Source organism: Palaemon carinicauda, chromosome 2 (genome assembly GCF_036898095.1).
Source record: "Palaemon carinicauda isolate YSFRI2023 chromosome 2, ASM3689809v2, whole genome shotgun sequence".
Classification (NCBI taxonomy): domain Eukaryota; kingdom Metazoa; phylum Arthropoda; class Malacostraca; order Decapoda; family Palaemonidae; genus Palaemon; species Palaemon carinicauda.
The window spans coordinates 69651427-69723515 of NC_090726.1; the positions used below are offsets into that span (position 1 = coordinate 69651427).

The 72089-nt window shown below is 39.3% G+C and overlaps 1 protein-coding gene across 1 annotated transcript; it reads right to left on the reverse strand.

Moving 5' to 3' along the window:
* Positions 1–22980: 22980 nt before the first annotated feature.
* Positions 22981–49023, reverse strand: LOC137625793 (cytochrome c oxidase subunit 5B, mitochondrial-like). The gene is made up of 3 exons (XM_068356683.1): positions 48866–49023; positions 38796–38869; positions 22981–23422 (listed from the first exon to the last, which is right to left on the reverse strand). Exons 1-3 carry the CDS (start codon positions 48945–48947, stop codon positions 23213–23215), a joined length of 366 nt encoding a protein of 121 aa, XP_068212784.1. The 5' UTR covers positions 48948–49023; the 3' UTR covers positions 22981–23212.
* Positions 49024–72089: the final 23066 nt, after the last annotated feature.

Consider the following 72089-nt stretch of genomic DNA (forward strand, 5'->3'; position numbering starts at 1 on the left):
TGGCTAGGCACGATTAGAAATGAAACTATAAGAGAGATTACTCGAATGCCATATGTGGATGAGATCATGGTGAGGGGTAGATGGAGATGGTTTGGGCATGCTCTTCGCACTCCCCAAGAGAGATTAGTCCACCAAACGTTCAACTGGGCTCCACAAGGCACAGGCCTACATGGCTGATGACTAAGAAGCGTGAAGTAGGACATGATGAATGGAGAAGTATTGATTTAAAAGATGAAAATAGAGACGACTGGCGGGAATCTTACCGAGGCCCTTTGCGTCAATAGGCGTAGCCGGAAATGATAATTATTTCAAGGTAGAATGGGAATAAAATGAATATTAAGACTTTCTTCTAGGCAATGATAATTTTTCTTCATGCATAAAGGACTAAAACAAATCTTTGTATTCTTAGAACAAGGTCTCCGACATCTATTGAACAATATCTTTAACAGGAATGATCGTGATATTGTTGTTTTACACCAAAATTAAAAAGATTTAGTCTTAGAATGCTTCAAAAGTTTAAATTAATCAACTTGGCCTGGTCTGGTGCAGATTGCCATGCCTGTAGCATGACACGGGCTCTTGTCGTAGGACAGCCCGTAGGAGGATATCAATCTGTAAATAGGAGAACTCCAAAAGGAGTCAAAATTCCAATATTAATAAGGAAAGGTTGGGTTTGCAAGGGTACTGGAACAGGAAAAAGGTAAAGGATGAGTGATTTAGGGAGGGATTTGACAAGGAAATGAACACTACCAAAAGGATATTGCACAAATAGAGAGTGTACAAAGGTCCTATACTGCTAGAATAGAAGAAGTTAAGGACCTTGACTACTGGGAAAGACTGCAGTTTTTAAAACTATACAGTCTAGAAAGGAGAAGAGAACGCTACATGATAATACAAGCATGGAACAAATAGAAGGAATCACTGAAAACATTCATCGAGCTAAAAATATTAGAAAGAGCAAGCCGAGGTAGATTAATAGTACCAAAAACTATACCAGGAAAACTAAGGAAGGCACACAGGACATTAATCCACTACGCACCAGCATCGATAATGCAGCGACTATTTAATGCGCTGCCAGCTCATCTAAGAAACATATCAGGAGTGAGCGTAAAGGTGTTTAAGAATAAGCTCAATAAATACCTAAGATGCATCCCAGACCATCCAAGACTGGAAGATGCAAAATACACCGGAAGATGCATTAGCAACTCTCTGGTGGATATACGAGGTGCCTCACACTGAGGGACCTGGGGGAACCCAAACATAGAATAAGGCAAATAAGGGAGGGAAGTAACCCGAAAAGGAGACTCCTTTTTATGTCCACGAAATGAAATGTTTTAGTTCGAGAAAAAGTGTTGATAGCAGCAAGTCCCAGTAAGTAGGAGAGACTGGGAGAGGAGAGAAGTTTTTATCTGCAATCGGAGAGAATAGTAGTAGGTTTAAGCAAAGAGGCTTATCCCTGCTCTGGAGCTGGAGTGTTGAATTGCTGCAGGAGCTGCAGGAAGGTGGGGGTCGAGGATAAGGAAAGGACTCTGGTAAGGATTTTGAAGGCGATGGGTATGAGGTCTTGTAAGATGAGGGACTCAATTTGTTGAGCCAAGGTTTGGGGTGAAATTGAGGATGAAGGTTGAGGAGGTGGAATTGCAGGTTGAGGAGCAGGTACTGCTTGCAGTTGAGTTGCAGGTGCAGGCACAGGAACAGTGGCTGGCTGGCGCCGTCTTCTCTGGCGAGGAGGTCGCTGGTCCTTTGGCTGTGACATCATAGCTGGCATAGGTTGTTTAGGAGGGTTAGTGCCCTTCATAGCAGCTATCCTCCTAAGTCTCTCGGGGTAGCGCTTGTTTCAGGCGTGATGAGGCCTGGAGCAATTAGGGCAACAATATATTGTCCTGTCTTAAAGTCCCGATATGGCACCTCAACTGGGTTACCTTGCGCATGATGACTTTCACCTGTCTGGAAAGGTGAAGTGAGATGATCCCTCTCTCAACCTTAACCTGAGCCCATTCGTTCGGAAGTCACCGTGACCGACTGACCTGCTTGTCAGTTAATCTGTGCACCTCTGGCTCACCCCCCCCCCCCCTTCCCAAAACTTGACTCACAGAGGAGTCCTGCCGGTTGGAGAGATAGAGAAGAAGAAGAAGAGCCTGGTAAACCTTATCAGCCAAAGTGAGAATTTTAGGGGTGAGCCAGTAAAGAGGGCAAAGTGCAACCAGGTCAACAGCCATTGAAGGGCAAAGGACAGTATTCTAAGGAGTGCAGGTAATAGAAACGTGGCCACTTAGTTTTCCCTCATTCTTCCATTCCTAGTTTAGACTAATTTTAACTTGAGTAGGGTATCTGGCTATTACAAAATTCGGACTGTGTGCGGTGGGTTTGTGTGTATTTTTTATTTTTATCAATATAATTTTTTGCTTTTGAGACTAGCACAGTCTCTGGGTCACATGGGCCACGTGTCCAGTCCAGTTTCATTTATTGACTATTGCAGATGACCACGTGTGTAAGCAACCATTTTATTATTTTGAATTGTTTTTTATTACATCACATTTTGTTTGTTCAGATGTCCATTTGTTTTAATATAAATTTGTAAAATAAATCAATATTAGGTTAATTAAACCTCCTTCGTATTTTTACTCCCTCATTTATTTCAATGTGCACATTATGAATATTTGATCACGGGACAGAATACCCGATATTTGAAAGGAGTAAGCCTAAGTAAGTCTATGAGTGGTTTCAGCGAGAAACTTTGTATTAATATATCTGCTTCGAAGGTAAAGATCCATATCTTTTACTTTTCAACTTTACTTTACATCACTGCTCCCATTTTTATTATTGTCTCTAATTACATTAACGTAAAATTCCTATCCAGCATCTCACTGGGGTCACTGGGACGGAACCGAAACAGAACCTGAGAGTGCAAGATGACTATAGACCTGACAAAGCTAGAGTAGGCCATCATATTACCTTTATTTTCACGTGTGGAGCTCTCCGGCCTCTGGACAGTAAAATTTCCCCCTTATGTATTTAAAAGTGACGGTTAGTAAACTGTGGCAGTAAAGTTATTAGCAGGGTGTTTGTGCCCCGAGTGTAAGTGCTCATTATCCTCCCCTGATGATCATTGTGCAACTGACATAGGGAGACTTTCCTGGACTAAGTTCCCACTCAAACATTTAGAAAATGAAATAAAATTCTCCACAAATATATATATATATATATATATATATATATATATATATATATATACATACATATATATATATATATATATATATATATATATATATATATGTATATATATATATATATATATATATATATATATATATATATATATATATATATAGGAATAAAATAGTCAATGCTGCTATCATCGTCTTTATTCGGGAGCTTTCGACATAACTTATGTCATCTTCAGCCTATCTGCAATTATCATATGTAAAATTAATAAAATTAATAAAATCATCTTAAGTACATAGTTAGGAAGATACACTTTCATGAATTAATCAACTAGTTCTAAAATCAACCAATCAAGGAACATAAAACCTTAAAAAAAAACTTATTACACACAACTATATAAAAGACTTAATAACTAATATAACTAGTCACCCGCAGGAGATGATGACCACCCATCCAGACCAGCAACCCACAGACCACACGGATCAATGGGTCACCGTGGGTTGCTGGTCTGGATGGGTGGTCATCATCTCCTGCGGGTGACTAGTTATATTAGTTATTAAGTCTTTTATATAGTTGTGTGTAATAAGTTTTTTTTAAGGTTTTATGTTCCTTGATTGGTTGATTTTAGAACTAGTTGATTAATTCATGAAAGTGTATCTTCCTAACTATGTACTTAAGATGATTTTATTAATTTTATTAATTTTACATATGATAATTGCAGATAGGCTGAAGATGACATAAGTTATGTCGAAAGCTCCCGAATAAAGATGATGATAGCAGCATTGACTATTTTATTCCTACTTAAATTGCGATTCCCAAGAGGAACCCATCTATCAACTATATATATATATATATATATATATATATATATATATATATATATATATATATATATATATATATATATATATATATATATATATACAAAGACAGGTAGATAGGTAGATATTCTAATGTTTGATTAATTGATTTATTATCTTTAATTACATAATTTCTTTTACTCATGCTTCATTGTATCGCTGAATGCCCTTTAAAGTGGCTAACACTTGGACTATGCCGTAAATCCCACAATCTATCCTTTCATATCGTAAGCCCTTGAGGAATGAATTTTCAGCTTATAAGATTAGGACTCCAATCGTGTCATCAAAAGCCATAAATGTCACTTCAAACAAACCTTGTTTATAATCAGTACTTCATCTCTCCGTATATAAAGCAGTGTTTCGGATAAGTAGTAGACAGTCAATCGACAGTACTTACAATGGCAAATTCTATAAAGCACTTTCTCTCCTCTTCAGCCAAGGAAATCGTTAATAATGTTCACAGATATTTTATTAAAGAAAAGAAAATCAATGCTCCTTTGATTAACGCGGCAAAAGTTTGTGATCGTACGAGTGAGGCAACAGCAGTTCCAAAAAGGACTGTTGAGAGAATCATTAAGGAAGGAAATGATTTCGAAAACGAATTTGGACAAAGTATGTTCAAAGATAAGAAAAAAATTCGTCCTCAACCAGTGATCGATCTGGATGATTTTGACAAGAATGCATTACGTCGAATAGTGTTAGGGTTCTATGCTAGAATGGAGCTACCCGCCATAACTACTGTTTTGCAAGAAGCCCGCAAAGACATTAAATTTAAGGGTTATGGTGAATCTCTTAGAAAAATCTTGCATGGAATCGGATTTCATTATGGGTATGTGAATGGCAGAAAACTTTTATCAGAACGAAGTGATGTGTCAGCTGCAAGGAATAAGCTTTTGCGTGTTATGAGGAAGGTATACGAAAACGAGAATCAGCCTATCGTGTACCTGGATGAGACGTGGCTAAATCAGAACTATACTATTACGAAATGCTGGACAACAAAAGAGAGAAAAAAAAAGCAATAGGGGTTAACCCCCCTACCGGCAAAGGGGCTAGACTGATAGTCGTGCACGCCGGTACAAAGGAAGGGTATGTGTATAATGCAGCATTAATTTTTAAGGCAATCAACGATGGTGATTACCATAATCAGAGGAATAGCAAAGTATTTGAAGAGTGGTTTCAATCGCAGCTGCTACCAAACATCCCGCCCTCATCTGTTATCGTAATGGATAACGCATCCTACCATTCGGTAATCATTGATAAAGTACCGACGATTTCGGATAGGAAACTCACAATAAAGGAGTGGCTGATCAAAATAGGAGAAACTCCGACAGATGACTTACGAAAAAGTGAGCTTCTTGAAATGGCAAATAGAAAAGGACTATGTGATAGATAAAATGGTCCGTGAAAATGGTCATAGGATCGTCAGGTTGCCGCCTTATCATTGCCAGTACAACCCCATTGAATTGATCTGGGGACAGGTTAAAAAATTTTTAAATTGCCAACTTGAAACCCCTACTACAAGAGGCTTTGCAGCAAGTTAGTAAAGAAAATTGGAGTAATGCTGTGAAGCACGTCAGAAATTTACAGACAGCATTGTGGACTAGACGACGAAGCAGAACACTTACTCGATTCATTCATAATCAATATAGGTTCCTCAGATGATGATGATGACGACGACGACAATGAAAAGGAAAATGAGATTTAAAATATCACCAGTAATCTTTTCTTATCTTATGGAGGCTGCCTATGAAAATTATTTCCATATACTGTATTTACAACCGAGCCCATTTTCCATTTATAATAGAATACATATTTGTTCATATTCTGCATATCATTTAACTACCCTTTCTTATTATGGCCTGAAATATAGAAATATAAAACATGACAACCTACATAGCATCGAAATGATGGCATAGTTTACATTAGATTTTTCAATTAAGAAGTTTTCATGCCCACATCTTCTTCCCAGCTGGTTCCCATTTTTATATGGGGTCACCGTTGCGGATGAGCCGTTTCCATCTTTTTCTATTTTGCGCTTCTGCCTCATCAATTCCCTTCTCCTGTAAGTCTCCTCTCACACAGTCCCTCCATCTCTTTCTTAGTCTCCCTCTTCTTCTTCTTCCTTGAACCTCCATCTCCATAGTATGTCTCTCAACGTGGACCTCATCTCTCCTCATCAGGTGTCCATACCATCTCACCCTCCCTTCGTGCACTTTCTTTGATATTTCCACCACCTTTGTCGACCCCCTTATGTAGTCATTTTTTATCCAATCCTCTCTTGTCACCCCAGACATCCACCTAAGCATTCTCATTTCTGCCACATCCATCTTCTTCTCCTCTGTCTTCCTCATGCTTGCTGTTCCGTTCCATACAGCATTGCTGTTCTTACCACCGTCTTATGAAATTTTCCTTTTAATCTCAGTGGTATTTTGTCACAAAGAACTCCTGAGGCTGCTCTCCAGTTGTTCCAGCCTGCCTGTACCCGATGTTTAACTTCATCTTCCATACCTCCTCCAGCGTTAACAAAGGATCCCAAATACTTAAACTTATCAACTCTTTATCTGTTCTCCCCTAAGCTGAATACTTTCTCTATCATTCCCCTCACTGGTGGTACACATATATTGTCTTAGATCTACTTATTCTCATTCCTCTGTCCTCCAGTACTGGCCTCCATCTTTCCAATTTCATTTCCAGATCTTCCCTGCTCTCTGCGCACAGAACAATATCATCTGCATACAATATGTTCCATGGTACTGCCTCCCTTACTTCTATTAAAACGTCCATCACTATGTTAAAGATAAATGGGCTCAGAGCCGACCCTGGTGTAATCCTACTCTCACCCCAAAACCCTCCATCTCCCCCAACACTGCTCCTCACTCTAGTAAATACATTACGGTACATCTCTTGTATTAGTCGAACGTACTCCTCTGGCACCCTCCTCTCCCTCAGACTCCTCCATACCTCTTGTCTTGGGACTCGGTCATAACCCTTTTCAAGGTCAATGAATACCACATGCAGGTCTCTTTGCTTTTCCTGGAATTTCTCCATTAGTTACCTCACACAAAATACACCATCTGTTGTTCCCCTCCCCTTCATGAATCCCATCTGCTCTTTACCTATTTCTACTTCTTCTCTTAGTCTGGCATCTATCATCCTTTCCAGTATCTTCAAAGTGTGGGACATCAATTCAATACCTCTGTTATTCCCACACTCTTAGACATCACCTTTCCCGTTGAAGATTGGGACCAATATACTCCCATACAACTCATTTGGTATCTTTTCCTGCTTAAAAATCTTTATCATGAGATCGTACAGTATATCCACTCCATTTCCTAATGCTTTCCATGCCTCCACAGGAATCATGTCTTGTCCAGTTGCCTTCCCATTCTTCACCTTCCTCAGTGCATTTATTACCTCTTGCCTAGAGAACCTTATTACCATGCCAATATTCACCTGCCCATCCTCTCTTAATAATCTATCATTTGCTTCATTTAACAGCTGTTCAAAATATTCTTTCCATCTCTTTACAATATCTTCCTCCTTTCTAAGTACTACACCATCTTGATCTTTTATTTGTTTGATGTGTGTAATATCTTTGGTGCTCTTATTTCTAGTCATTGATAGCTTGATCATTTTGTTTAATCCTTCCTTTGTCCCCAGCTCATTATACACATCATCATATGCCTTTGCTTTAGCTTGGGCTACTACCTTCTTCCCCACCTTGTTTTACTCTCCAAACCTCTCTCTGTCTTCCGTTGACTGTGACTCTTCTCATCTCTTCTTTGCCTCCTTATCTTTCACAACTTTCTCAATTTCTTCACTCCACCACCAACTCTCCTTTACTTCCCTTATGATACCAGATGTCTCTCCTAGCAGCTCCTTTCCATTGCTTCTCATTACTGCTGCATTTCGTGTTCACCATTCTTGAACATCTTCAATTCCTATATCAATATCCCCAAAACCCTCCTCTTAAACTCTCTCTCATCTTATCTCCTTCCCTCACCAGTTTGTACCATTTAATTTTCCTTATCCCTTTAGCTTTAGCTTTTCTTTCCCTCTTTAGACCTAAGTCCATACTTAGTATACTGTGTTGGGGGCTACATGGTCACCTGGGATAACCTTGCAGTTCTTGACCTCCACCAGCTTTATCCTTTTATACAGGAAGTAGTCTATCTGGAAGCATCTTTACCCACTCCTATATGTTATTAGGTGTTCCCTTTTCATCTTAAAGAATGTGTTTACTATTGCCATGTCAAATGACACAGCAAAGTCCACTACACTCTCTCCTTCTGGGTTTCTCTCCCCAATTCCATGTCCCCCGTGCACCCAACCAATTGCCTCATTCTCACTTCCAACATGGCCATTCAAATCTGCCCCCCCCCCCCCCCCCCCCATGGCCCTCTCATGTTCTTCCCGTTCTTGCATTACTCCATCCATGTCTCTCCAGAAATTTCCCTTCTCATCTTCTGTGCAACCAACTTGTGGTGCATATGCACTTATAATACAGTATTCAGAATCTCTCCTCCACAACACATCTTCAATTTGATGATAGGGTCATCCTTTCTATGAACCTCTATCACCGCATTTTTCAGCTCACCAGACAGTACTATGCCAACTCCATTTCTACCTTGTTTATTTGCTCCGCTATAATATAGCTTATATCCATCACCCAACTCTTTAGCTTTAAATCCCTTCCATCGTGTTTCCTACACACACATAACATCTACTTTCTTTTCCCTCATCAAGTCAGCCACTTCTCTACCTCTCCCAGTCATGGACCCAACATAAAGCTGACATATTCTGAATCCAAAGTGAGCTCGCTTCTTTAGCTGCACCCGCTCCTGATGCAATAGCCCTCGCCTTATCACAGAGTTAGGGCGATGTCTCTGTGCGTCGTTTACGGAGTACGCCCTAGTATTACCTCTTTCCCTATTTCGGCTCATTCCATTTAAGGTTTTGGCACAGGTTTTTACGGCCGGATGCCCTTCCTGACACCAACCCTCCCTATTTATCTGGGCTTAGGACCGGCACCCATTGGTGGCTAGGTTAAGTTTTCATGCCCACATACATGCATTATTTATATATATATATATATATATATATATATATATATATATATATATATATATATATATGAGAGAGAGAGAGAGAGAGAAAGAGAGAGCCTTATTTTATGTTTGGGTTCCCCCAGGTCCCTCAGTGTGAGGCACCTCGTATATCCACCAGAGAGTTGCCAATGCATCTTCCTGTGTATTTTGCATCTTCCAGTCTTTGATGGTCTGGGATGCATCTTAGGTGTTTATCGAGCTTATGCTTAATCACATCTATGCTCACTCCTGATATGTTTCATAGATGAGCTGGCAGCACATTAAATAGTCGCTGCATTATCGATGCTGGCGCGTAGTGGATTAATTTCCTGTGCGCCTTCCTTAGTTTTCCAGGTATATTTTTCGGCACTATTAATCTACCTAGGCTTGCTCTTTCTGATATTTTTAGCTCCATGATGTTTTCAGTAAATCCTTCTATTTGCTTCCATGCTTGTATTATCATGTAGCGTTCTCTTCTCCTTTCTAGACTGTATAGTTTTAAAACTGCAGTCTTTCCCAGTAGTCAAGGTCCTTAACTTCTTCTATTCTAGCAGTATAGGACCTATGTACACTCTCTATTTGTACAATATCCTTTTGGTAGTGTGGGTACCATATCACATTGCAGTACTCGAGTGTACTACGAATATAAGTTTTGTAAAGCATAATCATGTGTTCAGCTTTTCTTGTTTTAAAGTGTCTGAATAACCCTCCCCATTTTTGCTTTACATTTAGCCAACAGTGTTGTTATTTGGTCGTTGCATAACATATTCCTATTTAACATTACACCAAGGTCTTTAATTGCTTCCTTGTTTGTGACTGTCCCGTTATTAGGTCCCCTGTATGCATATACCATTCCTTCTCTGTTTCCATAATTTATTGATTAGAATTTATCGGAGTTAAATACCATCCTATTTATCTCCGCCCATTCATATATTTTGTTTAGATCTCTTAGTAGTGAGTTCCTATCTTCATCACAAGTAATTTTTCTACTTATTCTTGTGTCATCGGCGAAACTTCTCACTACAGAGATTTAACATCACAGTCTATGTCTGAGATCATAATAACAAACAGCAGTGCAGCTAATACCGTACCTTGTGGCACGCCAGATATTACCAGAGCTTCATCTGACTTCTCGTCATTAGCAACCACTATCTGTTTTCTGTTTTGCAGGAATTCTTTTACCCATTTTCCTATCATTCCCACAATATTATGCTTTCTCATTTTTTTCTCTAATATATTATGGCCTACCTTGTCAAAGGCTTTTGCAAAATCTAGATAGATCACATCTGTGTCTTTTTCATTTATCATATTTTTGTATATGTTTTCATAGTGTGCTATCAGTTGGGTTTGTGTACTTTTTCCAGGCACAAAACTGTATTGACCTATATTAAACAAATTATTTTTAACCAAATGATTCATTATTTTCTCTTTTATTACCCTCTCATACACTTTCATAATATGTGATGTTAGACTAACAGGTCTATAATTGCTTGCCTCTAGTCTTGATCCACTTTTGAAAATAGGGGTTATATAAGCTAATTTATGTTTAACATATATCTCGCTCATATCTACACTTTTTCTTAGCAGTATTGCAAGCGGCTTCGCGATAGTGTGTGTAGTTTTTTTTAACAAAATCGCTGGAACTCCATCTGGTCTGGCTGCCGATCCATTTTTAATTTCGCTTATAGCCTTGACAATATCTGCTTCATTAATATCTATATCCGTTAGATATTCAACATTTTCTTCTCTCATTTCTGTTTCATTATTCTGTTTCGCAAATCTTGGCGTGATCTCACTCATATTTTTCTGCTAATATGTTGCATATTTCCTTTTTTTAATTCGTTAACCGTCTTTCAATTCTTAGAGGGCCTATTTCTAATCTCCCTTTATTCATCTTTTTTGCATAGGAGTAAAGTACTTTGGGGTTTTTTTTATATTTTGAAGTGTCCTTTCTTCTAAGTCCCTTTTTTAATTTGCTTTCGATTGTATAATCTTTTGTTCTGCATTTTCTATCTTATTTTTTATTTCCATCATTTTCCATACTTTTTTTCTTTTGTAAGATTTTTCTTCCACTTTCTAATTTACAGAAAAAGATCCTTCTGTCTCTTGGTATGCATGTCTTTTGTTTATTGTTTTTTTTTTTTTTTGGTACATATTTTTCAACAATTTTCTCCAGTATTTTGTACAGTATGTCCGTATTTACCTGTATATTATCACTTACAAATATATTTTTCCATTTTTTATTCAGTTCCTCATTTATTTCTGACCATTTTATATTCTTACTATAAAAATTACATTTTCCATATCCTTCCCAACGTTTTGTGCTTTGGTTAATTCTGCGATCACTTGCTTTGGAATGTACTATTAATTCTATGACATTGTGGTCTGAAATTCCCGTGTTATACACTATTATTTCTTTAACATAATTCACCTCATTCACAAATACTAGATCAAGGACATTTTCCTTTCTTGTTGGAATGTGGTTTATTTGTTGCATATTATGTTCTGATAGCATAACTTGAAGCTTTTCAAATTGCCTCTCATCTTCTGCGCTACTATTACTCTCTTTTTTATATGTAGGCTATATATACAACCACTTTCTTCTATCCGTTCTTTCCAATCCACGAAAGGAAAGTTAAAATCTCCGGATAGGAGTATATTCCAATCTTTATGGTTTCTACATATATCATCTATTTTTTTTATCATTATGTCAAACTCCTTAGTATTTGGGGGTCTGTAAACTACAATATTCACTAGTTTTTCAAATTCAAATTCTACCGCAATCAATTCACATTCTGTGCTGCTGTATTTTTCACAGACTTTTCCTTGATTTATGTCTCTTCCATATATTGCGGTTCACCCTTCATTCCTATTTGTTCTGTCTGATCTATATGTTTGGAAACCCTTTATCTGGTCATCACTGCCAGTCTCTTGGGAATACCATGTTTCACTTATATTTAATATATCTATTTTTTCAATTTGGGTTAGTTCTTCTAAGAACTCTGTGTTTCATCCCCATTATTTAATATTGGTAATATGGATTTTCCCATGCTTCCTTCCTGTTCTGATATGATGTTCTTTTCTTCATTTCCAGGAATTCTGCCATTAAGTCTAAAAAATCCAACTTTTCTATCATATTTGCTCTTTCATCTTCATATTTATTTTTGTGTGTATACCTGCAATTATCCCCATATCTGCACCAACCCCTGGCATTATAGATGCATTCTTTGTAGTTGGGCTCTAAATGTGCATATTTGGGTTGAAAGGTCTCATATCTTGGGGCCTTAGTTGCATAGCGCGGTATATACTCGGCTTGCTTTTTTGTTTCATTTTTGCTTTCATTTTTCATTTCTGTTTGCTAAGTTTTCTTACTTTCATTCATGGTTACAGGATGCATATATCGAATTTTTTTTTTTTAATTTTCATCCTTTTCCTTCATTTAGGTTTTTGCATATTTTTGGATGGAGACCTCTGCATTCGTCTCCATATCCGTCTAAATAAGCACATTTAACATATATTTCATAATTATGGCATATCTTTGGATGCTTGTAGTAGCATCTTCCGCCAAATCTGCAATTCCCTCTTTGCAGTAAATTGCAGACTATATCTTTCTTTTCTTTTTTTTCTTGTTCTTGATCTTCCCTAAAAGTATGTAGGTCCGGGTAGAGTCTCTTGGGTCTATTATTTGTTTCTATCTGATAACTCATTTCTTCGTAAGTATGTTGTTGGATGGCATCGTAAGTTATATCAATGATTTCCTCTGCATCCTTACACATATCCTGTTCACTCTTCTTCTTCTTCTTCTTCTTCTTCTTCTTCTTCTTCTTCTTCTTCTTCTTTATCTTCAACTATTTGCAGATTTAGTCTCGACTTAATTAGATTTTCTATCCAGACTAAGCATGTTGAGCAGAATACCTTTGTGTCTCTATTTTTCACTTTCTGCTGTATTTCAGCACATGTAGGGTATGTTGGAACATGACAGGCATCGCATTTTCTAATTAGTTGTTGAGGATTATTAATGGAATACCATATCTTACATGTATTGTACCATTTTGACATTTTTTTTTTCCAATGTATCAATCAGCATATTCACCATATTAGACTTCTTATTGTTCTTTGATGGAATGTGTTGATTGATGTAAACTTTCTTTATAAGTCTCTTTATCACTTGAATCTTCTTTGGAATTTCTTCTATTATTTTGCTGATGTTTTCCGCAGATTTGCCCCAGTTTGTTGGATCATATTATTTCAATATGTCTGCGAATATTTTTTCCGTCACACTGGTTGGAGTTACTAGCGACCTCTGTTATCAGACGGTCGAGTTCTTGTTTCGCCAACTCCTAGAATTTACTTTTGCTGATTGCAGCAATGTCCCTCCAAGCTTTGCCCGTATTATAGAGCACCATCTTGATCATATTTTTAGTAATTCACAAGATAACTATCCTATGCCGACGTTTTATCCCACTTTTCTGACCTCAAACTAATCACCAACTAGGGCCTATTCATGAAAACTTGTAGCTATATTGCACTCGTAGCCTTTTGTTATCCGCGTTAAATTAGGATATTTATAGGGTCGCACAAGTGTATTCACTCACCGGCATACAGAAACACTCAGAGAGAGAGAGAGAGAGAGAGAGAGAGAGAGAGAGAGAGAGAGAGAGAGAGAGAGAGAGAGAGAGAGAGAACGAACTTGGTTGTCATGAGGGAAGCAAATTGTACATAAAACTGTGATTGCAAATAATTCCAGTAAACTGAGAACTAAAGCTATAGAAATTGGAAATACCAGGAGTTAAAAGGTTGAGTTCATTTTCAAACTCGTCTCGAGGAAAAAATAAAAAAGGATTAGTCTAACAGGCTAAATCAGTTAATCCGCAGATCAGATTCTTCTTCATATTTTCAGCGGGGGGTTTTGAAGGTATGCTGTCCGAAATATCTTGATGAAGATACGATGCATTGAGAAGAGAGCTTCTCTCACCCGTCACTTTCGTTTGGTTTAACTATAATGGACCAACTTCGAGTTGATAGGTTTATTACATCCAACCCGAATCCATCTCGATTATCCATCCATGATAGAGATATATTTTAAATGAAACCCCACTCCCTATAAAATAATCAGTGGAAAGACCGTGTACAGTATATCTGTCATCCCCCTCTTTATTATGGCCACACAAATAAAAGAGAGAGAGGCTCATGAAATTAAAGTATTCAACTTCAGTGAGACAGGTTATGGTCCACTCATAGCCCCTAATATATCTTAGTTGACCTCAAGGTTTACAGTATATATAGCAATTGACACAATCCCATATTCAACAGTTTAATATTTATGAAAAAAAAGATGTTAAAGGCTAAGCCAGATAAAGTATGTAATTAGTTTAGTTTTATGAATACTGTAAATTTAGAAAACATATTAAAATTTTTATACAGAACTTCGAAGTGCAGATAATTAAGACCCACCGGCGTTTAAAACATACATGCAAGAATGCTATACACATCAAATAACAAACACAAAATTATTCAACTTCACTTTTAACCTGAAGCATTCTTCATTTAATTACGCTAAAAAAAAAAAAAAAAAAAAAAAAAAAAAAAAAAAAAAAACCTGAAAACCAGTTACTCACCATTAATGTTCGGATGGTGATTGGGTTTTAGTTCTAATGTGCCTGACAGTCAACTGAGATATGATGTAGTAATGATGTCACTCATAGCTGAAAAATCTTGGTAGGTAGTAGGTTGGCCAGGGTACCAGCCGCCCATTGAGATATTACCGCTAGAGAGTTATGGGGTCCTTTGACTGGCCAGACAGTACTACAGAGGACCCTTCTCTCTGGTTACGGTTCCTTCCCTTTGCCTACACAGACACCGAATAGTCTGCCTATTCTTTAAAGATTCTATTCTGTCCTCGTACACCTGACAACACAGAGATTGCTAAACAATTCTTCTTCACCCAAGGGGTTAACTGCTGCACTGTAACTGTTCAGTGGCTACTTTCCTCTTGGTAAGGGTAGAAGAGACTCTTCAGCTATGGTAGGGAGTGCTTCTAGGAGGACACTCCAAAATCAAACCATTGTTTTCTAGTCTTGTGTAGTGCCATAGCCTCTGTACCATGGACTTACACTGTCTTGAGTTCTCTTGCTTGAGGGTACATTCGGGCACACTGTTTTATCTAGTTTCTCTTCCTCTTGTTTTGTTAAAGTTTTTTATAGTTTACATAGGAAATATTTATTTAAACATTGTTACTATTCTTAAAATATTTTATTTTTCCTTATTTCCTTTCCTCACTGGGCTATTTTCCCTGTTTGGGCCCCTGGGCTTATAGCATCCTGCTTTTCCAACTAGTGTTGTAGCTTAGCATTTAATAATAATAATAATAATAATAATAATAATAATAATAGTGAGTTGTCAAGTCGTTCTAATGTGCCTGAACTAGACGGTCTTCCTAATACAGATTGGGTCGGGGATTTGCAAGTTGATACATTGGCCCTAGAACAGGGGAGACAATATATCCAGACATGGATGATTCTATTTCCTATTTTGTTTTTGTCGGTGATTTCAATGCTCACCATAGTTAGTGGTTAAATCCTGTTTCTCCTTCTCATCACCAAGGATTTAAGAGCTTTGGACTTTGCCTCTGAATCAGGCTATGAGCAAATCATAAATGAAGCTCCTCACAGGTCTGGTAATTGCTTGGACCTCGTATACACTGACTCCCCTGGCGTTATGACAAATAAGGTTGGTTCTCCAGTTGGGAGATCTAATCTTTCTTTCTTTCTTTGTCGACATTTTTTCCTACTTCTATATGGGGTCGATGTTTCTGGTCAGCTTTCTCCATCTACCTCTGTCCCACACCTCATCACCGGTTAATCCCTTTGATCGAAGGTCATCCTTGATACAGTCCACCCACCTTCGCTTTGGTCTCCCTCTCCTTCTCGTTCCCTGTACCTCCATTTCCATTACTCTCCTCCCAATATACTGTTCATCAGAAACATCGACCCAACATAGAAGTAGGAAAAGATGTAGACAAAGAAAGAAAGAAACATTAGATGTCCCAACTGGAGAACCAACCTTATTTGTTATAACGCCAGGGGAGTCAAGTGTATACGAGGTCCAAGCAGTTATCATACCTGTGAGGAGCTTCATTTATGATTTGCTCATAGCCTGATTCAGAGGCAAAGTCCAAAGCTCTTAAATCCTTGGCGATCAGGAGGAGAAACAGAATAGTTAGTAGTTGAATTCTGTTTCTCCTTCTGATCGCCAAAGATTTAAGAGCTTTGGACTTTGCCTCTGAATCAGGCTATGAGCAAATCATAAATGAAGCTCCTCACAGGTATGATAACTGCTTGGACCTCGTATACACTGACTCCCCTGGCGTTATAACAAATAAGGTTGGTTCTCCAGTTGGGACATCTAATCATGCCTTGATTTCATTAGTGGTGAACACTGACAAGCTAGTCCTTGATGTATCATACTCATGTAAGATTTGAATAAAATCTCAAGCTGACTGGAATGGCATTTTGAGTGATCTTTTGGGCTTGATTATGTCACAATTGTATAATAGTGTTGATCCTGTTGTTTCTCTGAATGAGAATCTAGTCAACATAATTGATAGGTGTATCCCTTCTTGTGTGCTAAGGTATCAGAAACACCAAGGTTCAATGATGATTGTAGGCGTGCTTATTTAGAGAAGCAGGAGGCCTATCATCTTTTGAAGGGTAACCAATCAGATTTTACTTGGAATAACTATACTTAGTTTAGAGCTTTTGCTCAGAGAGTTTATGCTTCAACTGAAAAGAAATACAATTTAAACATTAAAAGAAACCCTTTCTGGTACAACCAGGAGCATAAGTGGTGGGCTACCCTTAAATCTGCACTCTTTGATGTAGATACAAGTTACTCCTGTACTTAGACCAGATGGCTCAGTCACTCCCTGTCTAAAGAAAAAGGCAACCCTTTTAGCTGATATGTTTGTCAGTAAACAGAGTAATGAGAAACTTAATTTTCCTTATTCCTGTTTTCCTGAGGTTAAACTAAATAATTTAGTTTTTCGATCGCGTGAAATTAAAGCTCCCTTGATGGACCTTGATGATCATGGAGGTGTAGACTCAAATGGTAATTTTCCTTTGTTTGTTATAAAGACTGCAGACTTCTTAGCTCCAAAGTTATCTGTTATTTTCCACAATTTAGCAATAATATGAGCTTTTAGTACTTGGAGAATTGGTAATGTTATTCCACTATGTAAATGTGTTTGTGGTAGCTCAAGTCCAACTGATTACTTCCCAATTTCCCTAACTCCCATATCTAAAATTTATGAACGTCTAAATAGGTTTGCTGAAGGTAATCTGTTCCGTAGTTTGCAATCTGGCTTTCATACAGACCTTTGAGCATATGATGCTCTTCTTACAATCTCCAATGCTGTACAGAAATCTCTTAATTGTGGTCATAAAGTTCGTATGATTGGCCTTGTTTTCAGTGCTGCCTTTGACCGTGTTAATTATGAGGCCCTTGTTTCCAAACTCAAACAATTGTGAGTGAAAGAGTCTTTTATAAACATTATTATTAAATTCTTAAGTAATAGACCCCAAAGGGTTGTTGATGGGCACTATAGCGAGTATAGGAATGTGATATCTGTTGTTCCTCAGGGTAGTGTTCCTCAACACAGATCTCAGCATTGATGATGTTTCTTTAATTCTGTATGACTTTTAAAATTTTAGGTGTGATTCTTGACAGCAAGTTAACATTTGAGAAACACATTAAGTCTGTGTCTTCTTCAATTGCACAAAAAAATGTCTTATTGAGAAAGTCTCAAGATTTTTGGGATCATTCTATTCTGAAGAAGTGTTTTATTTCTTTCATTCTACCTTGTTTTGATTATTGTTCTCTTGCCTGGTCTCCAGCTGCTGATTTTCATCGTAATTCGTTGGACAGGAACTTGCAGTCTATTAAAATTTCTTTTTCCCGATCTAGATATTGATCTTCGGCACTATCATTCAATTAGTTCGATATGTATGTTGCGTAATATTTCTCATAATTCTGACCATCCTTTTACATTCAAATCTTCCCAGACAGTACAATCCTGTTCATAATACTAGACATCATGAGGCTCAATACTACAGAGTACTCTTGAATTTTTATTCCAGCTATGGAATGATCTCCCTTATCAGGTGGTTGAATTGGTACAACTTCAAAAATTTAAACTTGCAGCAAATGTTTTCATGTTGAACAGGCTGACATGAGTCTTTTTATAGTTTATTTATAAAAGATTTGCTTTAATGTTATTACTGTTTTTGAAATATTTCATTTTAATTGTTCATAACTTCTCATATAGTTTATTTCATTTCCTCACTGGGATATTTTTCACTGTTGCAGCTCTTGTGCTTATAGCATCCTTCTTTTCCAACTGGGGTTGTAGCTTAGCTAGTAGTAATAATAATAATTCTGCATTCTCTGTTCTAGCCTTCAACAGAAAAGTTCTTAAGACCTCACACCACTTAAAAAAAAAAAAAAAAAAAAAAAAAAAAAACTAGAAATCAAATCCTCTAAGCAGAGCTATCTTCTATATTCACCTCTTTCCGAATGGGAGAAAATTTCAAAATTAACTTTAGCTTCTATCAATTATAATTATTCAATTCATCATCATCTCTACGCCTCTTAACGTAAAGGGCCTTTGTTAGATTTTGCCCGTCGTCTCTTATCTTGAGCTTTTAATTCAATACTGTACTTCTCCACTTATCATCTCCCACTTCAGGCTTCATAGTTCTCAGTCATGTAGGTCTGGGTCTTCCAACTCTTCTAGTGCCTTGTAGAGCCCAGTTAAAAGTTTGGTGAACTAATCTCTATGGGGGAGTGCAAAGAGCATGGCCAAACCAACTACATATACCCTTCAACATGATTTCATCCACATATGGCACACGTGAGTAATCTCTTATAGTTTCATTTCTAATATTGTCATACAATTTATTCCCTATATTCTTACAAGGGCTTTGTTCTCAAATCAACTAAATCTTTTGGAGATTGTTTCATTGTCATAACACGACTCATGTCCATACAGTAACACCGATCTCATTAAACTGATAAGTAGTCTGATTTTTATATGTAATTTCAGGCAATTTGATTTCCAAATTTTACTTAACCTAGCCATTGTCTGATTTAGTTTTTCCAATCTTTCATTAAACTAAAATTCTAAAGACCCTGTATTAGAAATCATAGTTCCTAAATACTTTAATGATTCTACCTCATTAATCCTTTCTCCTTCCAACATTTCATCTTCCATTGCATATTGCATTCTCATCATCTGTCTTTCTATTTTTTTTTAGACCAACCTCGTGCAATATTTCATGCATTCTGGTAAGCAAGCATTGCAAATTCTGTGGTGTTCTGCTACTTAGGACAGCAACATCAGCATACTCTAGGTGAGCTAATTTCCTATTATAAATCCAGTCCAATCATTCTCCACCATCTCCAACTGTTCTACACATTACAAAATCCATGAGGAGGATAAACAACATAGGCGACAACATATTCCCATGGAGTATTCCCCTGTTCACTGGAAATTCCTTTGATAGGACTCCACTAACATTAACTTTCCATTTCCTATGCTCATGAACAGACTTAATCAAATTTACATATTTAAGAGGAATTCCATAACACAGGACTCACCACAAAACTGGTCGGTGCACACTATCAAAGACTTTTTCATAGTCCACAAATACCATTAAAAGTTGACTTCTATATTCTACGTATTGCTGTACATGTCTCAAGATGAAAGTTTGGTCAGTACAGCTTCTACCGTTTCTAAATCCTGCTTGTTCATCTCTCAGCTTTTCATCACTCTTTCTCAAGTCTTTAGACTAAGCATGCTATATATTTTCATGACGACTGACATAAGTTTGATGCCTCTGTAATTATTGCAATCAGTCAGGTATCATTTCTTTTGCAATACAACTCACTGACATAGAGAGTATATACGGACATATTTTTCGACAATTGGAAAGAAAAAATTTATATGAATATTTCTCTAATACACACTTTTTTTTAATTGATAAAAAATCTATTCCCAACAAAAATAACAGTTTTTATCTTTAAAATAGTGTATATATCTTTGAAATTTGATTCTAAATAATTAAGTTATAAGCATTTGAATGGGAAAAGTGAAACCAAGAAAAGCTTTTTTGTCTTTTTGCACTCAGGTATAACGTATGGCACTCATTGCATGAAATGTGTCTGGTGTAAAATACATAAAAAAAAAGTTTTAATGATAGATATGATGCAATAGATGAATTTACAAATTTTTTTTAATTTCAAAAATATGTCCAAAAATAAAGTCGTCAAATCTAAGGTACATACTGTCATCTTTGAAAACCGAGGGGGTCAAGTCTTTGAATTTTTCACATCTCCATTATTTATTAATATTTTGCCATAGAAATTGTCACCATGACAGATAGGATGCCATAGATGACTTTGGGGTATTTTCCTCATTTGAAAGATATTCGTCCAAAAAATATTCTGGTAGGCTCCCCTTAACACTAATAAGGAATTACTAACTTCATTGTGGAGGCGATTCTAAATAACCTATGAAAGTCGTAAACAAATAAGTTTAATAGTGATCAATAATGAGTTCCTTTATATATACCTTATATTCTACTTCTGTTCTCAGTTACTTTAACTAAAAAAGCAACATTCACAAGATACGGTATTCAAATTCTTGAAAACTTGTAAAAAATAAAATCTATGGTTTACAGAACTTTGTAAAAGCTGACAGGGTAAAAATAGCCTACACAAGAAATAAGTTGGTAGCACCAGGCCTTACCTCAAATTGGCATCAGTCACTGTATGTTACCCTTTTGGGCAGTAAGTGAAGAAACGGATTTTTTTAGTTTTCCTTTTCTTCAGGGACAAACCAATATGAACATCATGGGAGGTTTGTAAGAATAATTGTTACAGTGGTAGTAGGTTGGCAAAGGAACCAGCCACTCGCTGAAATACTACTGCTAGAGTTATTGGGTCCGTTGACTGGCCAGACAGTACTACAATGGATCCTTCTCTCTGGTTACCGTTCATTGTCCCTTTGCCTACACATACTGTACACCGAATAGCCTGGCCTATTCTTTACATATTCTCCTATCCTCATACACCTGACATTACCAATTCTTCTTCACCCAAGGGGTTAACTACTGCCCCGTAATTGTTCATTTACCACTTTCCTCTTGGTAAGGGTAGAAAGGACTCTTTAGTTATGGTATGCAGCTCTTCTAGGAGAGGGACTCCAAAATCGAAACCATTATTCTCTAAGCCTTAGGTAGTGCCATAGCCTCTGTACCATGGTCTTCCACTGTATTGGGTTAAAATTCTCTTGCTTGCGGGTACACTCGGGCACACTATTCTATCTTAGGTAGCAGTAGTTGGGGATTCAGCTTATGAAGCTTCATTGTGTACCGGGGGAGGGTGGGCTGTGGCACCATAGCAGTTCCAGCCAAACTCGGTTGAGTCCCTCGTCAGGCTGGGAGGAGCGTAGAGAAGAAAGGTCCCCTTTTTCATTTTTTTGATGTCGGCTACCCCCCAAAAATGGGGGAAGTTCCTTGTTATATAGATAGATAGATTCTTGTTTTGTTAAGTTTTTAGTGTATATAGGAAATATTTATTTTAATGTTACTGTTCATAAAATATTTTACTTTCCCTTGTTTTCTTTCCTCACTGGGCTATTTTCCCTGTTGGGGCCCCTTGGCTTATAGCATCCTGCTTTTCCAGCTACGGTTGCAGTTTAGCGAGTACAGGGTAATTATAATACTACAAATCTTCCAGTTTCCAATTTCCTCATTTTCTTTTTAATCTTGCTGCTCCCTATGACAATGATTTTGTACTGCTTCGGACTGCAATCTACTAAATTTCAAAGCTCGAATTTCACTTGTGTAGACATTGGTATTCAACTTTGCCCATGAACAAAGTAACGGAGCCAGAAAGTTAAAAGTGAAATTGTAACATTGTTTGTTGTCAGATCCCTGCACATTCACCACCCATTACTGTCTGGCAATGATTTTTGTGTGATGAAGTACTGGTCATTTGAATGTGCTGCAAGCAGACTGTCAGTACCTGTGCATTCTGCTAACCAAAGGTTCTTGCACAGCCTTTGGTCTCAGTTTATGATATTGAGGAGTTTACACAATATCACAAAAAGGTCTCAATATAGCTCCATGGTTTGAATTGTGAAATTAAGATATGCCCTTTCACAGGCAAGAGATCCTATTCAGTATCTAGGTACAATACCAGAGGGTACAATCTTGCAGTAGGGACAACAAAAAAATAACAAGCCGAGTTAAGACAGGGTGGCAAAAAGGAAGCAGAAACAGATACAGGAGCAGGCTAGAAAAAAATTGGAGCTAGGGGCTGAAGGGACATTGCGCTAATCTGTTACGAATACCTATAATGTACTGGCTGCATTTTCTTTAGATAAATTCTAACTCCACAGTTGTTGATATCAGCTGTGCCTATGTAATGGAAGATCTCTTTAGTCATGCACTTCAAATTTACACTTGTATACAAATGCACTCTTGTGTCTTAATTTCCTTTTATTATCTATTTCACTTACATATTTTCTTCCATTAGTATTTCACTTCCATATTGCCCATCTTTCCATACAAAATATTTTACTTATTGGGCTTTTTTTTTTTTTTAACCTATGGGAGCCTTTGGCATTCTAATACTGTATTTATATTGTGCAAGCAGATTGCCTAATAGTACAAGCATCAACTTTGATACACTATTCTTACATTTAAAAATAAAGGTTTAGATATCTTGAATATTATTTTGCTTGACCAGGTTATGGCACAAAATTTACTCTTAATTGTATTTTGGCGTTGCATTATAAAGAATGATAAATTAAAAGAAATTTATTATCGCTATACAATTCCAAAGTTTACATCATTGAATGTAGCCCTTTGTTGACTTAAGTTGTAAAGGTATTCATAAGAAGACCCAGTTCAGACATTAGCACACTAGTTTATGTACAAGAAAATTAGGAATGAAATGACAGCAATTTCAACAACCCTTGACAATATCCATACAAAATGAAAAGAAATATATTATTATATAATTCTAGTATTTTTCTTACACCACAGGCTTTGCATCGGTGAGCTGGAAAAAGTAACCACACTCGCACCGCTTTGTTTCGCCCTTCTCTAACCACATCCAGTTGATACAAGTAGCATCTTCCTCACAAATACACCCAACCAAACGACGTCCATAATATGAAGGAACGATAGTTGGGTTACCTGCACCACCACTTACTCGCTTGTATACTTTCATATCAAAAATATCCTGAAAAAAGAAAAAAAAATATTCATAACTCTTTAAACAATAAGTATAATGCACTATTCATTTTTAGTAAAATCAAAATACTACAACAATCAGGCAAGTTTCTTTTCCAATTTCCAACCACCAGTTTACTGTTGCTTAAATGTTCTCCTTAATATACTAAAGACAAAGAAAATATTTATTACATCCATTTTTATTTATTGAGAAGTGAAATAACTTCCAGCAACGTACATTATTATCAGAAAACAAAATCACTGAAAAGGACTGAGGAATCAATTAATGTTAGCATCTCCTCTCTGCTACTAGTAAGAAAGTCAATGAAATTTGAATCTTTCATATCTAGACATGAAAAAAGTTTTGGTACAATTACCTCAAGACAAAAATTAGATATGAAGTAGTTGGTAATAATCATTTGAAGTAATCAAAATTTCCAGAAGTGTTTTGGAGTTTATTTTCTGCTTAAAATGCAAGGGACATTTCACTATGTCAGGTAGAGTACATTCATAAGATTTTTGTTCCTATGTCTAATATGAAAGCTTGCATATTTAAAAAAAAAATATATATATATATATATTTCAAGTCAAATGTTTATGATTTCTAGTTTCATAATAAATTTATAAATAAAACCCACAAAGTTCCCTTTACCGCCTGCCTGCCTACCACACAGAAGTCAGTGATGGTTGCACATATTTTGACATAAGCCTTTCCCAACACAAATTTTCTCTAAAATCTGGAAGCAACATTGTAGAGCAGTGTCATGTATAAACAAAAACATTGATTCTTGCTATTAATTTTTTTTTTTCAGTACTTATCTAATAATTAGGTACTACGTTATAAGCACAATGGTTGACTGAAGAATGAAGGAGGATATAAATGACTTATCTGGTATGTCATATACAGTACCATTGTATTATTATTATCATTATTACTAGCCAAGCTACAACCCTAGTTGGAAAAGCAAGATGCTACAAGCCCACGGGCTCCAACAGGGAAAAATAGCCCAGTGAGGAAAGGAAATATGAAAAAATTTACATCATCAAAACAGATATATCATATGTAAACTATAAAGACTTATATCAGGCTGTTCAACATGAAAACTTTTGCTGCACGTTAGAACTTTTGAAGTACTACTGATTCAACTACCTGATTAAGAAGATCATTCCACAACTTGGTCACAGCTGGAATAAAACTTCAATACTATGTAGTATTGAGCCTCATGATGGAGAAGGCCTGACTATTAGAATTAACTGCATGCCTAGTATTACTAGGCTGATCTGAATGTAAAGGATGGTCAGCATTATGCAAAATCTTATGCAACATGCATAATGAACTAATTGAACGAGTGCCAAATATTAATATCTAGATCAAGAATAAGAAATTTAATAGACCGAAGTTCCTGTTCAACAAATTAAGATGAGAATAAGCAGCTGAAGACCAGTCAGGAGAACAATACTCGAAACAAGGTGAAATGAAGGAATTAAAAAACTTCTTCAGGATAGATTGATCACCGAAAATTCTAAGACTTTCTCAATAATTTTTTGTGCAATGGAAGAAGACACAGACCTAATGTGTTTCTTAAAAGTAAATTTGCTGTCGAGAATCACACCTACAATTTTAAGTCATACAAAGTTATAGAAACGTTATCAATGCTGAGATCCAGATGTTGAGGAGTCACTGTCCTTGACCTACTTACAATCATACTTTGATTTTTGTTAGGATTCAACTTCATACCACATAATTTGCACCATGCACTAATTTTAGCTAGATCTCTATCAAGGGATTCACCAACTCCAGATCTAATTTAGGAGATGGAATTGATGCAGAGAGAGTAGCATAGCATCATCTGCATATGCAACATGCTTGTTTTATAGGGCAAACCACATGTCATGTGTATATAGTATGACAAGTAATGGGCCAAGAACACTACACTGTGGAACACCAGATATTACATTCTTATACTCACTATGGTGCCCATCAACAACAACTCTTTGAGATATATTACTTAAAAAATGAATAATAATGCTAAGAAACGACCCACCCACTCCCATTTGTTTGAGTTTGAAAACAAGGGCCTCATGATTAACATGGTCAAAGGCAGCACTAAAATCAAGGCCAATCATGACTTCCTGACCACAATCAAAGGATTTCTGTACAGCATTGGATATTGTAAGAAGGGTATCACATGCTCCAAGGCCTTTACAAAAATGTTATTTTTATAATAAAATAAATTTTTGAATATACTTACCCGGTGATTATATAAGCTGCAACTCTGTTGCTCGACAGAAAACTCTACGTTAAAAATCCGCCAGCGATCGCTATGCAGGTAGGGGGTGTACTTCAACAGCGCCATCTGTCGTGCAGGTACTCAGTACTCAATGTAAACAAAGAACTCAATTTTCTCCTCGGTCCACTGCGTCTCTATTGGGGAGGAAGGGAGGGTCCTTTAATATATAATCACCGGGTAAGTATATTCAAAAATTTATTTTATTATAAAAATAACATTTTTCAATATTTAACTTAGCCGGTGATTATATAAGCTGATTCACACCCAGGGGGGTGGGTAGAGACCAGCAATAAATGTTTACATTATTATGAGCTAAGGATTTTTTATTTCATTTTAGCAGTTATCAAAATAACAAACTTAAAATAAATAAGTACCTGGTAAGGAAGTCGACTTGAACAATTACTCTGCCTTTTTAAGTACGTCTTCCTTACGGAGCCTCGCGATCCTCTTAGGATGCTGAGCGACCCCTAGGAGCTGAAGTATCAAGGGTTGCAACCCATACAACAGGACCTCATCAAAACCTCTAATCTAGGCGCTTCTCAAGAAATGACTTTGACCACCCGCCAAATCAAGTAGGATGCGAAAGGCTTCTTAGCCTTCCGGACAACCCAAAAACAATAATAAAACATTTCAAGAGAAAGATTAAAAAGGTTATGGAATTAGGGAATTGTAGTGTTGAGCCCTCACCCACTACTGCACTCGTTGCTACGAATGGTCCCAGAGTGTAGCAGTTCTCGTAAAGAGACTGGACATTCTTAAGATAAAAAGACGCGAACACTGACTTGCTTTTCCAATAGGTTGCGTCGATTATACTTTGCAGAGATCTATTTTGTTTGAAGGCCACGGAAGTTGCGACAGCTCTAACTTCGTGTGTCCTTACCTTCAGCAAAGCTTGGTCTTCCTCATTCAGATGGGAATGAGCTTCTCGTATTAACAGTCTGATAAAATAGGATAAGCATTCTTTGACATAGGCAAAGATGGTTTCTTAACTGAACACCATAAAGCTTCAGACGGGCCTCGTAAAGGTTTAGTTCGTTTTAAATAGAACTTAAGAGCTCTTACAGGGCATAAGACTCTTTCTAGTTCATTTCCAACCATACGATAAGTTTGGAACATCGAACGATATTGGCCAAGGCCGAGAAGGCAGTTCGTTTTTGGCTAGAAAACCAAGTTGTAGAACATGTAGCCGTTTCGGATGAGAATCCGATGTTCTTGCTGAAGGCATGAATCTCACTGACTCTTTTAGCTGTGGCTAAGCATACCAGGAAAAGTGTCTTTAAGGTGAGATCTTTCAGGGAGGCTGATTGTAGCGGTTCGAACCTGTCTGACATAAGGAATCTTAGTACCACGTCTAAATTCCAACCAGGTGTAACCAAACGACGCTCCTTCGTGGTCTCAAAAGACTTAAGGAGGTCCTGTAGATCTTTATTGTTGGAAAGATCTAAGCCTCTGTGACGGAAGACTGATGCCAACATGCTTCTGTAACCCTTGATAGTGGGAGCTGAAAGAGATCGTTCTTTCCTCAGATATAAGAGGAAGTCAGCTATTTGAGTTACAGAGGTACTGGTCGAGGATACGGATACTGACTTGCACCAGTTTCGGAAGATTTCCCACTTCGATTGGTAGACTCTAAGGGTGGTGTTCTCCTTGCTCTAGCAATCGCTCTGGCTGCCTCCTTCGAAAAGCCTCTACCTCTCGAGAGTCTTTCGATAGTCTGAAGGCAGTCAGACGAAGAGCGTGGAGGCCTTGGTGTACCTTCTTTACGTGTGGCTGACGTAGAAGGTCCACCCTTAGGGGAAGTGTTCTGGGAACGTCTACTAGACATCGAAGTACCTCGGTGAACCATTCTCTCGCGGGCCAGAGGGAAGCAACTAGCGTCAACCTTGTCCCTTCGTGAGAGGCGAACTTCTGCAGTACCTTGTTGACAATCTTGAACGGAGGGAATGCATATAGATCTAGATGTGACCAATCTAGGAGAAAGGCATCTATATGAACTGCTGCTGGGTCCGGGATTGGTGAGCAAAATATTGGGAGCCTCTTGGTCATCGAGGTTGCGAAGAGATCTATGGTTGGCTGGCCCCAGGTGGCCCAAAGTCTCTTGCATACATCCTTGTGGAGGGTCCATTCTGTTGGAATTATTTGTCCCTTCCGACTGAGACAATCTGCCATGACATTCAAGTTGCCTTGGATGAACCTCGTTACTAGTGATATGTCTAGACCTTTTGACCAGGTGAGGAGGTCCCTTGCGATCTCGTACAACGTCAGAGAGTAGATCCCTCCTTGCTTGGAGATGTACGCCAAAGCCGTGGTGTTGTCCGAGTTCACCTCCACCACTTTGCCTTGAAGGAGAGACCTGAAGCTTTTCCAGGCCAGACGTACTGCCAGTAGCTCCTTGCAGTTGAAATGCATTGTCCTTTGACTCGAGTTCCATATTCCCGAGCATTCCCGACCGTCTAATGTCGCACCCCAGCCTACGTCCGATGCGTCCGAGAAGAGAACGTGGTTGGGAGTCTGAACAGTCAGGGGAAGACCCTCTCTTAGGTTGATATAGTCCTTTCACCAAGTCAGACAAGACTTTATCTTTTCGGAAACCGGGATCGAGACCGCTTCTAGCGTCTTGTCCTTTTTCCAGTGAAAAGCTAGATGGTATAGAAGAGGACGGAGGTGTAGTCTTCCTAGTGACACAAATTGATCCACGGATGACAGCGTCCCTACCAGACTCATCCACAGCCTGACTGAGCAGCGTTCCTTCTTCAGCATCTTCTGGATGGATAGCAGGGCTGGGGGCTGATCGTCTTGTTCAGCAACGTCCTCATCAGAGGGTTCCTCATCCGAAACTGATGAGGAAACGGCAACGGAGTGGGCAACGTCTGACTCGCTGAATCCGGTCGCACTGGCTGGATGCGTGACGGAGCCGGACGCAATATCATGGAACTGCTGCACAGTCTGTGAACTGTCAACAACCATGGGTGCGCGAGGAAGCACAGCGTCAACCCGAAACTGTCTAGACCGTCTGGGTTGTGCAGTCAACACCCTACCGGGTTGCTGAGGTTGACGCACTGCGTCACAACAAGTCACCTCTGCTGGTTGTTGAACGTCCTGAACGTCAACAACCATCTCCGAGCGTCGCTTAACGTCAACGTGCGGCTGGCAACCCACACTGGGTCGCATCGGTGGAGGAACCACCTCAACTGGCAGACGCGAGTAGGTTACCTCAGCGTCAACAGGGCGTACAACCGACCGGTTGGAAGGTTGTTGGCCAGAAGGTTCTTCTCCGCATTTAAGTCCTCTATCAAGGACGCAAGCTTGGACTGCATGTCTTGCAGCAAAGCCCATTTAGGGTCTACGGGAGCAGGTGTGGCAACAGACGGGGTTAGCGACTGAGGCGGAACCGTTTACCATCCCTGAAAGCCTTGTTATGCGTGACATAATAGTACAGCAAAACTTCAAAGGCTCGACAACAGCTGAGAAGTTGACCTGTAAACAACTTGGAGCGTCTCCTGGCTAGGCGCCAGGGAGAGTCTACCAGGATTGAGAAGTCTATCTGGGCAGAGGCATGAACTCCCAAGCCGAGAACTTCTCTCGTGTCATATCAGACTCTCGCTCTATAAACCAGTTTAAAAGAAGGGAAAGCAAAGGCTGTATCCCCCAAACTCCTCCTGGTGAAAAACCAGTCGCCTAGCCAACGTAACGCTCTCTAGGAGAGCGAGAGAGCACTAGCTTAAAAACGACGGCTTCGAAGTAGCTAGGCCTAGTGTAAGCTCTGACGTTTAGGCAAACGAGGAGCAGCAGTTACAAGATCCGGACGAAGATCCTTAAAAAAAATCATCATGATTTAATTAAAGTCCATAGGAGGCTAAGCAGCTTGAGGCTCCTCTCCATCTGACAGAGTCCTCAAGGGAATATCAGTAGGAGGGAGAACAGCAACTTCCTCATCTACAGGAACCTTGTCCGATAAAAGCTGAGTCTCTCACTGGTGCATTAGTAGCGGACCAGAACACATCGTCATGTAACTGCTTGACAGTCTGTGAACTGTCAACAACTGAACTGTCAACCACAACAGGTGCGTGAGGACGTACAGCGTCCACTCGAGACTGCTTTGACTGCCTAGACTGAGCAGTCAAAACAACTCTAGAATGCGGAGGTTGACGCACAGCGTCAAAATAAGTCAACTCCGATTGTTAGTGAACGTCTAGAACGTCAACAGGAGCATCAGCCAGTGGCCTAACGTCCAAATGCGGCTGAAAAACCACACGAGACCGCATCGAGTGTGGTTCTAAACAACCTGACTGACGTGACTAAGCTACGCCAACGTCAACAGTAAGCACAAAGGAACGTTAGGTTGGCTGAAAGCCAGGATATCGATGAGATAAACGGCTAGACTCAACGGACTAATCGGCAGAATAGTCTTCCATAAGGGAGGCAAGCATATACTGCATGTTTTGCCATACAACCCCTTAAGGATCAACGGAAATGGTTGTGGTAATAGACGAGGGTAACGTCTGTGACCGCAACACTTTGCCTACAAAAAAAAGACTTTCGGAGTCTGTGTTACGCTTTTGTTAGGCGGCGAGCAGTTATCCGATGACTGCATAGGGTCAGAGCTGTCCTAATGGCTGTAACCAGGACGCTGGACCTGTCCTGAAAGGACTGACTTTCGCTTAAGGGCTTCGAAACCTTGTGACAGGTTTCTTATGCGAAAAGCCTACGGATGGCGAGGAGAAACAACGTCTCTCTCGTCTTATGGTAGGGGAGATCTTGGTAAGAAACACCCGATACCATAGAGGGAAAACGTCTGTTCGTTGGTCAAGGCCTCTCGAACCCATAAGTCTTTTGACATTACTTCTCCCCTGGGCTTGGGAGCTTGCAAGAGGTCCCGGACTAGGTGAACGACAGGCACGAACAGACGAACCCTCGGACGCAACACTGTAACACTTTGCGCCTCGGACGCAACACTGTAACACTTTGCGCCTCGGACGCAACACTGTAACACTTTGCGCCTCGGACGCAACACTGTAACACTTTGCGCATATCACTTTATCACTTCGATTTTCTGTTTTGCACTTATTTCTACCTGAAACACGCAATTCTACCCTTCATTAAAAGGTAGTAATTGCGAAATTAGTCGTATAATGCAAGCTCATAATACCAGCAAAAAACAGAAAACATATTTAAGATAAAAAGAAAAATCAGTGGCTGGGAAAGAGACTAAACACTAGTTCATATAACTACGTTTTCAATCTCTCACCGCACATAGCCTGGGGACGAGAATAAAAACCTAAAAACGTTTTATCCTTCCTCCCCGTACAGAGACTAGGGACGAGAGTAACACGAGAACAACGTTACCCGCTTGAACGGAACGTTTTCTCTCCTCTCTCTCCCTCCGTCTCTATCTCTCTCTCTCTTTCTCTCTTGATTTCGCACCTAAGAGAAGAGCCCAATTATATATCGTCAAAAAAACATGTTATTTGATTAAAGGAAAAAACTGAAAGGTTTTTCAAATAAAAAGTTCCTTTAAATTAGAATTTAAAACATTAAAGCTAAGAAAGAATGAACAAAACGTCAGAATCGATTTACTCTTACTGCAAAGTGAAACCGTGATACACTCTCTCTCTATCGTAACGATAGAGCGCATGTTGAACGTCCTGAACGTCAACAACTGCGTAGCATAAAAAACTAAACGTTAGTTCATCTTTGAAAACAGTACGAAGACTATCAAAGAAATTCTTTCATAAAATATTACATTTAAAAAGTTTTAAATTCTTTAAAAGCTAATTACGATATAAAGGGCTCAACGTTGATTAACTTCGGTTCCAAGTTAGGACCGCCTACTATCAGGAAAGGTCGCATATAAACAAAACATTAAAATTTATTTTTATATGTTTATAATAAATGGAAAGTTAATCGAAGAGGCCTAATAAAGGCGGAGAGATATAAAATATATAGATCTATAACGTGATAAGATAATTACTAAAAGCCTAAACACACTTCCGTCTAAGGGAAGGGTCGGCCATTTAAAAGTGAAAGAAAGTCCATACTCTCTTTGTCACCATAATTAAATCTATCCAAAACGAGTTCAAGTTTTGAGATGAAGATAAAACACCTGCATAGCGAAAGCTCAAAACTAGAATAGTGTACTTCACCAAATAGTTGTGAAAACAAATCCAGTTAGCAACAGCGAATTAGTAGGTCTTGCCGGTAGCCCGACAGAGAGAAAATTGAGTTCTTTGTTTACATTGAGTACTGAGTACCTGCACGACAGATGGCGCTGTTGAAGTACACCCCCTACCTGCATAGCGATCGCTGGCGTATTTTTAACGTAGAGTTTTCTGTCGAGCAACAGAGTTGCAGCTTATATAATCACCGGCTAAGTTAAATATTGAAAAACCAAATTGCAAACTAGAGAACAGATGATTACTTCAGCAAACCTATTATGATGTTTTGCTCGAAGACATTCCAAAACTTTAGATAACAGGAGAGTTATGGAAGTGCTAAAAGGTGCTCCTCTTGCTACCTTGTGCAAAATAACAAATAACTTTAGAGGTAAGAAATATACAGTATTTATAAAAAAACACAGGAAAAATACCATTTGAGTCTACACCTTCATAAGCATCAACGTCCATGACAGCTTTAATTTCACGAGATTGAGAAGCTAAACTAGTTAGTTCAGTCTCAGGAACACAGGAATGAGGAAGTTCGAGTTCCTCGTTACTCTGTTTACTATCAAACACATCAGCCAAAAGGGTTGCCTTTTTCTTTGGACAGTGACTGAGCCATCTGGTTCAAGTAAAGGAGGAACTATTGCAGCTACACCAGAGTGCAAATTTAAGGGTAGTCCACCACTTGTGTTCCTGGGTTGTATCGGAAAGGGTTTCTTTTATGGTTAAATTGTATTCCTTTTCAGTTGAAGCATAAACTCTCTGAGCAAAAGCTCTAAGCTGATTATAGTTATTCCAAGTCAAATCTGATCTGTTACCATTCCAAAGATGAAAGGACTCCTGCTTCTCCAAAATAAGCACGTCTACAATCATCATTGAACCACGGTTTGTCCTTCACTCTTAGCACATGAGAAGGGATACACCTATAAATTATGTTGACTAGATTCTCATTCAAATGGACAACAGTATCAACAGTACTAGAGATTTGTGACCAATTCACGCCCCCAAAAATCATGCAAAATTCCAGTCTGCTTGAGATTTCATATAAATCTTTCATGAGTATGATACATCAGGGACAGGCTGCTGTCTCCACTACTAATGAAATCAATGCATGATCAGATGTCCTGACGGGAGAACCAACCTTACTTGTTATAACGCCAGGGGAGTCAGTGTATACGAGGTCCAAGCAGTTATCAGACCTGTGAGTAGCTTCACTTATGACTTGCTCACAGCCTGATTCAAAGGCAAAGTCTAAAGCTCTAACGCCATGGTGATCAGTAGGAGAAACAGAACTTAACCACTCCCCATAGTGAGCAACGGTGGCATGTTTTGACATACACTGTACATCATCATAGTGAGGGGGTTAATCTTTTCCCAGTTCTGGATATACTAAATCTCAAGAGTTTACAATTCTTACAAAGTTTTCCATGGAAACACCCTCAACATTTCTGGAGGAAATACACAATGAGGAGTGGGTGCTTTCAATAGATCTAGTAAATACATACTTCCTTATTCTTGTCTATCTAAATTCAAAGAATTCCTTTGATTTGTCAGCAATATGAAGGTAACTCATGTATGTTTTGGCCTAAAGACAGACTTTCCAATGTTAACCAGAATGATGGCCTGCACCACTTCAAATGTCCAAGATTTTTAATATACCTGGAGTGGTTATTTTTTACCTATGTTGGAAAAGATGCACATTCCACAAGTATGGTTGTTCAGATTTCTAGAGGAAAAAGGATTCTGGTCAATGTTTTAAGTCTCAGCTAGTGCCAACTCAGACGAGTCTTTATCTAGAGATGTTAACATCATGTCTTGAAAGGGTTTTCCATTGGAACAGAGGAATCAATCTTCTCTTCTATTATTAAAAGATCTGTTCACAATTCCTTCAAAAGAAGGATTGGGGAAACTTCTAATCCTTTTACGTTACGAAAGACTCGAGTCTTCATATCAATGGTTGGGAACTTTTGCCAATATTCAAGGACCTTCAGAAAAAACTCGAGGCAGATGAGACCACAGTAGCATTCTAAAACAACATAGCAGCAATGGCATACACCCTGAAACAATGGGAGGACAATATCAAAATTGCTGTACATGATAGAAAAGCTATTAACTTGGACAAAATTTGGAGGCATAATTCTTTTTCCTTGGGTCATTAAGGGTTAAGCATCAAATAAATTCAAAAGAATGAACCTTCATCTGCAAACATGTCTAGAAAATTTTCAAGTGGTGATCGACCAGACTTAAAACATTTGCAACTTCACTGAACAAAATGATGAATTTGTTTTGTTCATCAAGGATGGTAAATGCCCTGTTACGAGACTCAAAAATGAATATTTTAACCCTGTTGATGACTGACCAGGTGATAAATTAAGGATTTCTCAAAACAGAAGGATGGCGGTGATAGCCAGGATTTGGCCACAAAGGGAATAATTCACAGATATGTGAGTTCCATTAACGGAGTGTTAACACAAGGAGGTTGTCGTATCAAACCAATCCTACTGAAAAAAGAATTTTGAGGATAATTCTGCTAAACCCGTGTGAGCTACATCTTACCAATTAGTCTACTCACTGCATCCTTAGAATCAACGTTTTCAAGGTTCTCAAGGGGGTAATCTTTAGTTCCGAAAGACAGTCTACTAATATATTTATAAAAACCAATACAGTACAGTATACCGGTACATACCCACCCTACTTCCCACTGTTAAGTGGCATAATGATAGTGAATTATTTAGATTTTGAGACTCAAGAATTGTTTTTAATGTTTAGATTGAACAGTATTTAAAATGAATGATTAGATAACAAAAAAAAAACAATGTTCTTTGCCTTCACCTAATATGAAAGTATTATAGGCTACTCTGTTGGACACAAGGAGGTGGGAGGAGCTTGTTGCCAGCAGTGGAACAGCTGGAGGAGGCGAGCTCAGAGAGCTGGCCCTCAACCTTATCCCTGGCACTCTTCACCCCTTGGGACCAAGGCAAAGCCGCACTGGCCTTAGAGGGTTTCTGAGTGCCAAAGACTTGGTCCAGGACCGTATCCTTGCCTTCACGAGGGGCGGTCTCCAGGTCCTTGAACTTGTTGAGATGCCTCATCAGAGTCAAGACTTGCCAGAAGGCATGCTCTGACTCATGCTGCTCTCCTCCTGGTGAACTGGCAGCAAAGTCTCCTGTCCCCAAATGCTCTACTTGGGGGACACGTGGACGTTCTCCTGGAGTCTCGCTGGCTCTGGTCGAATTCTGGAGGAAGACTTCGGGATAGTCTTCGAGTCCTTCGGTGCCCTTCTAGGAGGGATGCAGGACTCCAGCAAAGAAGTCTGAGGGCTCTTCTCCGCCCCACCACGGGACGATTCTCCTACTTGCGGTGGGGTCTCCCCCACTGGTGCGGTGGGAGAAGGTCTCACCTCGGTAGATTTCCCCGAGGACATAACGTCTGAGGGGGGGAAGGAGCTTGTCTTACGGACTTCTTCGGAGCCAGCTTGACCCTGGGAGAAGTCACCACGATCTCTACTCCTCTCTTCCTCTTCAGTGGGGACGAAGCTGTCGTTGGTTTGAGGCCCAAATCAGCGAAAGTGGGCTTAACAGCCTGGATGACAGCTCTGATAAGGGACCCAAACGACGGCTGCTGACTGACAGACGCAGTGTCAGAGACTCCCGCTAGAGGAAAGGGGATCGGGTGATCCTTTGGAGTAGATACCACAGGGCCTGCCTGAAAGGAAAAAGAAGAAGATGGGTGCTTAGACCTCTCTGGAGACTTCCCCTCCTCCTGCGAGCGCGCTGTTCTGCGCTTGCGGGGGGGGGGGGGCGTGAAGAAGATGACCTTACTGCTCGTGCTCCTGAGGACTCGCTAGGAAGCTTGCGTTGCGAAACCCGGAGGTACAATCCCAGGTTCGCGTGCGGGAGAACGTTCGCGTGCGCGCGGGTAAACGTTCACGTACGCGCGGAGATGAAAGCGCGGGCGAGGAGGCGCATGGGCGAGTGTCTGCGACCAGGAGAATGACGGCGCGCAGGAGAGCGATGGCGCGTAGGGTGAGCAGGAGAGCGACTGCACACAAGTGAGGTTGTGCGTGGGCGAGCAGGTGATCTTCTACGAGCGGGCTCGAGGGCGCGCAGGCGATGGAGCGCGTGGGCGCGCAGGTGCGAGGTCTGGAGAAGACAGATGAGGCGCAGAACCAGCAGGCGTAGAAGCGCGTGAAGGAGACTGCTCGTGCGCGAGTAGTGTCTCGTCCAACTCTGGAAGTGCGCCCGATAGAGTGCGAGCGAGGGTGACTGCGCATGATGGCGCGCAGGCGAGGGTGACTGCGCATGATGGCGCGCAGGCGAGGGCGACTGCACATGATGGCGCGCAGGCGAGGGTGACTGCGCATGATGGCGCGCAGGCGAGGGCTGACGAGAGGGCGAGTTCCGAGGGCGCGCAGGTGATCGTGGGCGAGAAGGAGAAACATGAGACTTCTTGCCTAAGCCCAGATCAGGAGATCGTGGGCACGCAGGCGAGCGATGGCGCGCAGGAGAAGAGCGCTGACGAGCTGGCAATCGTGGGTGCGCATGGCGCGTCTTGGGAACGGGGCGCGCAGATGTGCGCTGGCGTACAGGAAATCGCTGACGCGCAGGTGAGCGCTGGCGAGCAGGAGAGCGCTGACGAGTCGACTCTGCCGCGTTGTTTCTGGAGCAGGATGGTCCTCAGCAACAGCAGGAACAGGAGAGCGCGCGCAGGAGACCATGGGCGCACAGGTGAAACCTGGCAATTAAGGGTCTTGCTCACATTGTGAGACAAGCCCTTTTGCCCCGAAGGGACCGGTGCCCGTTGGACAACGGGGTGCATGGGCGCCCACTGCGCATCAGCTGCCAGGAACGGCGAAGGAAGGTCAGCAGGTCTGGCAGGCGTAGGAGATCGCGAACGATCTGCAGAGAGGTCCAGTGATGCGGCTGCAACGGTCAACTCACGTCGAGGAGGATCCTCTGCGGGGGACGGCGAGGGTGAGGAGCCGAAGAGGCGCCTCCTAACTCCCTTGTAGGGAGAAGGAAGTCCTCTACGGCGAAGAGGAGGGCGAGCCTTACGGCGAAGACGACCTCTGGGAGCAGGAACACCATCATCAATCCTCCGAAGAGGAGTCTCTGTCAGTGAACTCCCCCGAGGGAAAGAATTACCTGCAGGAGAGACCGTTGGACTCAGCTCCTCCCTCGAAGGATGTTCGGAGGGGGGAACTGAGCCTTCAGCAACAACAGCACCCAAAGCAGAGGTTTGACCCAACCCGTCGGAAGCCTCTGCCACAACAACGTCGACGATAGACAGAGGGTCTACCTCCGCTATGACTGGGGATTGTTTGACAGCTGCGCCCAACTGGATCAAGTCAAACAGGGCTTCCCTGGAGGGCGAACCCTTAAGCCCCAAGGAAGCCCAAAGCTGCAACAAATCATCATTAATAACAGGATTAGAATTATCCTCCCCCGGAAGAGGAGGAGGAGCTGCCTCGCTATGGGAGGCAACTCCCTCTCCCGAAGTCGGTCAACAAAAGAACGGCCTACGCTACCACTCGATGGCCTCTCACGAGAAACCGATCGAGTGGGAGCTTCGGAGGAGGTTTGGGCAACGGAAGAGGAGTCCTTGGAATTTTCCTTCTTCAAGAAAACCCTTGAAGGAGAAAGATCCCACTTAGACTTCTTCCGTTGCCGGTAAAACCTCTCCCACTGGGAGGTAGACCACTCCCTGCACTCACTGCACACTTTGTCTCTATCACACCGTTGACCTCTGCAGTACGGACACAAGGTGTGAGGGTCCGTCTCGACCGCCGACATAAAAGTCCCACAAGGGCGGTCGGGTAAGCCAGGGCACTTCCGCATGATAGATGTAGAGGCCAACTTCCGAACACACAACTGTAAGAAAAAGCAAAAAAAGATTAAGGCTGTCAATATGCGAGGGTGAGAGCAGACACGTCTGACCATTACCCGAGCCAAAAGCGAAGTGAATCAGTTCACCGGTGTGTGAGGGGGGAGAGGTAGCTAGCTACCCCTCCCCTACCCCCTCGCTAACTAGCGAGGGGGTAGTTAACCCTCGTTAAAAATCTAATGGCTCGTCATTCAGCTACGCCGAAAGTAATACCCTATGTAAATAGGGTATTACTAACCTGTGGACGGGAAAGATGTCACCCGAGAGGAACAGAACGTGTTAGACTAAGCAATCCCTCCTCCGGCTGCCATAGCCGAACAAAGCAGAGCAGCATCATAAGTGTTGTTGAAAAATCAAAACAATTTATTTAAATTTAATAGCTGAAGCCAAACCACATGGGAGAACAACCCAACCCGCTGACGGGAAGGTTGTTACCCAAGAGGCACAGGAACATATTTCAGACCAAGTACTCCCTCTGGCTGCCAAAGCAGAATGAGAGAGTGCAACGTCGACAGCGAAGAGGAGCAAGACTGAAGTCATGCTTTGGGTAGCTCCCCTCTGATGAACTTGCCAGGAGCGAGTCACATCTACATCCAAGCAGAGGAATATCCACACAAGGAAGACTCCGCTGCGACAGAGGCTGCACTCAGAGAAGCAAGGAAGGCCACCAGCCTATGGCCTGTCCGACGTCAAAGGAAAAGAGAACGTGAGAGAAGGTTTCGCAGCCCTTGAGAAATGGCGCACTACACTATCACCAAAACAGCAACACTCACACTGTAATGTTTAGAAGAGTTGGGGGGAGAGAAAGATGCAAGTCTACTCTCACTGAGCAAAAAGTAAAAAGTGATGAGACAACATAGGTGTATGTGAGGGGGGTAGCCACCTAACCCCCTACCCCCACTAACTAGTGGTAGGGTAGTTACACCTCGCTAAAAGTCTTATGGGGCTAGTCTTCCAGCTTTGCTAAACATATAATCCCTATGAATAGCAAAGGGCTTTGTATTTTGTGTCAGAACAAACAATTTTCAACACCCCTCCAAACAATACATACCTCATTACCCGCTGCTTTGGCCATAAGCTCATCTCTCTCTAAACCAGTTGCATGTTCCATTGGGTCAGCCATCACTGCAAAAGATATTTAGATGTAAAAATCACAAATTTTCAAGTATTTTACATTTCAATAAAAGTATGTTTTTAGTATAGCTGGAAGGCAGCTGTTAAAATTTTAACAATGTTACGGTAGTTACTTCCCAACCTTAAAAGCCACTGAGCTCTTCACCTTCAGCCTAAGACTCGTGTGGTGGTCTAGGCCGGAAAAGTAACAAAGAAATCACAATTGTATAGTTTGGAAAAATACAAATTACATTTTGGAAAATTTTTTGTTCCAGCAGAATTACAATTCGACTTCCTTTAATGACTTATTCTTGGGAGAGAGGAAGTCCCTATAACCAACTGGCTGGTTTACATTCCTGGGAAATGTCAGGACACATTTAATCTGTTTAGAAGCAAAAGTGGTAATTCCTGCCAAGTTTCTAACAACTTATATAGCAGCCTGTCCCTGATGTAACACACCCACATAATAACTATATAACATCTCAAGAGACTGAAACGGCATTTTGAGTGATATTTTTAATATGAATTGGTCCAATTGTAGAAGTATTGAGCCTGTTGTTCTTTTAAATAAGAATTTGGTGTACATAATTGAGACGGGTTCTTTCCTCGTGTGCTAAAATACCAAGTGAAAGGAAAACCATGGACCAATGATGATTGTACATATGCTTATTTGGAGAAACAGGCGGCCTTGCATCTTTGGAAGGACAACAGATCAGATTTGACTTGGAATAATTATACTCGGTTAAGAGCTGTTGCTCAAAGTTTATGCTTCAACAGAAAAGAAATACAATTTAACCATTAAACAACCCTTTCTGGTATAACCCAGAAATATAAGTGGTGAGCTACCCTTAAATCAGCACTCTTTGGTGTAGACTTAAAAGTTCCTCCTTTACCTAAACAAGATGACTCTCTCACTTACTATCTAAAGGAAAAGGCAACTCTTATGGGATTAAGAAGAGTAATGAGAGACTCGACCTTCCTCATTTCTGTGTTCCTGGGGCTAAACTAACTAGTTTAGCTTTTTGGTCCCATGAAATTAAAACTCTTGATGGACCTTGGTGATTATGGAGGTGTAGACCCAAAAGGTATTTTTTCTTTGTTTTTTATAATGATTTCTGATTTCTTAGGTCCAAAGTTATCTTATTTTCTTCAAGATAACAAAAAGAGGTTCTTCGACAACTTGTTGGAGAAATGGTAATGTTACACCATTCAAGTACTATAAATGTGTTTGTGGTAGCTCTAGTCCAACTGATTACCACTAAATTTCCATAAATCCTATATAATCTAAAATTTTGGAATGTCCTTTAGCAATACAGTACATCTAAATAGGTATGCTAGAGGTAATCTCTTCCTTAGTTTGTAATTTGGCTTTCACAAAGGCCTTGGAACATGTGATGCCCTTCTTACAATTCCCAATGCTGTTCAGAATTCCCTTGATCGTGGTCAGGAAGTTTGTATGATTGGCCTTGATTTTAGTGCTGCCATTGACCGTGTTAATCATGAGGCCTTTGTTTTCAAACTCACACACTTGGGAGAAGGTGGATCTTTTCTTATCATCATCATTGAATTTTTGAGAAATAGATTTCAAAGACTTGTTGCTGGCCATCATAGAGAGTACAGGAATGTGATTGCTGATGTTCCTCAAGGTGGTGCTCTAGGCCCATTACTTTTCATACTACTGTACATACAGTACACACAGGTGGTTTGGCCTAGAAAACAAGATTTTTGCATATGTAAATGATGCTACTCTCTTTTCTTCAATTCCATCTCCTCAATGTAGGCCTGGGGTTGGTAATTCCCTTAATAGAGATCTAATTGAAATTAGGGCATGATGCAAATCATGGAGCATGAAGTTGAACCATAACAAAATTCAAAGTACGATTGTATGTAGGTTGAGGACAGCGGCTCCTCATCATCCATACCTCAGCATTGATAACCATATATGTTTTTTTTTTTTTATTTTAGGTGTGATTCCTGATTGCAAATTTACTTTTGAGAAACATTCCGTCTGTTTCTTCTTCAATTACACATAAAAATTAGCTTAAGGGGACCATCTGCTATGTGCTGCATTTTCTTTTCTAATGATCCAAATTACACAATTCCTACATATGTTTTAGACATATATAATACCTTCATCACATAAAAATTTAAAGTCATTTGATCAAAAACTTTTTGATTAATTAGCAAAAATCATGATTTAAAAAAAAAAAATTAGGCACATTTTGCTCCACTTATATGACACACATTGTACTGAAAATCATACCATCAAAACTTCTTTATAAATCGAATAACTCTGTGTAACAGATTTTCGATTTTCCTATTTCTTTCTTTAATACATTTTTTTTTAATTTTCTTTGTCTAGACGTAAAATAATCATGAAAAAAACGAGAAAAAGGGAAATCAAAATTTTTATTCCTCTTTTCAATGATATCTTTCTTTCTAAAATCAAACAATAAGTGAGAAAAATGTACCCAAGTGAGAATGGGTATGTTTTTGAGTTATGAGCTCCCAAAGATTTGCTATAAATTCTAGCTTTTTCTTAAAACAATCAAGATAACATCATTATAACCATACCATTTACTTTTGTTTATTCCTACATGAAGGATCCATAAACGAGGTGCCAGCAGCCTCTCATATTTTTCATGTTTCCCTCTCTTTTTAGTTCTTTTTTGTTGCTCTCTACTAATTTTATGTTATTCTTTGACCCTAGGTAACATTGGCCTTGCTATAAAGTTCAAAGGACATTGTGAAAACACAATGTACATATGAACTGCTAATAAATAAATACACATGCAACGAAACTTCTATAGGTCTTTGGAAACTCTGGCCTGTTCTTCTCGTAGATCACTGTTTGCGTTTACCTACCCTCTACCAATGCTTTCCATCTCTACCAGACGTACGAGATTTCGAAATATAAGTGAAAAAATCGCTATATAAATGCAAAAATAAACACGCCAAGAAGATTCTGTCAAACTCAGTCATGCAGACGACGCAGTAAAGATGACGTCATCATTTACAGACCGGAAAAAAAAACGACACTTACACCTTCACCTTTTAATAGACGCACATCGGACATCAACTGTGTCCTGTCCGCAGCCAAAGATTCAACTTTAGCGCCGAGAGCTAGAATCGCCACTAACATATCTTTTAGTGAAGGTTCATTAGCAATTGAAATAGTGGGATCGGGATCTACCACTACAGGTGAAGGAATAGGATTAATGACATGGGAGGAGGAAATATCTCTAGATGAGCGAGAAGAACTACGCCTCAATATATCCCTTTTAAGTTTACGTCTGTATCTATCAAACTTAATCCATTCATGCTCTGACAGCAAAACACATTCGTCACAGCGATCACCTAAATCACTCTCTTTACCTCTACATGCAACACAGAGAGAATGGGGGTCAAGAGAGGCTTTAGCCATACGGGTCTTACAACCACTAGTCACACATAACCTAAAAGTTATAGGGGGGTGGCCATTTTGAAAATTTAAGAGAATTCAGACAAGCAAAGGTCAAAAATCATCTAATCCAAACAAAATCAAGAAATATCCAAAGCAAGATCAAAAACAAGCAGGAGTCAATAACCAAAGATTTGTACTTCACAAAAAAAAAACCATCAGTAATGACGGAGTAGAATTCACGTGTCGCTGCTAGCGACGGCAGGGAATATATGGGGGTCACTGGAATGGTTCCCAGGTACCTCGCTAGGGTGCAGGGGTGGTACACCCGGCTATCCAACTGGTGGTTGGCGCGAGTTTCGAATTTTCTGCCGTTGACGTCGGGGACGTAAGCTATATATATAACTACCGGGTAAGTCTTGTGTTTAAAACTCCCCCTTCCATCCTCTCCACATCCATTCCTGTATGCCATCGAACCGCTGCTCAAACGTACGGTTTAATATTGTTTTATATAGTTTTCTGACCAATTTCGTACACATTTAAATAATCATTGTTGTTTAGGTAGACGTTTTATTAATATTTTGGGCATTTTGGAATGCGTAGGAACGTATAAAAATAAATACCATTATTTCTTATGGGAAAAAAGGTTTCGGTACTCAAACAAATTGGTGGTCGATCACTGATCCCGAACGGATTATGGTCTAATACTGAGGTATCACTGTACCAAGGAGGAGGCCTAATCTGACTGACGGCAAGTGATCTCATAACTCCGTATAAGTAAAGAAAGCTCCAACGAAGAGGAAAAGTCAACTCCTTTCAGCCTAAGGGTGAGGCTTAAGGCTGAGCGATAGCCTTTCACCGCCGAGACTAAAAGAAGCTTTTCCTCCTGAAAGTTTACAAGGAACTGGAATAGTCGCATCGAGCAGAGAGATATTCCTTCCACAACACTAACCACAGAAAACTCTCCATTTTGCCTGATAGACTGAGGCTGAGGATTTAACGCAAGTAACCAGACATTCTTTCCGTGAGAGAGGAGACGCTGGATAGTCTCCAGACGGGAAGTCGAAGCGACTGCACGGTCCTGTGAAAGACATTTGCGTGTGGTTGTTTGAGTAGATTTGGTCGTAGAGGACGCTCTCGCAGTAGATCTACTAGGAATTGAAGGTCTGGAAACAACTCTGCGTGATGCCATGGCAGTGCTACAAGGGTCATCATTATATCTTTGGACGCTCTAATCTTGTTGAGCAGTCTTCTCATCAGACAAAACGGAGGAAAGGCGTACACGTCGATGCTATCCCACCATTGTTGAAATGCATCTTGCCATAGACCCTGAGGGTTCGGGACTGGAGAGCAGTACAGCGGAGACTTGCTGTTCAGAGATGTTGCAAACAGATCTACAGTCAGGGAACCCCACAATGTCGGGACTTTGTTGGCTACCTGATGATTGTCCACGCGCACATTCCTCTTACCAGGAATGAAGCGAACTGATAGGGACACCGAATGATCTTCCTGCCATCTGAGGAACTTTACTGCAAGATGGCATAGAGGCTGCGAAAAGGTACCACCCTGTTTGTTTATGTAAGCCACAACTGTGGTGTTGTCGCTCATCAACACCAAAGAGTGACCTGCCAGCAACTGTATGAACTGATGGAGAGCTACGTAAGCTGTTCTCATCTCTAGAAGATTTATGTGCTGGTACCTTTTTGACTGACCGGAGATAGTATGGCGCAGCACGTGAGCCCCCCACCCTTCTTTTGATGTATATGTGAAGACCATAAAATCAGGAGGGGGAACAAAAAGATTCTGGCTCCGTTGAAGGTTTACGTATGCCATCCACCAGTTCAAATCCGTCACCTGATCCTAAGTTATAGGAACTTGAGTATCCAGTGGATCGGAGTTGGTTCCACTCGGACTTCAGCTGCCATTGCAGGGATCTTACCCTGAGGCGGCAGTTTAGAATTAGACGGATAAGAGAGGTTAGATGGCCTAACAGACTCGACCAACGAGAGGCCCGAAGGATTTGTTTTCTGAGGAAGGGCACGGCCACTTCCCTCAGTATGTGTACCCTTTCGTCTGATGGGAAGACTTTCTCTTGGACGATGTCTATTATCCTACAGAGGTATACCAGCCTTTGTGAAGGTTGCAGTAATGACTTCTCGTGGTTTATCAGAATCCCCAGATCCTGACAAAACTCGAGAAGCATGTCTCAGTGACGAAGAAGGGTTGTCTCCGAGTCTGCTAGGATCAGCCAGTCGTTCAGATATCCGAGAAGATAGATGCCGTTCCTGTGAGCCCATAATGACACCAGGGCAAACAATCGGGTGAATACCCGAAGAGCTGTCCCGAGACCAAAACATAGAACATTGAACAGGTATGTCATTTCCTCGTGTATGAATAAGATACTTCCTTGAAGACTGATGGATTGAGATCTGAAAGTATGAGTCCTTCAAATCCACTATGCACATGAAGTCCCTTGGACGAACCGCTTGAATGACCATGTCTGCCGTCTCCATTCTAAACCCAGTCTGTTGCACAAAGTTGTCCAGGAGAGAGATCGATGACTGGTCTCCAGCCAACAGGTGCCTTTACCACCAGAAAAATTTTACTGTAGAAGCCTGGGGACCTGTCTGCAGCCTCTTGGAGAGCACCCTTCTACAGCATGGTCTGGGCTTCGGCCGTAAAGGCCAGATCTTTTCTGGATCCCTACGCATAGAAGTTTAGAGGCACTGGATCCCGAGTCAGAGGAGGGAGTGATTGAATGAATGGGACGCGATACCCTAGAGCGATCACTTCGCCCATCCAAAGTTCTGCACTGTGAAGCTGCCACCTCTGCCAGTGGTGCTGTAGGCATCCTCCCACAGGTGGTAGGTGAGGAGGAATGCCATTCCTAATGGGAGTGACAACCTCAGCCACCTACCTTCTTTCCTCTGAAGGACTTGGTCCCTTTCTGGCCTTTGGATGGAAAGAACCGTTTAGACACCTCAGAAGGTCCAGAGGACCTAGAAGTTGATGGGTGAGAAGAAGGTCCTTGCCGACTACGAGACGGCTAGGAAAGTCTACCATAGGGCCTCGATGTCATGGCCCTATGGAGGAGAGAATTGTTCAACGATTTCCTCCATCGCTCAGCAGCCCTCTCTTCTCTTCTGAAACGAAGAGAGAAGAACCCTCAAGGGTGGAGTTCCTCAACCAGAAAACCTCAACCTTCAGCACTTGCTTATGGAACTTCCTAATGGCAGTATCCCTTCTCTTGAGTATGGCATTTGCCCACAGTTTGGCTATGTGGAGCGACAGGAACACAGGAGTTCAGGTACCTGACAACAGGACAGACTCCAAAGTCTTCCTGGACGACCCCAAAAGATCGTGGGAGCAGACCATGAAGCCCAAGGATATGTACCAACCTTGTGTCATACAATTGTACATAATTCCTTTGGTATATACAGTATTATGCTTGTATCTTCGCTCTTCCCTCGCACTAAATCGAACATGAAAATTCATGTCTGCTGTTTTCCTCTGTAACATTGTCATTTCCTCGAACATGTATTTTCCTGTTGCCTTGAGGTTTTGTATATAAAGGAGAGTGTTCTTTAATATATACTCAGTTGATTGCTTCCTGCTTTGAGTTCACAACCCTCTCTGAGCTCGTCACATTGGTGACCCCGGAGTGACTTCGCTCCTCCCGCCTCCCCCCCCTCCACCTCTCACCATTACTATGACGCCGTCAACGCATACCTTCTGCAGCAGTACTCGCCGTCGCCAGCCGCCCGTATAGCAACGCCTTTTCAGCTCTCTCAACAACCGTTGGGAGACCAAAGGGCTTCGCTCACCCTCGGGAAAATGACCAGTATCACTCGCCTGCAACCTGCCGCAGACAGCTCTCCTCGTGAGGTGAACCTACTTCGTGCCCTTATGGACAGCCACTTCATGACCTTCAAAACCTCCATCAACACCTCCACTCGTGACGAAGAGGACACCTATTCAACTTCAACCGAAGCCGACGTGAATGCTGTAGGACATACACGCCTAAGAATGCCGTAGGACACACACGCCTATGAATGCCGTAGGACACACTCGCCTATGGATACCGTAGGACACGCCTATGAATGCCGTAGGATACACACGCCTATGAATGCCGTGGGACACACACGCCTATGAATGCCGTAGGACACACTCGCCTACCTACCCCGTGACGAGCCGGAGCGGCAACACAGTCACCCATCATCCACCACTCACTCGCACCCCAACCATCGACTTCTACAGCCACTCACGCGCAGTTTTTACTACTACCTCTCCAGCTTCAGGGCACCTATTTAACATGTTTAGTATGTCATTTTTAGAGGGGGAGCCATGTACCAACCGTGTGTCACACAATTGTACATAATTCCTTTTGTATATATTATGCTTGTATCTTCGCTCTTCCCTCGCACTAAAACGAATATGAAAATTCATGTCTGCTGTTTTCCTCTGTAACACTGTCATTTCCTCGAACATGTATTTTCCTGTTGCCTTGAGGTTTTGTATATAAAGGAGAGTGTTCTTTAATATATACTCAGTTGATTGTTTCCTGCCTTTGAGTTCACAACCCTCTCTCGGCTCGTCACAGATACCAGCCATAGATCAAGCCACAAAGCAGCCAGCATGGCGTACCTCGCGCCTTTCTCCATGTTCATGAGCTCAACTGTTGAGAGGGAGGCCCTCAGAGAGAAGAGGATTTGGGGCAGGAGACCTTCGTTAGAGAAACTACAGCATTTCCATTGGACCATCGGGATAGTGGGTAGAGCTATTGTGCATTTGGGCATAATTTTCATGGTAAAGGAGTGGAGTTTAATAGAATAGGAACAATCATGTGAAGTAACAAAGCTACTCTCTGTGTCACTGTGAAGTTGAACGACTTACAAAAAAAATCTTAATTTACAGCAAGTTAATTATTTTTTCCTCTATCATTCCGTATTTGAGCCGATAATGTATTGATAATTGTTTTTCACTTATTTTACCCATCAAAAATAGCACTGGGTGGGATTCTATGGTAATATACCAGTAGTTTATGTTGTCTGCAATAATATTGATTATACCTTAGATTTGGCGGAATTCTTGTCCATATATCTCTACTATCCCTTTCGGCTGTGAAGAAATTTCATAATTCCATAAATGACCACCAGAAGAGTTGACGTGCTGATAGCAGATTGGGAATTAGCCACAGGGCTAGCAGTGCGAATAGCCACATCGGAGCCTTTGTATGTCAGCGGCCAGTTCCTCCCTTGTGGATTAAAATCGACATCAACTAACCTCAACTTTCCCCTCTAACCTAACCCACAAGCCGTGTCATTACCTACTTTCCTAACGGGGGGGGGGGGGGGGGGTTGCCTAACGTCCCCCTGCGACCCCCCTTACACTGCCGTATTCTAAGTTACCCGTAATCATACTTGCAAGTGACCGCTATCATACATTCACCCCGTACCTTCCATCATTTATTCAATTGCAACGGGAACGAGCGTCATTTTTTCTATAAGAAAAAAGTAGTTTTTTCCTAGGTTACATTGCCCTGTAATACAATAAAATATTACCAAATTTTCCCTAGGTTATATTGCCCTGAAATACAGTACAATAATACCATTTATATTTTACATTAAGTATTTATTTGTGACAAAAATCACTCATTTTAAAATGAAACGGGTGTTTTTCTACAAGGAAAAGTAGTTTTTTCCCTAGGTTATATTGCCCTTAATACCGTACAATAATACCCAATAATACCTTTATACCTAACTATAGGGGTTTTCAACCCTTTAAAAGTTGACAAACATCGATGGGGTAGTTTGCAGCGCTACGGCCAAGCGTCCTAATTTGCTTATTATCGCTCCGACTTATCTTGTATAGCATAAAAAATTTGGAAATGGTCTACGGATCTTAAATATGTGCTTAAACGCACACTTTTATGTTTTTTGCCGAAAACCCTAAATTACCTGAAAATTTGTGGCTCGAGTTCTTACTCCAGCCACGAATCTTCTCGCTCCCATAGTAGGTAAGGGGGGTCCGGGGGGGGGGCGAAGCCCCCTTGGGTAAGGATACGGCTTTTAGCATAGGTTAGGTGGGTTTTTTAAGTTAGCTTCTCCCGCCAAAATCGTTTTTAGAACGACGGCCACAGTTCAGAATATTCCAGTTTTCTACGAACTCGATTTTAGAATGACGGCCACAGTCCACCCCACTTTATAATATTCCCATTATCTATGAATGAAAACGGATCTGGCCGTCACCCTACAAAGGCTCCCATCGATGTAAGAAACCGTATATATAATCACCATAGCCCTATCTATATCTCTGAACTATTACACCCTAAACCGGTGCATGAGTAAAGTAATGTTAAAAATATCTACCAAGGCGTACATAAGATAAGCCCATCACAATTATATTGAGATCACTTAATGATGTAATGCATGCAAAAATTAACTTGAAACAATATCCAATATGAAATCTGCCTCTCTGCAAATAAACTACAAATAATCAAGATTTACCATTTATATCCTAAAGTCACGTAGGATAGATTATTGGGGTTAAACCCGGTGGCAAATTTCTCGAAACGCCGGGTCTTTCTATAAATAATAAAAATCACTTACTTTTATTAGCATGTCTGACTGTAGTTACTTGAACACCTCGACGGGCAGTAGCAGCAATAGTACGTGCAATAATTCCAGCCATTTCGACAAATTGCAGAGTCGGGTGCCTCAGCTGATAGGGTCTCGGCGATTGCGTAAAGAATAGACCGTTGGTTCGTATCTCATTGACTATAATAAATTATTGAATTTGAAAAAACAAAATTATTTTGTATATCAAAATAATCTAATATATATTTTAATTTATAATTTTATTATAATTCTAATAATTATTCACAATTTACTAAGCGTACCCATTATCTGCAATTATTATTTTTTGCAGGGCTGCCACTCGTAGGGGAAAATCCCTACCGTAGGGGATTTTAGAGAAATGTAGGGAGTAAGGAACCCCTACGGGAAAAAAGATAAATTGTACGGGGAAATTAAAATTTGTAGGGAAATGGGGGGTCACAATGGTGTAAAAAAAAAACGAAAGTAATGTAGTTTTTATGAAGTATTGTGAGATAAAATCAAAAGATTGATTCAGTTAAGATCCCAAACCCTTATCCTTTACAGAAGACGAGGGGTGGAATTAGAAAATCGAGATCTTAACTCAGTGGGAGGAGAAAAGCAAGTATTAACGAAGCTTTTAATCGGACTCCAAATAGTATGCTATCACAGAATACAACAGGACATCATATTATAGAGATGGTTTTACTATTTACTTGGAATTTTTCTTCTTTAATCAGAATTATTAAAGTTGTGTTTTATTTGCATGTATGCATCAAACACTTGATGTGCTTCGTTTTTTATTTTAATATATTTCTCTCTTCTCTATCGATGGTTTTGTACATTCAAACAAACACGAAATATCCATATCTATAAGATTTTTCTGACCTCACCAATTCTGCTACTTTGATCGCATTGATGTTCAGCTTTCAAAGAATAAAAGTGTTAATTGTAAAGAGAAGTCAATGACCTGGACTTTTAGGCATTTATTGTGTAAGTTGATTCATATGTTTTCTATTCATTTATAACGTCAGGTATACATGGAACTTTATGTATATAATTTTTCCTAGTTTATTGTGATTTTTCGATTTTTCGTACATTATTTTCTGTAATTAGTGGCCGTCTGAGACAAGACTGCCAATTCTACTTCCAACAATGATCCTTTCTCGAAATTGACTAGGTTACTAACAGTTCATTGACCCAGTATCTGAATTACAAGTAATTGATATAAATGTGCAAATTAAAACCAATAGCCAAGAGCTTTATCATTTGTAGTGTTCATTTTCTTTTTGTCTACACACACACACACACACACACACACACACACACACTGAATAGTCTGAAGGACACTACAATATCAAACTATTGTTTTCTCCTCTTGATTAGTGCCTTAGCCCCAGTGCCATTGTCTTCCAATGTCTTAGTGGTAGAGTTCTCTTGCTTGAGGGTACACTTGGGCACACTATTCAATCTTATTTCTCTTCCTCTTGTTCTGTTAAAGTTTTTATAATTTGTATAGGAGATATTTACTTTAATGTTTCTGTTCTTAAAATATATCATGAATACTGATATATATATATATATATATATATATATATATATATATATATATATATATATATATATATATATATATATATATATATATATATATATACATATATATATATATATAAATATATATATATATATATATATATATATATATATATATACAGTATATATATATATGTGTGTGTGTGTGTGTGTGTGTGTGTGTGTGTGTGTGTGTATCAAGGTCGTGAGTTTGAAGTGACCTAAAAGTGCAACAAAAACAAAATTATTGCGTAGGGGAAAATGGTCCTCATTTGTAGGGGAAAAGTAAAATCCTGAGTGGCAGCCCTGATTTTTTGTACCCATGGCAAGTTGATGTACCTAAAACAAGTTGATGGCCACGAACTTTCACGTAACACTTGTAGCAGTTAAAATATAACTGTTACAAGAACTAGAGGAACAGAAAAATATGAGATTTTGTAATCTGGCGTTGTATAACATACCAGAGAGTGAAAGTGAGGAAGCGGAAAAAATAAATCCCAATTCTAGAAGGTGGGGAGATGTTTTCCAACATATTTTTGGATTGAAACAGATGCAGGTAATAAGATTGGGGAAGAAGAAATGGGAGGTGGTGCAACTGGGCCAGTACTCATTAGGGTACTACGCTAGATAACGAAGAAATTGAATGAAAATTACTTAAAAACATGAGTAGAACCTATTGAAGAAGAATATGGGAATAACAAAGGATATGACGGAAAAAGAGGTAATGGCAAAATTTAGGAGATAAAAACTCACATTAAATGAGGAAAGGGGTAGTTGATAAACAAGGGAAACTACTCAGGGGGTAAACAGGAATAAAGCCGCTATCAACTATCAAAACACAATATGAAAGCGAAAAAAACCGAACCTTGATTGTGGAACACGGAATGACAAACGAACAAAAGCAGTTACTTATTATTTTAATTAGTGAGTTTTTAATTATATCACTTGGTGAATAACATTGATTTTACAACAAATTTGACTGCGCATACATTGGAACTACTTTTAAGCGATGGAAAGAATAACATTGTATCTGATGATAATGTGGAAAAGATTGCACTATTTTTCCAGTGCACAAGATTATCACTTTTAGATTACCTTTATAGAAACACGCAGTGCTAAGGAAAATAAACTTTAGAACTAAATCAGATTTCTTTCAGTTTGTAGGCCTATTTATTGATGATTGATTGATTGATTTAAAGTTTTCAGGCATTCTGACATCTGTATTTATTGATGAAGTTACTAAGAAAATGAATGACGTTATCAATATTCCCTGTGGCTATGACAACCAACGTTTATTAGGCTTTATATGTGTTGATTGCCTTATAGATATATGTGTGAGTAAAAATACTGTTACCAATAAATCTCCTTGATTCGATGGGGAGGCTAGAAAAAAAAGAGGAAAAGGGCTAAGAAAGAAAGGTCCTGACGTCCTGTAGAGATTGGGGTTCCCCTTGCTGTAGGCTGCAAGACCAGAAAAGCAGCCGTTAAAGTATGTAAAAACTGAAAGTGCGAGGGTAGAATGCATAACAATAAAGTGTCAATACAATTACCTATTAAGAAGGAAAAGACTGGACACTACAATAAAAGAGCCAGTAAAAGGCATGAGTAAGTTATATTGTCTCCTAAATAGTGTAAAAGAATATGTAAAAAGAAAAAAAAAAGGCTAAGGATATAGCGACCAGGAACTGGTTAATAAATTTCTATACTTCTTGGAACAAAATTTAAAGTATTATGAGGTCATTTCCAAATATTCAATATCCGACTAGTGATGTACCAGATACAGAGAGAAAATTACGTGATTTAATAATATAACAAAAGATAAAGTCACAAGGATTATCAAGGGGACATAAAACTATCTACGATTGATTCGATGCCAATATCAATGAGTGTAAGTTTCATAAATCTGAAAAAATGGTATAATTACACCAGTTCTGACTAGATTACCAGGAATTAAGTTCACACAGACCTATTTCAAATCGATCCTTTATTTCGAGAGTGCTAGAATATGTAATTTTTGAACAACTAGTTAGTCACTTAGAAAGAATGAAAAAAATTGCATAGACAACCAGTCAGCATACAGAAAATGATAATCTATGAAAACAGCTATCTGCTCTGTTGTATATGATGGATGATGTCAAATCTGGTATCTTGATTTTACTTGATCTTATTGTCGCTTTTGATACAGTTGTGCATGAACTGCTATTTAATTATTTATGGTCAATCGGTATTGAAGTTCAAGCCTTTGTGTATCTAAGATACCACTTGGTTGACAAAACTAGTGTAAAGATAGGAAACTCTCATCGATCCCATGAACCATTAAACAGACCCAGGGAAGTCAGTCCCAATCTTATTCTATATCTACAGCCTAGTATCGGTTTACCAAAAACACTACAGAGGTATGAAGTGAAGTTTAAACTATTTGCAGATGCTAAAACATTTTACTTCTCCATAAATGACATTGATGATACTGCTGAAACTTTAAACAAAATTCTTACCAGTGTTAGTGAATGAATGACATTTATTATTATTATTATTATTATTATTATTATTATTATTATTATCATTATTATTATTATTATTATTATTATTATTATTATTATTATTATTATTATTATTTTCATTACTATTATTATTATTATTATTATTATTATTATTATTATTATTATTATTATTATTAATTGCTAAGCTACAACCCTAGTTGGAAAAGCAGGATGCTTTTAGCCCAGGGGCCCCAAGAGGGAAAATAGCCCAGTAAGAAAAGCAAACAAGGAAAAATAAAATATTTTAAGAACAGTGACAACATTAAAATAAATATTTTATACATAAACTTTAAATAATTTAACAAAACAAGATGAAGAGTTATTAGATAGAATAGTGTGCCCGAGTGTACCCTCAAGCAAGAGAACTCTAACCCAAGACAGTGGAAGGCCATGGTACAGAGGCTATGGCACTACCCAAGACTAGAGAACAATTGTTTGAATTTGGAGTGTCCCTCTCCTAGAAGAGCTGCTTACCATAGCTAAAGAGTCTCTTCTACCCTAACTAAGAGGAAAGTAGCCACTGACCAATTACAGTGCAGTAGTTAATCCCTTGCGTGAAGAAGAATTGTTTGCTAATCTCAGTGTTGTCAGGTGTATGAGAACAGAGAAGAATCTGTAAGGAATAGGCCAGACTATTCAGTGTATGAGTAGGCAAAGGGAAAGAACTTCAACCAGAGAGGATCCAATGAAGTACTGTCTGGCTAGTCAAAGGACCCCATAACTCTCTAGCGGTAGTATCTCAACGGGTGGCTGGTGCCCTGGCCAACCTACTACCTACTAATTGATTTACACTGGCGGCCTATTAAAGCAAGAATCAAGTTTAAGATATGCGTAATAACCCATCAAGTTATCCGAACTGAACGTCCTAAATATCTAATAAAATTGCTACATATTGTGCAGCCAACAATTCGTGTTCCGAAGAGAATTGTTACAGATGGTTTCAAATTATTCGAACCTAGATATATGTCCACTGTAGGCTCAAGAGCCTTTAGATATGCGGCCCCGAAACTATACAATAAGCTCCCACTAGACACTCAAAAGACTGCAGATATTAAAGCTTTCAAGAGGCAACTGAAGACTTTCTTCTTCTCTAATTGCATTGATAATGTGAACCTGACAGTAAGCGAATAATATGTGGTGTGAAATGTTGAATGCCTTGGAATGTATACGATAAAATGAATGTGAAGTGTAGAGAATAGGGCTCCCCTCATGTATGTTACCAGAAAACATACAGCACTACTTAACATAAAGTAAAAAAATATAAAAAAAAATAAACTAAATGTAAATAAAACGGAATTTATGGCAATTGGAAGGAAAAACACCTTCAAAACTTTCAACATCCAAATAAATATTAATGACAACTTGGTCTGAATAGCTAGTAAAGTTTGTAACCTAGGGGTATCTCTTGACTATAATTTTTATCTCAGTGCTCAAATAGACAATGTAGAGAGAACCACTGGATATAATCTTAGAAACTTCTTTTGTATAGAAGTATCTCGATAAATATTCTGTACAAAGTAACTTGTGTGATAAACTGTGTTATTACCAGGATTGACTACTGCGACTCCATATACGACAATCTCTCTAAACTGCAACTTAGGAAATTACAAAACATAATACACAGAGGAGAAAACTGATAAAAGGTGTCCCGCCGCGAGAAAGAATCAATCCTATACTAATTGAACTAATCTGGCTACCTATTAAAGCTTGAATAGAATGTAAGATATATGCAATAACCCATCAAGTTATCAGAACCAGACGGCCAGAATATCTAAGAGAATTGCTACACATCGTGCAGCCAACGAATCGTGTAGACACGAAAATCGTTACAGATGGTTTCAAATTATTATACCTAAGATGTATATGTATCATAGGTTCTAGAGATTTCAAATATTCAAATATGCTGCTCTAAGACTAGCTTATACATCAAGCTCCCACTGGACATTCGAAAGACTGAAAATATTAGGGCTTTCAATACGAAACTGAAGACTTTCTTGTTTTCTAAGTGCCTTGATAATGCGGATTTGACCATTATTGTAGAACACGCTGTATGATACTCTAACACCCAAGACTGTATGCAATAAACATCATTTAGGTCCTGTAAAGCACAGAATTTTCACTTGTGATAGGACCAGGAAAACAGCCCTTAAGCCCCATTAACATGGGCCTTTGCCAAAGGGCCTCCAGCCCATGGTCGTCGCCCTTACAAATCGTCCTGAAGAAAGACCTTACACATCGTCCTGAAGAAACATGTGAGGATTACAGACATACGAACATGCAGACAGAACCGGATCACTACCCCCTCCCAAACATCATCGACGCTACCTCCTACTTGCACAAAGCAAAGGCTTTCTCCACGCTCGACCTCCTGAATGGGTATTATCAGTAGCCAATGAACTTAGAAGACATCCCCAAGACTGCCATCATCACCCCTTCAGTACATGCACCTTCAATTACTCCTGTTTTGGCCTTTGTAATGCTGGGGATACTTTTCAACGCCTTATGGATAGCATCTTAAAGGACCTCCCCTTTTGCGTATGTTACATGGACACCATTCTTGTGTTCTCTTCCTCTAAAGAGGAACACCTCCATCACTTACACATCGTGCTCGACCACCTACAACTGAACTGCCTTGTATTCCAATATGACAAGTGTACCTTTGACGCCAATGAAGTATCGTTTTTAGGACACCGCATCAGTCTTGAAGGAGTCCAACCCATTCCTAAGAAGGTAACAGCCGTTCAGAACTTTCCCACGCCCTTGACCGTCAAAGCACTGCAAGAATTCCTTGGGCATGATCAACTATTATGACTGCTTCCTGTCAGCCACCACGGCCACTCTTGCCCCCCCCCCCCCCCCTCCCCCCCCTCCCCCCCCTCTATGCCTCCCTCAAGGGCAAGCAAAAAGACCTGAATTGGGGTCCCCTTAAAGAAACGGCTTTCTGCAACGTAAAGAATGCCCTACCAATCACTGATGTTCTCACTTTTCCCGTGCCACATGACCCTCTCCTTTTCTCCACCTTTGCCAGCGACATTGCTATCGGTGCCGTACTCAAGCAGGTAGTCAATAGATCGCCCCGCCCATTGACCTTCTCCTGTCGAAAATTGTCCAATGTAGAATCCGACTACTCTACCTTTGACCGCCAATGGCTTGTGGTGCATTTGGCTGTCTGACATTTTTGCCACTTCATAGAAGATTCGGCCGTCATCATTCGCATGGACCACATGCCTTTGGTGCACGTCTTCACTCGACAATCTAATGGCTGGTCCGCCCGTTAACGCCGACATATCTCTGCCGTGGCTGAATACAATTATGAACTTCAACACGTCCCTAGGTAAATGAATTCCTTTGCTGATGCCTTGTCAAGAAACACATTGGCTGCCATTCACCTGGGATTGGATTACAATACCTTGGCAGAAGCTCAACGAAAATATCCAGAGTACCAAACATGTAGGACATCCTGCACATCCCTTAGTTGGGAAGACGTCTCTATCAATGACTCCAACGCCACCCTCCTCTGTGACGTCAGTACTGGTAGACCACGACCATGGATACCTGCTCCCATGAGCCAACAAGTGTTTGGTTTCATTCATGGCCTTTCACATCCCTTTCGCTGATCTACTGAAAAGCTATTGAAGACAAAGTTCATTTGGTACAGAATTACTGAGGCTGCTAAGGATTCGGTCCATGCCTGTACTTCATGCCAAACTTCAAAAGTACATTGACATATAGATTCAGGAGTGGGCACCTTTCCCCCAGGTATGGCTTATTCCAACCAGGGCTGATTCGGACCTTTTCCTAGCTCTTTCGGACCTGTGTTAAGGCTGATTCGGCCCTTTATGGTTGGTTGATTCGGACCTTATATAAACACCTGTTACTGAGCGTACATTTAATGTAATATTAAAGCAAAAGTTACCAGTGTTAAGCAACTTTGGCCACTGTGGATGAGGAAAAATAACCCAACACAACCCAAAGTAACCCATGCTTTACTCCTTCATTTACATATATTAAAATCTTACACACGCACACACACACACACACATATATATATATATATATATATATATATATATATATATATATATATATATATATATATATATATATATATATATACATACACACACACACACACACACATATATATATATATATATATAGAGAGAGAGAGAGAGAGAGAGAGAGAGAGAGAGAGAGAGAGAGAGAGAGAGAGAGAGAGAGAGAGAGAGAGAGAGGCACACTTCTTTAGAAGCTGGCCAGTTGTAATCTTCCTATCAGTGAAGACCTTCCACACTCCCATGATTCCCGCTTGAATTTCCTTTACCTGTTTTCTTTGACGCCTCTTTAGTTTGCCCTCTTTGACATGCTTAACCTGATTATGTATTTCCTTAGCCCATACTAGATAAAGCAAGTTTATCAACAAGTAAAATGGGAGGTTAAATTTTTTTTTGGCGCGTTTGTTTAATTTATGATGCCATCCTTCAACTTCATTATTTGTTCTTATAAAATACTTGTGGATTCCACATTATCATATGTTACATACACTAAATTTACAGATGACACCATTAAGAAAAATTTCTTCATAGATAAAGAATAGCTTGCCCTTGTGTGGTCACCATGGCATTCCACTTAACTTAGAGAAACCTGTCTTTGCACATGATACTCTTAAGTTTGTAGGATTTGAAATTACACCTGGCAGTTTCTCCCATGTGACAGCAACGCATCATATGGTTCAGACTGCTTTATGGTAGTGGTCATAATAAATTCCCCTATTATTGCCTACAAGCTATATGAGAGTTTCCCATGCCCCATAGCATCACAGATGTATGTGCTTTATTTGATATAGTTAATCATGTTAGTTATGCACTCAGTATGCCAGAGAGAATGTTGATTTTTACAAACTACTCAAACCCTATACACCCTTTCAGTGAAATAAAGAGTTGAATGCCCTGTTTGGGGAATTGAAAGTTGCCAAGGTTAGCGACATCCAGCAATATACCGACATCATACTCTTCTGGTGTTTTATCTAGAGTTCCATTAAACAAAACACCAGAAGAGTATGATGACAGTATATTGCTAGTTTCAGTATATGATGTACCTATTTCAGCAAAGGATATTGCATACCATACCAAGAAAGACCAAATACTTAGTAAGGTTTTAGAGAGTTTAATAACAGGTAGGGACTTATGTGAAAACAAGGGAAATTGTAAACCATATAATGATATATGGAGTGAATTGAACATAACAAGGTTGATAAGTAAAAGGTCATGAGTAATTATTCCTAATTCACTGAGGAATAAGGTTTTGTCTGAAATACACGTTGATCACCAAGGGATTATCAGATCAAAGTCTATTGCAAGGACTTTTGTCTGGTGGCCAGGTGTAGATAGAGATATTGGATTATTTGAGAGAAATTGTATGACTTGTGTTACACAAAACGATTCTCATTTTGCTAGAATGCACCCATGGGAGTTACTCAGCTATCCATGGCAAAGAGTGCACATAGATTTTGCAGGTCCTTTCTTAGGTTATTTGTAACCAGAAGTAATTCCAATGAAGACAACATCTTTTGCAACTGTAAAAGAATTAATGCAATTTTTTTTTCTACACATGGTATTCCAGAATGAATTGTATCTGATAATGGTCCACAGTTTACCTCACAAGAGTTTTGTAATGTAAATGGTATTAAGCATACATTTTCAGCAACGTATCGTCCTTCCACGAATGGAGAGGCTGAAAGATTTGTTCAAACATGTAAGCATAACAGTAAGTGTAGAAAAGCAATTGCAAATAACATATTTTTTTCATGTGTCAAAGGTTTTATTGTCTTATAGAATAACACCACACAGCACAACAGGTGTGACACCATCAAATTGGTAGATTGGGAGGAGGATTAGGTGTAAATTAAATTTGTTGTATCAAAGTTTTAAAAGTGATTAAGAATGAAAAGGGTATGAGCAATTAGAAAGTCTCCCAAAAGTAAGACATTTTTCCCCTTTATCTAATGTCATGGTAAAATCATACAATACTCCAGAAAAGGGGGTACCAGGAGAAATTGTAAAAGATATACGAAATTTACAATATGATGTTCAAGTTAGTGGAAATATTGTAAAACGTCAGGTTGATCAATTACAGCCATTAAATAAAAATCCCGTAGATCATACGAATGTTAGAGATGGAAAATTTTCAGAAGTAGTAAAGTCATATGATTCAAATATTAACCATGATGCTTAACCATCAGATGTAGATTCAGAATCTATTCATGTACCATTACAGAATGAAATTAATACTTCCCAATAGGACGAATAGAGGGAAGCCCCTGAGAGATTAGATTTGTAAAATTTTTTACAATATCAAGTTAGGGGGAGGAAATTGTTATGTATTTGTACTGTAATACCACATGCGCTACAGGTATTTAAGAGTAATGTTGCACAGTATTGCATTGATAGGACACGTTTTAGCATGGTTTATAAGTGTAGTAGCGTATGTTATGAAGGATTTAATCATTTATTAATTGTCTCAAAGATAGGATGTGATTCTTCCTACTTCTGTATTGCAGTAGGATCCAGTTTTTTGAGTGATGCTCATTTGTTATTTCGTAATTTTGTACAAGATGTTCTCACTCGAGAGTCACAAGCCATTGAGAACTGAGCAGTAATGTAAACCATATTAGAATAGATATATTTCAATAATACATGTTCTCATTACATCCCACCCAGAAGAATTGGCGAATTAATATGGGATGCTGAACACTAACAAAAGAGTATAATTCCAGATGAGTGAGCTAATATCAAGTAAATGGGATGTAGGCTAAACATTACAGAATGTGTGAGGTTTTTGTTTGAAAACAAACCCATAAATTGCTTTGAAACATGAATTGGATTTTGGCTCTTTCAGAAATGCTGTCACTGCTCTGGTGAGGGACCTTTTTTGCTGCAAAAGTGGCTGGAAAATCACCCTTATCGACAGCTGCGTCACTCACCCAGCCAAATCCAGAGTCTATTGAGAAGCCCTTATTATAGCAGAAGCTCGGGGCAAGGCTTGCTCTTTTTGTGCTGGGCTGTAAGAAACTTATCATTGTAATTGAAAGCCTTTGGTGACCGATTTCTAGAAGAAATAGTCAATGCATGCATTTGCAATCTCAAGGAAAAATCACTGAGATACAGGTTCTAAATGGTACACATTCATAGTGTAAAGAACAATCTAGTAGACTCTATGTTAAGACACCCAGTTGGTCTAAGTTCCTGACAAATTGCAAATTTGAGATTACATCATATTCATCATAGCCTACTCACCATAGATTGAACCATTACTTCTTGCTGAAAAAAATGGACACAAGCAATAATAGTTAAATTCAGGATGGCCTCTACAAAAAAGCAGTCCAAACCATGTGATGTGTGGCTGTCACATTGGAGAAAGTATGCAAAACACCTGCTAGCGATGAAATGATGAGCACACTTTTTCCATTGATTGATCTCTGGACAGTGGATAGTGTTGTTATCTACTGGGAAAAATTGTCATTCCCCCTTGAAAATGCCATACAATACTCCAGGTCTTACAATCTCCCTCTAAAGGAGTCAATGAAGTCCACGGCCCATCTATCCATTTTCTGGTCAGGAATCACTCCTGCCATCAGAGATATTCATACAAAGTGCAATGACTGCGACAGGATATCACCCTCATAGCCTAGTGGACTCCCAATGGCAACCACAACACCTCTATACCTCTTTCGGTGTATCTGTGCCAATTATGTCCATTACCGATGACTCAGCTGCCTTCCAATCATCAATCGGTATTTGAACTGGCTCAACATTGAAGCTGCAAGTGGCCATGAAGGACTGATCTATTGTCTGTGTTGTAACTTTGTGGTCTTTTGCACACCAGACAAACTAACCAGTAAAGGAGGACTGAAATTCACTGCAGCATTTACTAAATTAATTCTATAAGACTGGGGTGTCCATTATCATCTCAGTTCTATTGTCTTTTCTCACTCCAACTGCAGGGCAGATGTGGTTGTGAAAACTATCATGTGCCTTATCACCCGTAACACAGACCCATTTGATGAATTTTATATAGATGCCCTGCATCGTGCCTTCTTGCAATGCTGCAACATCCTTGACCCTGGGACTAAAATCTAACATGCCATGTGTTTCTTTGGTCGACCACTAAAGGACTTTATCCCCACATTACCTGCACGACACAGACCTCATCCCACTTAATGTGAGACAATCACTCAAATGGAGGAGGCACTCAGAAATCAACATAAGATGATGATAGAGAGATGGACTGAACACACCAAATTCCTACTATCACTCATGGTCGGCAGTTATGAGAATTTGGAAAATCAGTCAGGCCCAAACCTGATACGATGACCAAGACAGGAATTGTGGTTGAAGCGATGCAATTTGACCAATATGTTGTTTGCATAGATGTTTCATGTGCCACTGTCCGAAACAGGATCTTCCTTTGCCTATATGAACCAGTGGTAGTATCAAGTCAACCACAAAAAATTGATGAGGACCTGAGTTGCATAACACCTCATCCCTGGTCATTATCGCCAGCTTATGCCAGTCAGCATTACATTCCACTGAGTTGACCAAACCAGCCTCCAATGTCATCAATGGTATCCCGTTGGCACCTTTTACTACTAAAACCCATTCACCAAGCTCCAGCAACACACCTCCCCCTCCTCATCAGATCTCTTTGCAGGACTCACCCAGGATGGCAGATGTGATGATCATTTCATGTGCCACTTGCCAACTCCACACTGCGGAGAACCACCCTCACCCATATGGCATAATGATATGTTATATATTTTTTTTTCAGTGCCTAAATACTTGGATGGAGATAGAGTATATGGAGGTTTGTAGGAGTGTACCTTAAATATCTTATGTGTGTATAGTGGTATTATCTATACAGTATTGTTATTTGCCTAACCATGCCAAAATATGAGAGTTAGGGTGTTTAAGCATGTATTATGTTTTGTTTCAAGTATAGTTGTATTATTTTTTTATCTCGCCATTTCAATTGTTAAAATTGTCGTCATGAAACAAACTGGATGTGTCTGGGACATGGTTTGTATACCTTGATTTTTTAAAAAGGTGTTCAAAAGCCACAGTACTCTCAAAGATAAAAAGCAAGCATGTGGTAGAAGCACTACTCTAAGTTTTAAGCAGAAAGGGATTCCCCATGGAAACACCCAGTGAAAGAGGTACCTAGTTTAGCTCTGAAAGGATTAAGGCTGAGAGCTATCTAGTGATCAACAACTAGCTGTTCAAAATACTGTACGAGTCAATAAGCTGTATGAGAATGTGTGAGAGATTCGGTGGTGTGCCGAAGTCCGTGTTGAAGATTATTAAGCAAGACTAAAGGGATCCCCTACTGTATAAGACCAGAAAAGCATCCCTTAGAGTAAAGTATGTGTACCTGGGCTATTGGCTTGGCAAGTAATAATAATAATAATAATAATAATAATAATAATAATAATAATAATAATAATAATAATAATAATAATAATAATAATAATAATAATAATAATATCAAGAAGTACTGCATCTAAGTACTAGATGTACATCATTTGAGCTGTTGTATTGCAAGTGAAGAGAGAATACGATGGAAATTCTCAAGGAAATGTGGTTGAGAGAGTATGAACATGACATATGTAACACCGACTAGTAAGTTTGGGAGCTAAAGAATTGCCATAGACTTGTTGGTAAGCCAAGGAGAATTTGTACAAAATACAAGATTATCAGAAACATCACTATGGCAAGAAGGCTAGGGGAAGTAAGAACAAGGCGAACCAAAAAATGACAATACTATTAATAACATAAGCAATCAAACTGATATTGCAAAGGAGAAGTCCAAATGAAATTAAGGAAACAGTTAATCATATGTACTACAAAGGTTGATTTGGGTAGTTTATTGAAGACATTTCATGCAATTATCCTGACAGTCTAAGTGAAGAATAAACGTGAAACAGTAGAACAGTTTGCAATGAAGAAAGAAGCCTGGGTGTGACTGTCATCAAGGAGGAAACAGATAAAGACTAGGTAATTAAGGATTAGGGTGATTGGAATTTTGACCACAAAAAGACGGGGAGATGTACCAAAGCGTTAGCATTAGCTTTAACGTGACCAAGCAGCAGAAGAGTCAGGTATTACAGTTATTTGAAGAACACCAAGAAATTGTAATTTGTGACCCAGAAACGACTTCGTGGGAAAAAATGAATTGAAAGGATGTTGGAGCAGTCAGTCAGAGTAAGGATTTATCCTTCACTTGATGCTACTGGGACCTGATCCAGAAACAAGTTGAGAGAATGCTTTACATGGGAATTATCAAAATGTCTTTAACCAAATACTGTTCACCAGTAGGGATAATGAAGTAAAGGTGAATCAGATAGATTCAGCAATGATTGTTGTTGATTTAATGCAGTGACCAACTTCAACAAAGACCTAATGAATCACATAGAGACAATGATAGTGAAATTGTAATGAGTGTCCTGGCAACAAATAATGCACCACCCATGGTCCTGGCCAAAAAGCTGGGAAAGATCACGATCAGACTTATACATTCCCTCCTTGATCTAATAGAAGTATCTGGGATTGTCAACGTGATGGCAGTGACGTAGTCTTTACATTTAGACCTTAAATTTCACTGCTTTAGTGACCATGAGCAACACTGTACTGTTTATGGAAGGCAAATAATCTTACCCCTGCAAATACAATATATTATATAAGTCAATGTCAACTGAAGACTGAAATCTGCTACACACCCAGTTTATACCCAGATCACATCTCTGCACAAAATTACCAGTAAGAGAACATTCAGAAATTATCATACAAACTAAGAAAAACAAGCCTAAGCGACAATACTGTCAGCATTAAAATCCAAGAAAAGCAGTCAAAATACCTATCCACGAATAAGGGAAGCTTTGAAGGTTGCTGTCATAGAGCGCAGCAGTATGTCTTCACTCAGTGGTAGACTAAAGAGAAGTAACAGGTGAGCGGTTAGGTAATGGGGATATTTCACTTCCTCTCCCTGCTGGTTAACTGCTATTTAGATATCTTGTTATGAAGATTATGTGGACGTTCCAACTTTCACAAAAAGTATATCCATCGACATGACAGTATTGCATACTCATTAAAAAAAAGAATAAACAATTAGCCATTGCAATTTGTCCAGGGAAGACCATCGGCGATAAGATAAGGAATTAATTATTCTTTTGTAAACTCTAATATTACAACCATTAAACTGATAAATAAAAAGTTATTTCAAAATGTATTTTTCATTGATGATCAACTACAAAACTGACCGTTTTCATACACAGGTTGAATAATATCCAATTCAAATATTCGAACGCTTATACTTAAAAATATGAAAAAAGTAAAATCCAAGTTTTCCTATGTAAACAAAATCATATTAGGAAACTGAAGACAAATACTGTTAATGGTAAAAGGAAAAGGGAAGGAGAAATCAGGGAGTATTTCTTGTAACATACTTCAGTATATTTCAAGCGTCAATATCAATAAACTAGTCTGCCAAGACATGACTGAATTTCATTTGGAGTGGATCTATCCATATTAATAATTTTCTATAGGGTTAAACTCTATTTAAAACGGGTAGAAATTATCTCCTTTCTTCATGACAGTTTTATTGTTGACCACTAGCATATAGGAGTATTTAATTTCCATTTTCTCATTACTATTATTACTAGCCACCCTAAAACCCTAGTTTGAAGAGCAACATGTTACAAGCTTGAGGTTCCAAAAGGGAAATTATCCCAGCGAGGAAAGGAAATAACAAATAAACTACATTTGGGAGGTAACGAATTAGAAATACACAATATTTCAATATCAATAATGGCGTTAAAATACTGTAGATCCGTCAAATATAAACTGAAAAGAGGCTTATGAACACTTGTTCAACAGAAAAGCATTTGAAACAAGTTTGAACTTTTGAAGTTCCATTAATTCAACTGTCAGATTAAGGAGATCATTCCACAAACTGATCACAGCTTGAGCAAGACTTTAAAAATACCGTGCAGTATTGAGGCTTATGATAAAGGCTAGACTACATACCTAGTGCTACTACAGGATTGCATAGTCAGGGAAAATCTGAATGCAAAAGAAGGATCAGAATTATAAAAGATCTTGTGTAACATACAGACATAAATGATGGTGCCAGATTTTGATATCCAGAACATAAATAAGGAATTTAATAAACTGCAAGTTTTATCCAACAAATCAAGATGAGAGTCAGTAGTTGAAAATCATACATGGGAACAATATTCGAAACATGGTAAGATGAAAGAATTAAACCATTTCCTCAAGATAGATTGATCACTAAGAATCTTAAAAGACTTTCACATACGAACTGAGTAAGAAACCGATAGAATGTATTTCTCAAAAGTAAAAAAATTTGCATTCAAGAATAACACCTAGTATTTTGAACTAATTATATATACAATAGATGAAGGGACGTTGTCAATTAATAGATTTGGACGTTCAAGAGTTACTGTCCTTGAACTACCTATAATCATACATTGAGTTTTGTTAAGGCTCATCCTCATGCCATATAATTTGCACCATACTCTGATTCTAGCTAGATCTCTATTAAAGGATTCAACAATCATAGGTCTCCATTCAGGAGATGGAATTATGCAAAGGAAGTAGCATCATCGCCATATGCAGTGAGCCTCTTTTATAGGTCAAACCACATATGTGTATATAGTAAGAAAAGTATTAAGCCTGAAACACTATTCCGAGGAACACCAGATATTATATTCCTATAGTTACTGTGGTGTCCATCAACTACTACTCTTTGCCTAAAGACTGGGGAATAACAACGTGCTTTTGTAGATCTAGATCTAGAGAAGGCTTTTGATAGAATACTAAGATGAATGATGTTTTGGTGTTTGAGGATGAAGAAAGTCCTAGAGAAGCTGGTTAGAATGGTTGAAATGATGTACAAAAGAAAAAAGACAAAAGTAATAATAGCAGTTGGGAAAACAGAAACCTTTGAAGTTAGTGTTGATTTACAGCAGGGGTCAGCATTAAGCCAGTTTTCATTTGTGTTGGTCAAGGATGTGTTAAGAGACCCGAAATGAAGAGTCGCGGAGTTGCTATATGCAGATCATTTGATGATTGCCACTGAAAATGGTGGGGACTTACAAAGAAGGGTTGTAGAGTGCCAGGAGACTTTGTAGAGGGGTGGCTTGAAGGTAAATATGGATAAGACTGAGTTTAGGGTGAGAAATAATAAAGTTTGAGACAAGATAGCCATACATGGAAGAAGAGGTCCAGTTATAAAACAGGAGAAACAATTTAGTAACTCAGGATTTACTATAAGTCAGGAAGGAGGATGTGAGGCTAAAGTTGAGACCAGGGTAAAAGCACACTGGGGAAAGTGGAGAGAGATATCAGTTGTATGTGATAAGAAAATAAGAATCAAAGCTAGAAACCAGATTTATATAATGAGACCAATGTTAATGTATGGATCGAAAACATGGACTCAGACAGAAAGGGAAAACAAAGCTTTAAAAAATAGGAATGAGAATACTGAGGCGGTGTGGAAAGATATGAGTGGGAAATTTATTTTTCCAGGAGAATCTCCCCACAACAGATATATATATATATATATATATATATATATATATATATATATATATATATATATGTATATATACATATATATATATATATATATATATATACATATACATATATATATATATATATATATATATATATACATATATATATACATATATATATATATACATATATATATAATATATATATATATATATATATGTATATATATATATATATATATATATATATATATATATATATATATATATATATACTGTATATGTATATATATATATATACATATATATATATATATATATATATATATATACATATATATATATACATATATATATATATATATATATATACATATATATACATATATATATATATACATATATATATATATATATATATATATATATATATATATATATACATACATACAAGTGAGCCCTCGTTTATCGCGGTAGATAGGTTCCAGACCCGACCGCGATAGGTGAAAATCCGCGAAGTAGTGACACCATATTTACGTATTTATTTAACATGTATATTCAGACTTTTAAAACCTTCCCTTGTACGTAGTACTGTTAACAAACTACCCTTTAATGTACAGAACACTTAATGTATGTACTACAGTACCTTAAACTAAAACAGGCACAAATATTAAAGGCGATTTTATATCATGCGTTTCCTAAACACGCCAAAAAGCACGATAAAAAATGGCAACCAATGTTTTGTTTACGTTTATCTCTGATCATAATGAAGAAACAAACGCATTTACACATCTGTGTATAGGTTAGTTTTTGCATCGATTATATTGATTATTCAGTAAAGTATGTTGATTTTGTTATTACCAATGTTTTACCTAATTTTTCTTAGGACTTCCAAATGAAATGTTTTTCTTTATGACGCCGCCTAAAACGGCGCCGTCATAAAGTACGCTCAGAAAACAACCACGCTCAGTAAACAACCACGCTCAGTAAACAACCACGCTCAGTAAACAAACGAAGGCATTTAACGCGCATGATGAAAGTGATAAATAATGATATTACAGTAAAAGCTTTTAGAAAATATGTTATTACAAATATTATTTACCGTATCTATATAAAATCATACAGTACATACGTAGCAAAGCAGGAAAACAATTTACGAGAGAGAGAGAGAGAGAGAGAGAGAGAGAGAGAGAGAGAGAGAGAGAGAGAGAGAGAGAGAGTTGTTTTACGTACGTAAATGTAAATTTTAAACAAAAAAATATGATAGGTTACAACATGTATATTGAGACTTTTAAAACCTTCCCTTTAACTTAATGCATACTAGACTAAAAAAGGCACAAATATTAAAATGTTAGAATATTAAAGTAAAAAATAAAGATTGTTACTGTACTCACCACGAAAGAAGTTGAAGAAAAACTTGAATGATGATGGCGATGAATTTGCTGCACAGTAGAAATGATGATGATGAAGCTGATGATGTCTTCTACTGTGCAGCCAAGGATAGTATTTTACGTCTCTTCAGACGGAGGTGTCTTTTCCTGGGACACCTCTTCAACTTCTTCCTGGGACACTTCTTCAATTTCTTCCGAAGGCGTAGTAGCAGGGGGAACTGCTCTTTTTTGCGAGGCTGGAAGAACATTGTGATCGGAAGTTGCTGCCGCTGCTTCTTTTTTCGCTCGAAGAGCATCCTGTAGGGAGTCATGTCGTCATCGATCTTGTTGCAGAATTGCATAGACCGAACCATATCCTCGTCCCACTCTTGCGACATTTCTTTCAACTCCTTTGCATGGTTGCAGAACTTGGCAAGCCGTTCTAATGTTAAGCCCGTTTCTTCGACATTTTCTTGGGTCTCTTCCTGCGTTTCACTGTCTTCTTCACTGGCCGATTTCGTCAGGTCTTCTAGGTCTGCGTCAGTTAGCGTCTGGGAATGGCAGTCCAACAACTCGTCGACGTCTTCAGTCGTCATGTCGCCAAACCCGTCACCTCCAATTATCGCAGCCAACTGCAAAGATTTGCGTATTGCAGAGTGTTGAATTTTAGACGGTGTAAATCCCTCGTCGTCGTAAACAATCTGGGGCCACAACTTCTTCCAGCTCGCATTAACGGTTGCAGGTTTCATTTCTTGCAGTGCCTTCTGAATGTTCTGCAGGCACGTGGCTATTGTGTACTTCCGCCAGTACGCCTTCAAATTGAAATTTTCATCTTCATCTTCTTGGGCAGCATCCACACACGCAACGAGGTCCGCCAAGGTATTCTTTGTGTAGAGGGCCTTGAACGCCCTGATAACCCCTGGTCCATCGGTTGAATTAATGACGTGGTGTTGGGTGGCAGGAACTCAACCTGAATGCCCTCATGCGACAGGTCAGTTGCGTGTCCACCAGCGTTATCCATAAGGAGAAGGATCTTAAATGGCAAGCCCTTCTCTAAGAGATATTTACTGACTTGCGGGATAAAACATTGGTAGAACCAGTTGGAGGTCAGCATTTTCGTAATCCATGCTTTTTGATTATGCATCCAGTACACGGGCAGAAGATTCTTATTTTTATTTTTCAAAGCGCGAGGATTTTTTGACTTGTAAATAAGCCCCGGCTTTAGCAAAAATCCAGCAGCATTGCCACACATCACGAGGGTTACGCGATCTTTGAACGCTTTAAAGCCAGAGGCTTTGGCTTCTTCTTTAAACAGGAAAGTTTGCGACGGCATTCTCTTCCAAAACAAGCCGGTCTCATCCATATTAAACACTTGTTCCGGCTTGTATCCATCTTCAGCGATAATGTTCTTGAACGTCTCGTTCGCGTAAGTTTCAGCAGCGGCAGTGTCAGCGGAAGCAGCCTCGCCATGCAGGGAAACGCTTTTCAGGCCGAAGCGTTTCTGAAACTTCGCGAACCATCCTTTGCTGGCGGAAAAACGTTGTTTCTGAGGCTGGGAATCAGTGGATGTCCCTAGTTGAGGTTCATCTACATCATCTTCTTCTTCAGCATGGTCGCCATCGTCGTCTTGAGGTTCCTTTGCTGCAAAATCTCATACAAGCTCAAAGCCTTGGTTCGGATGGTGTTCGTATCCAGGGCTATGTTCTTCTTCCGGCAGTCGGCAATCCACACTGCTAAAGCACCTTCCATGCGTACGATCGTTTTATTACGCGTGGTAACGACTCGCTTCGCTGATCTGCTAAAGGGATGGTAGCCGTCTTTCTAATGTTCGCCTCGTCCTTCTTGATGTAGCGAACGGTGGATTCGTTCACTCCAAAATGGCGGGCTGCAGCAGCGTAACTTCTGCCTTCTTTTAACATATCGAGAAGCGTCACCTTCTCAGCAATCGTCATCATCTTTCGGTGGCGTTTAGGTTCACTACCAGCCTTAGAAGAAGCAGAACGCTTGGGAGCCATTGTACAGTAGGGGTTAAACAGAAAGTTCAACAAAAAGTTCAACTTAAAACAGTCACGCACAGCACAGATTAAAGTTCACAATAACGTAGCGGCATCTACACGGCGAGAGAGCGGCAAACGAAGTGGCCGCGAAAAGATGCTGGAGGTTGGAGAAGCGGTCAAAACACCAATCACAGGCTAGATTACAAAACTTGGGTTCTGATTCGTCATCTATCAGTGCTTGAACCAATCACAATCCGTCTTATATGCTACGTAGTAGTTACCCATTCAAATACAAGGTACCCTACGTATACAGTACAGCTTTACGTACGCTATTTTACGCTTGTTTTGTTGTAGGATATGTACGCTTATTCGAGATGTGATTTTTGCAACAAAGAACATTATTGGATGCAGTACTACATACGTATACATACAAAAGATTCATGGAAAAGATGCACATCCATTACATTTGTAGTTTAGTAGTAGCCATCAGCAGCCTTACACCATTCTAATACGGTATGACTGCATCTGATTTGCGTTTCATGTTTGATTTAATTTTACTACGTACTGTATACGTACTGAATTATCGTATGATCACATTCTCTTTGCGTGTTTTATTTCTTTCTGTACTGAATTATATGTCATATGTAATGCAATGAACCATCAGTAAGAGCAGATATTACTAATTACATTATTAATGGAATTACAGGTAATGAAATATCGTATTTGGGGTCTTCATAAATCGCGGTATTTTCTAAATTTCCGGAAAATTCGCAATATGTTTATATATATGGGTTATGAAAAAAATCCGCGAAATGGTGAATCCGCGATGGTCGAACCGCGAAGTAGCGAGGGCTCACTGTACATACATACATACATACATACATATATATATATATATATATATATATATATATATATATATATATATATATATATATATATATATATATATATAGAGGATCCTGGGCTGGGGAATTGGAGCACTACTACTGACTGCCACACCATCAGGGAGAAAATCTAGAGTGATGTGGTTTGTAAACTATACACACGATTATAAGTCGAGATAATTAGTGACATATATTCTGGATTTGTCACTACTACTATCGTTTCCAGAGGCCGTGTAATAGTGTTTTTTTTAAACAACTCCTAAAATAACTGATAGATTTCCATGATATCAAAGCAGGGAGCGCTTCATACAATGGCCTAATTTTGGGAAAGACTGTGCATTGCCAATTACGTTTCATTAACTTTTTTACTTAAGGAAATGAGGCTAAAGCCAGTCTTAGCCACCCACACATTCGCAAAAGTGATGACGTCCCTCAGTGACGTTGTTATAACGTTTCTTCCCCTGTACCTCCCATCCCCCGTATTGTTAAACGCCTGTTTAACTCCATAGATAATTGTCATATGACCTACCCCAAGCAATACGAAATTCTTTGTCAGTAAAAGTTCAGCATACCTGGTAATGTGATTCGTGACTTTAAACTTTACCTAAACACAAGACCAACGTTTTATATCTTACCCAATCACTTACATTGAAGATCAAGAATGAGACTTATGACAGGAGACGAAAGAAGCCATACTAACCCTACGCTTCGCACTTCAAGCGAGTGTTGGTAAAGCAATAGAAATATAGTTTTCTTTAGGTTAAGCCGTAGGACTCATTCTTCCATACAACACAGGTTACTCGATACATCAATTGCCAGGAAGAAATTGACAGAGAGCATTGTTTGATATGATTTATCATATTAATTTCACCAGAGAGAGTAGCTTGAATTCCTTAGAAGGTAGACTTCTAAAAGATGTTTCATATAAGGGCATTGACATCGGCCATTTGATAAATTTTGAAATCATATATATATATATATATATATATATATATATATATATATATATATATATATATGTGTGTGTGTGTGTGTGTGTGTTTGTGTGTGCGTGTATGTTCATACATACATAAGATTTATTATATTTCAACCTATAGTTTTATATATTTATTTACGTTATAAGTACCAGCACCTATTTTTTGTTACTTAAAAGGTATGTGACAAATATCATTGCGACTTTGTCACTGGAATTATACCAGACTTCAATTAATGAACCAATCAACCTTACTTTGAGAAATCCATTGACATTGTCTACATGCCAAGCTGATATACTCGTATC

Excerpts from the sequence above, each read along its gene's own strand:
- LOC137625793 (XM_068356683.1), bottom strand. The coding sequence starts at position 48,947 with ATGGCTGGAATTATTGCACGTACTATTGCTGCTACTGCCCGTCGAGGT. Across the intron at positions 38,870-48,865 it reads AGTCAGACATGCTAATAAAA|TGATGGCTGACCCAATGGAA; the intron begins GTAAGTGATTTT and ends TATCTTTTGCAG. Across the intron at positions 23,423-38,795 it reads CCAAAGCAGCGGGTAATGAG|GATATTTTTGATATGAAAGT; the intron begins GTATGTATTGTT and ends TTCTTTTTTCAG.